Consider the following 72,089-nt stretch of genomic DNA (forward strand, 5'->3'; position numbering starts at 1 on the left):
GGGAAGGGCTCTGCAGACAGGCTGCTGGATTTGAAGTCCAGTTCAACCATGTATATCTGTGTGATCTTGAGCTAATTAACTAACTTCTCTGTGCCTCATTTTTTTTTGTTTCATTTGTAAAACGAATATTGTATTGCCTGACTCTTAAGGTTATTGTGAGAGATATTGGACCTGGCCTACATTTAAATGAATCAGCAGAAGCCACTCGTGCCTTTTTGTTTTAGTGCCTGTGAATCCACATCTTCTAGTTGACCAAATCCAGGCAACATACGGTTTTTTTAACTGGGAATTTTGAAAAATATAGGATATATTGAAATAGAATATAGAAAAGAATGTACATAATATATAGTCCCACAAGACGAAAAGCTAATTTATGTTAGCATTTTGCTTTAGTCTTTTTTTAATGTATAAAAATTTTCAATTATACAGTAACATATGTATACATACTCCCTTCTGTCCTCTCTATACCTCCAGCCTTACCATTGTGAAGCAAACCTTTTAAAGTGCCTATTGCCTGCCAGGTGTAATTTCCTTAGAGGTCTTCTTTCTGAATACCTGAGAGATTAGCCATCCTGCAAAGCAAGGTAAATGTCGTCATTCAGGTTAAGACCCAAATAACATCTCCATTAATTGAAACAATATTTTGACTGTGTGGGAGATATTTTTATACTGAGAGCAGAACTGTAGCGCCAGGTACAAAAGTTAGCTCTTCAAAATGAAAATCCAGGGAGTTGAAGTGAGTTAAACCTGCTGCCATGTCTAGGTGGCATTCCAGATGTTTCTCACAAATGCTAATGAATGACCCACTTCCCCTATCAATAACAAATCCAGTGGTGGCATTTGCAGAGGACTCAGTCCTTTTGTCTTTAGAGTGTAGATCTCAGCAAAGGAAGTTGTGATCAGACCTGGGAACCATACTGGTTTGCACACTGCCAAGCGTCCTGGGCGTGGAGAATTCTGTGCTGGGCAAAGGAGAGAAAGTCAAGCCCTGAGTGAGGCAGCCCTTGGAAGCTCGGGGCTCCTCTAGCACTAGGCTGTGACCCCAGGGACTGGAACCTTATGTGAATGGCAGACACCCTCAGATATGGTTAGCTACTCATCCGAGGGAGACAAGAAGACAGTTTGTTTAGATAACAGGGGTTACAAGATAATAGCCACTGCCCAGAATAATATGTTCTCTCCTGGGATAACTCTTAGATCTTAGAATTTGTCAGAGAGAAGGAAACAATATGTAGTGCTCTTATGGAGGTCTGGAAAACAGAGCTGTGGAATAGCCCACAAGGTTTCAATTATGGCCTGAGCATTTTCTTTCTCTCTGTCTTGTGGGGCGGCCTACAGGGTCTCTGGTCCCGCTCCCCACATAAGAACACAGGACGTGGCTAGACCAAAAAGGAACACCCACGGAGCCATAGGTAGGGGAGTCATACCACTCTAGTCTCACTGGAGGCTGGATTCACACGACGTGGGACCTGCCGTCCGCTTTTCTGCCAACCGACTGACTCGACTTCAATCTACCGTCCTAACTGCAATCCGCACTTGCCAGCCACCATCTTCTTGCTAGCCCCCAGTTGTTGCTAGCGCAGCCACAGCAGTTATATTAGTGGCCAACGGCTCACTGGTTACAGCTGATGGCCAATTAGCCACAGCTGATGGCCATCCAATCACAGTTGATGGCCATTTACTACTCGAGCCAGCAACTTTTCACGTGCGGCTGAGAGCCTGGAAACTGCACTCCTGGCTCTGTCCCCATACTCTCTCTCTTTATTTTAAAAGCAAAAATAAATATTTTCAATGTTTTGGTATAAATTATAATTATTGGTATTGGTAATGATTATAATAATGCCACATGTTAAGTGCTTCTCTAGCGCCATGCCCAGCTTCAGGCTACTCAAAACATCACTGAGAATCAGGACATATCTCCATTTTACAAATGAGAACTAGCTTGCTTCACTCACTCAGTCACTCACTCTCTCACCATTCAAAGAACATTTACTGAGCCTTTTCTGTGTGCTAGGCCCTGTGCTGGTACCTCAAAGAGCTCACAATCTACCACAACTAATAAGGGGAAATGCTGGAACTAAATGTCACGTTTTTATTTTGCTCACTTGAAACTGGTGGAGGAAAAGGGGGGCCTCTCAACCAGAGAGGAAATGCTGCAGAGTACTAGCTTTTCAGCACATGTCAAAAGGGGCGGGAGGGAGTCTCATTAAATTTGTTTCTATTTCCAAAAAAAACCCCTGGGGTGGGAAGAGAATAGAGGTGAGAATACATGAAACTAAATGTATTTGCAGAACCCTCAGAGGAGAAAAGACAAACAAGCAACTTAGTACTTCTTTCCCTTTTTCCAGCACTCTTTCCTTGGTCCGCTTCCTAGCACTTCCTGCTACCCATCACTTGTAAAGCACTTACTTGTCTGTCTCCAACAGACTGTAAACAAATTGTAGTTAGATTCCTTGTTATTCTGGGTCTCAGCTCCTGCTCCCCGCACAAGAACACAAGATAGGGTGAGGCTAAAAATGAACACCAACGGAGCCACAGATAGGGGAGTCATACCACTGTATTCTCAATGGCGGCTGGTCGAGACAGAAAAGCAAACATCTGCCGGTACACCAACGAGGGGTCTTCCTGCACCCCAGTCTCGCTGGTGGCCGGGCGAGACACAGGAAGTAGGATCCACATGATCCGCAATCCGTCATTGGCTTGCTAACCGCACTTGCTAGCTGCAATCTGCAGTCCGTTTTTCTGCCAAACCACTCTACCAACCAACCCCCTGGCATAGCCATGACAGTTATATTAGTGGCTAATGGCTAACTGGTAACAGCTGACGGACACCTAGCCACAGTGGATGGCCATCTGATTACAGCTGATGGCCATCTAATAACCGAGCCAGAACCTTTCCACATGAGGCCGAGAGCCTGGAAACTGCTCTCTGGGACTCTGTCCCCACATTCCTTATAGGTGGAGAGGATCTTATTTATCTTTTTTTCCCCTAGTACCTGGAGGATTTTCAAAAGCTTATTTGATTAAAATGAACAGATGAATGAACAAATGGCTGCATGCATTTCTCTTGGACAATTCTCCTGCACACATAAGCACGAGTATACTGATTCACACAAAGGACAAAAATCACACATATCCATGTATATTTTCAGAGAAGTGAGGACACTATTCTCATTACTGCTCCCAGACATCTTATGTGGTCACCTCTTCCATCCCCATTCCACCCCCAAGTCCGATTCTACCAGCACAATCACACCACCAGCACCAACATTCAAATCTCCCTCTCTCAGCTGATATAAGAGACACTAAGCTTACTGTAAGCTAATCTAACAGTGTGCCTAGAACAGGACCATGGCAGCTTTCAGATGTCTTGACATTTTGACTCTATATGATCCTGGAAGAAATTTTGCCCAGCATTTGTTTTCTATTAAGAGAAACTCTTATTTGGGGGAATTTTCACCTGGGCAGGAGAGGGGCTCTCCTGAAAAAGAAACTCAGATAGGATTCAAATGTGAAGACCACTGAGCTTCCTCTGTGTTCAGGTAGGTGTGAGGGAGCAGAGGAACTCATCTTACAGTGTGTTTTTGACGTCCTAGACATTCTGCTAGATGTTTAAATGAGATACCAGTAGCTCATCTAATTACCATGAAATAAAAGTTTCCACATGGCTGCTATGAATCTCATTTTACAAATGAGAAAACTAAGGCTGAGCATGGAAATGAACTTGCCCCTGGCTCACAGTTAAGAACTGACCACCTTCCGGGAACTTCAGATCCACAATGCTGTGGCCATTAGGTAAGTTTTCATTCTTCCTACTCAGTATCTATTGCATACACAAAACACTGTTAGTATTACCGAGAGTCCAAAGCTAGGGTAGATCTGCTCTCATTGCCTTTAAAACACGTATATTAAAATATGAGGGAGTAATACAAGTGCATATATCATTATGATATCTGTGGAAATGCTCTTAAAACACAGGGGTTAAGGGTACTTACCTCTGAGCAGTCGAAAGTCTGCAAATAACGTTTGACTTTGCAATGAGCCTTCCGCATGCGCAGATTCAACCAACCGAGGATTGAAAATAGTATTTTCCATACGAGCTGGGAATCTGTGGTTGGGAAACTGTGGCTGGGAATGCGAAAATACTGTTTTCAATCCACGGTTGGTTGAATCTGCCCCTGCAAACCCAGGGATACAAAGGTTCTACTGAATTTACTGACAAAAATCCAAATATAAGTAGATGCGGTTCAAACCCGTGTTGTTCAAAGGTCAACTGGGTGAGCAAATTTCTTGGAAAGTCAGAAGGTGAGAACACTTCCTAATGAAGGAAAAATGCAGCTTTCAGCTGGGTGAGTGTTCTATCCCTGGGCGACTGTGATGCTGTCAGAGAGGAAACACTTTTCGTCTTCCCTCTGTGTTCAGTAACTGGAGGCTTGTGAATTAAATTGACAAAAGACAGATTAGCATGAGAAATGACAGATTTTTATTCACATTGGTATATGTGGGAGTTCACAGGAAATTGTGACTCAAAACCAATAATCCTTTCACAGCTTAATCATGGATGCAAGAGATGTCCTCACAAAAGGTACAGATGATGCAGTCCCCATGATCCAAAGTCACTTCCAAAGATAGCCAAAGACAGGAAAGACCCTCACTGTCACTATCCAGGCAATGAGGAAAGATAGACAACCCCCTGAAAGCTAGCTGGCAAAGGTCAATAGGATACCGTCTGCAAATGGGGTGCCTAGGTTCCCACATTTCTGTTCAGCTGACTGCAGATTCCTAGGGCCCCCAACCTGATGGTTGGCAGGCTGCAGATGCCAGCTCAACCATCTTCACCCCCTTCCAGGTGTAAACAGAAAGAGAATGCTCTCACTGAATTCAGGTCAACCTCTCAAGACGCGAAATTACAATCTCTGTCCCGGAGAGGGAAGGGATCTGTAGTCAAGAGAGGTCAAAACTGAGAGTCACTCAAGAGTCAAAATACCCCAAATCTAATTCCTTCAAGTGCTTTCTCTTGCCAGTCTGAATTTAGAAAGAAAAGACAAAGAGAAGTTCTTTCCACCTCATTCAACTGGACTCTAAGCAGAAATCCAGGAGACAGACTGGTAAGGGAAGCTTACTTACCTGCTTCATCAGAGATTCTGAGATCTTAGCTTCAGTCTCTGGAGCAAGTGGGGCAGGGTGGAGATGGGAGAGTTCCAACCATTCCATTCTCATTGTCACACTGTCAGGGAGGAGAACTTTTCCTCTACCCTCATAAGGTCAGTCATTGGGCGCCTATGAATTAAACTGACAAAAGACAGATTAGCAAGAGAAAAGATAGGTTGGTTTGTTCATGTATGTATAATGTACCCATGAGAGTTCACAGAAAAATGTGACTCAAGGAGGTGGTTAAAATTTGTGGCTTATATACTATCTTAATAGGGGAAGGGGAGGGGAGAAGGCACTTACTGGAAAACATGACTTTTAGGAAAGATAAATGGGCCCTTAGGAGAATAGATAGGAGATATAATTTTGTGACAATGTCTGTTTAGTGTGGTGCTGATTTCTATTTGCCAGTGATGGGAGTTGAGCTTTCCTGGTTGTTTCTAGGGAGGGGATTTATGACAATTGAGTTCTCTTTGGAGGCTCTGCTTTTAGGCAGATAAAGGAGTTAAGAAAAAAAGCCTTCTCAAATGCCTTCAGCTCAGCATAATTTTCATGCCATGGTGGAGTATTCTGGGCTCCATCAATGAAGAGAAAGGCACTAACGTCTTACTACTTTATGAAATATGCTGGGAATATACCTTACTTTAAATGAAGCAGGGTGTTTTGACAGGGTACTTTTGACTCCTTGGCATTTGGAAACCCCAAAAAACCAACCATTAAATTTATAGCAAAGACAAAAACTACTGTTTTCAATCCACGGTTGGTTTATTTGCCTAAAAGCAGAGCCTCCAAAGAGAACTGCTTCTTCTTCTGTTCATCACCATCTTGCTCCCTCTTACCTGAGTCTGAGGTCAGAGGTGAACTGAGTGTGAGGAATAGGCATAAAGGTTAGCAGTGGGTTTGCAAATGACGATTGGCATAGTACTTGATTTTTATATTAAAAAAATCTAAAAGCTTAGTTTTTTTAAGTCATAAAATAGGAGTAAGTATTATGGCATTAAAAATATTCACGTACTCCCCTTATAGGCTATGGGGAAATGTCTTTTTGCCTTTCAGAGATTCTGACCTAAATGTAACATCTCAAGCAGGATGACAGGGCCATTTAAAATAAAATTCTCAGAGGCATGAATCTAAGGATTATAATCTAGATAGGTTTATTAAATACAAATAGGTGGTTGGATCTAAGAATGAAACTCTGGGTTTTCATATCCAGGACCCATGGTCCTCGCTTGCAAATCTCAGACTCCAAAGGAGAATGATGAATTTTCTAAGAAACTCAAGTTTAGGTTTAATTATTGGAAAATGAGGGCAGAAACACATCAAAAGGGGACCCCCTGGAGTGAGAAGCATTAAAGATAAATTTTTTTTCTGGAACTATAAGAGCCTTGGATTTTGACATGCTCTGTAACTGACATTCAGTGAGCCTCAGGGTATGGAAACAGTACTTTAAAAATATATATCTTAGACTAATTTGGAGAAAATAAAAAAGTACGATTATTATATTAAACTTTTTTAGATTTAAAAAACTCCAAATAACCTAGCCTAGTAAAGTATTTTGTAAAATACTTTCTAGTAAAGGTTCTTAAAATTCTTCCTTTCAAAAAGAATAACCATTATAAGTATGATTATTGATATTTTCATCACTTCTGAAAAGACTTTTCATGGGTATTTCATTTGAAAAGAATAATTATCAACTTAGTACATCCACTGATGAGTTGTAAATTGGCAAGTCTAAAGTAATAGGCCAGTCCTTGAAAACACATTTTGCAAATTAATCTTTTCCCCCTGGTGACAGTGCTTAAACATGAATTTGTATCTCAAGTCTTTTCTTGTAATAGTGCAAAGTGAAGAAAACAACAAAGATATTTTACAATAAGGTGAAAATTAAAAATGAAATAAAAATACACAGTAGGACCACTGCTAGCCTCTAAGGAACATTTCTGGAAATTTGAAGAAAGCCCTCTTTCTTTAGGATGTACATAGCAAGGCCACAGAGCATACAGCTTGACAAGAAAGAGAAGCATGGGCTGGATTTCAGCCCCATGCCCTTTCCACTGGGTACCCTTTTACAAGGCACAATCTCCCCAACACTATGTGTCCACCCGGCAGAATAACATGAAAATATGCTGCCATTTGTGTACACGCACGTGCACGTGCACACACACACACACACACATTTATATACAGAGGGTCCCAAAAAATGTATATGTACTTTAAACAAGGAAAAAAACTGTATTAAAATTGTACTATTCAATGTATACCTATAACAAAAGATTAATACAAGTCAGGTATATACATTGTTTTGGCAGCCCCGGTATATATGCATACATTCTCTCTGAAAAGACACAAGGAATTGGTAGCATTGGGTGCTTCTGGGAAGGAGAATTGGGTAAGGAAGGTAAAAAGCAGACCTATTTCCCTGAAAATCCTTTGGTACTTTCTGAATTATATAACTATTGCATGTATGCATTACTTATTAAAAGGAAAATAAAAGTGTAAAGAATTAAATTTTGAATAGAGGATAAAGCAAATATACAAATGAATCTTTAAAAACACAGTGTACATGTATAGAATATAGAGAAGAGAGGGCCACCTCTATTTGGGAAAATCAGGGAAGGTTTTCTAAGAGTAGTGACATTGGTCATCTTTGTGGTGGGGGAATGGATAGGATTTCAGTTAACAGACAGTGGAGGATCTGAAGGAGGCATATCAAGGGGAGACAAAATGGTGAGGCCAGAGGTTAGCAAGGGGAGTGACCCCTGGAGGACTCAGTAGGCCTGTTTGTGGCCTGATGGGTCTGTGTAGGAAGCAGTGGTGAATGAAGCTGGCAGGAGTCTGGAGTCATAATGTGGAAGAACTAGGTTTCTAGGTTGAGTCATATAAAGTTTGCATAGTAGATTAAAAAATGAAAGATGTAGCTGAAGATGACAGATTTCTAACAGGTTTATATACTATAGTTTTTCTTGGAAAAAGGAAATTAAAAAGATAGAAGTCCTTATTTGATTAGCAAATACTGGCAATGTTATATCAGTTATTTGAGTTATATTGTTTAAAAAACCTTTTTTCCCCCCAATTTCCTAAATTAAGTAGAAACCCGAGTTATTAATTAAATTATTATTGAATTTTAAATACACTAAACCTAAAAAGCTCTAATCTCAACTCTGCTAAGTAAGAAAACTGCAATATAGCAATAAATGAGATCAAGAAGGGAGGGGATCGACTAATAATGACTTAAAAAATTAAAGTCAGAAAAAGTGATTCTTTAGCTTACAGGTCAGGTTTTGCATGAATATGAGGCAAACGAAAATAGACTTCCCACTCTGGATTATGAATATCTGTATTGTAGGAGTTTCTCTTTTTAAACCTTTAAACATATTAGCTTAAAATTTTGTGTGCATAAATGCTTTTCATAGTTTATTTTCAGAAAATGAACTGTGGATATCATGTACAGATTTAGAAAGAATGGAAAATGTATTTAAATTAAAATGAGAAGCTTAAATTGGATAGATGTGAGTGAAATGCTTCATAGAACGTATCCATAGAAACCACTTAAAGAAAAATGTTAATTCTCTTTGTAAATTGAGCTCCCAGACCAAAATGAGTGTGAGACATTTAGTGTAGGTGTGAATAGCTTTGGTCTTATCTACATGAAACACACTAATTGACAATTATAATTTTTTGGCCATGGTCTCAGCTGATAGTCACAATCAGTTTATGACCATAGAGTTGATGGGATTCAGCTAGTAAAATAGCTAAGAAACAGTGGCCTAACTTGTTGATTTAATCGAGTGTGTGATCAGAGAACCAATACTATACTGTCACAGCTTTTCAGCGTTCCTTGATCACACAAAAACTTAAATTTTACCACTTTATCGTGATTATATAAGCAATATAGGGACACCATAAAAATAATTTGTAAAAGAATAAATTGTCTTCTGTGAACTTCCAAAGTCTCCATTTTCCACATTTCGTTCTAGGCTTGTGCATAAGCAGACATATTTTACATTGTTGCAAACTCAATGTTTGGAATTCAATGTTCTACTTTTGTTATATATATATATATGTATATATATATATATATATACATATACACACACATATGTATATATATGTATATATGTGTGTGTGTATATATACATATACACACACATATATACATATATATACACACATATATACAAAATGCAAAAATTTTCTCATTATTACATTTCTTCTTAATTTAAAATTTTTTCTTTGGCACTATCACACAAGGTCACTGAGTTGACGATCATTTCAAAAATGCTTACTGCCCATTATTACTGACTGTGACGATTCATTACTGCTAATTGTATAGCTTCTTCCTACTCCTCCCCATTATAGGTAGTTCTTTAATGAACTAGTTTTGACTTCACTCACTTCATAGTCCAGCTCATATGCTTTCGACCTGCTATTCGTAATGGCCTCAGACATTCTCAAACATTTTGGCTACAGAACATCTGTGTACTCTTAAGAATTATTGAGGATCCAAAGAGCATTTGCTTATATGAATTGCATCTCCCAATGTTTACAATATTAGAAGTTAAATAGAGACATTTTAAAATATTTTTTTAAATAACGACATATTTATTATATGTGAACATAACTAAATTTTTATGAAAAATAACTATGTTTTCCCAAATAAAAAAAACATTTAGTGAAAAGAGTGGCATTGTTTAACATATTACAAACCTTTTTAATATCATTGTCAATGGACAACAACTGGATTCTCACATCTACTTCTGCATTCCATCCGTTGCATATCTCAGTTCATGTAGTCTCTGGAAAACTGAGTGAAAAGGGCATGAACATCTTAGTATTATCATAAAAATAGTTTTGACCTGAAAGGGTCTTGGTTACCCCAGGTGCTTCACCACACTTTGAAGGTCTCCTGGTGCACACCATGGTAAAACATGCAAAGTTTACATGGTTACAGGGCAATGTGGTTTGCAGTCCTCAAAGATACTTCCCAGAGAAGAGTCTTGATTCTTGATTTAGTTTGCTGTTCATAGAAATTGATAACGGTGATTGTTTATTGCCAAGGTCTCATCCTATTGTACTTTCTCTGAAGGTCAGAAATAATCCATGGGTGCTAGTGAATTAAGTTTCAAATTTAATAGGGAAGTCAAGGCATAGAGAAAACTGACTTGCTTCAGGTGGCCACAGTTGGAGACAAACTCTGGCCTCCTTACTCTCACTCAAGAGCTCTTCCTACTACAGCATAATGAGTGCTAATGTCTAATACATGACACTTTAGCGTTAGGGCCTGCCCCTGAAGCCAGACAAATCCAGGTTAAAACCCCTTTGTCATTCCAGGCTAGCTGTGTAACCTTGGGCATTTGCTTTGCTTCTAGCTCCTCAGTTTCTTTACTTATGAAGTAGACATAATCCCAATTTCATCTTAATATTTTGCCAATATTAAATGAGGTAACACCTTAAATCGTTTAAAATGGCTCCTGGCACTAACTAGAGCTATTTTTATTAGCTGAAGTTACTGTTTGTGAACTGCAGAGCATTTGGAGCAAAAGAAACTTCTTAGCTAGGGCTTGGCTCTAGAGTGTGTGAACTGCATCTGCTACTTGGATCCTGACTTAATTAAAGGCTGGAAATCATTGCATGTCTCTGGAAGAGGCTAACATGCCTATGGTTGCAGGGAACGAAGGTAAAAAGTGTTAGCTGGGAAACTTATGCAACCAAGGGTTAAAATAGCCTTGAAGTGAAAGCCGAAGAAGAATTCTGGCCTCTGGCGTGTGATGCAAAGCCAACTGTGTTTGCCTTTGTGAGCCCAGGAATGCTTCTGGTGAGCTTTGTTTGTTGTGGAAACTGACATGATCAAAGTGGGGAGAATTAAAATGATCCATCAGAATAATAGTCAAGGCTGTAGATGAACTCCTGGCAGAGCCTTGAACCTGAAGGCTCCCACTGAGGACAGACAAGCCAGCTGACAGCAGCTGGGAAGGAAAAAAAGAAAGCGTCTCTAGGCAGACATGTGCAGTTGGAAGATAAAGACCCTGGGTGGGAAACTCTAGATGAGAATTCAAATTTGGTGAGAAGCAATGGTAAAATGGAATGCTGACTTTGTGTAAGTATGGATTCTTGCAACACCAAGGTTGTGGTTTTCAGGTGTCAGTTTTTAGAGCGGAGTTACTAAGTGAGTAAAGCAGGGACTTTTAGTATTAAAGGATTTGGGGATGGGGAAACTGCTAATTGCCGTGGAGATCCTGTGCCAATTGCACTAGGTGTTCTAAGATATGATGTCATGCTTCTCCCCATATTAATTTCCAAATGTTAAAAAAAATTCTCATTATTATTAAATGGAATTATGTGTTCTTAAGTAGCTGGCATGATTTTCAATTGTTTGCTCACTTAGTCCTTTATCTCAGTTAGTCCTTTATCTCAGGATGAGGATTAGTAAAATTCTTTGATATTCTATTAAGTGTGAAATGACCTTGGAGCCCCAACTCCTGTTAACTTAGGATGCCTAACCTCAGTGTCCAAGGGATCATAAAACAAAAGTATTGGGAAGAACTTGAAGAAATCCAGTCCTACTCATATATTTTAGAGATGGGGAAACTGAAGCCGGGAGAGAAGAAATGACTTTGCTTAATATTACAGTCTTCTGCTTTTTAGGCCAATGCTTGCCTGTTGGCATGACGAAGAAGCCCCAGGAAACAGGCAATTGGCCTAGAATGATGCCCACACTAGGTAGTGTCACCTTCTGGGCATCTGTAAAGTGAAATGCTGCAAGGATATTACTGTTTTTATTTTTAAAAATATTAGCAATCCTGCTTTTTGGTTTTTTTTTATTTCCTTGTGTATGTTGTGTTAATTTTTTTTATCTCTGTGCCTCCCAGGGCACACTTCACCAGAACTCTCCTGGATAGCAGCAGGTAAATTCAGAATGAGGTTTTTATAAAGATCATGAACACTCCCAATACTGTGGCCAATGAGAGAACTTAATCATAATACCTTATGTTGAGTACTTTACAAATCACAATGTGCTGTCAACAAAAGGTTGCTGCCACCAATCCAATGCCAACAGAAGTCCCCAAACTGGGGGTAAAAGAAAATTTATTTAGGTAAACAGTTTGTAAATCAGTGAAATGCAGCCTCTAGAGAAAAACCAAAAATGTATTCTCTGAGACAAAGGGAAGGCCTACTTATATAGAGAAAGTGCCTGCCCTGGTCCCTGATTGGTCCATTTTTATGCAAGTGATGAATCCAAATTTACACAGTTTGATTGGTCCTCATAGCACTGTTCTGATTGGTCAGAATCACACATAATGACTGGTCCTTATGGAGTAGCTCTGATCGGTTAGTAAAGATGCAAATGAGGCTATAGCTGTGCAGCTCTGATTAGATGGGGCAGGTCTCAGCCCATTGGTCAAAATACCATTCTAAGAACTCCTTTATAAGGGTTGGCTCAGGGCAGGAGGCTTGGCACCCCAACCTGGCTTTTCCCTGTACTGAAGTGTGCGTGAGAGGACCCCTGTAAACAATACCTGCTAGACTCTGATTATGAATTTGGGCCTAGTTAATCACAAGAAATTATTTTTGACAGGTATAGTCCTTCTCAGAGTCAATAGCACTTTTTAATCTCTTCTTCCATTAATCTCTACAAAATCCTATGAGGGAGGCAAAGCAGTTATTAACATCATCCATCTTATGGACGCCCAAAGTGAGACAGAGTTGAGCAGCTTGCCCCAGGTCACAGGCCTCAGAGTTACTGAGCTGCGCTAGCTGAGGGTATCAGTCCCTCAGGAATGTCAGGTTCAGCACCTCACCTCTCCCTGCCAGCAGAGGCCCTGACTCATAGATTCCCCAAGGTGCAGTCTCTGAGCTCTAGACTTGGTGGGAGTTTCAGAAAATTCTGCAAAAAGGCAGAAGGGAGGTCTAGGGCAATCAGAGAGAAGTGCTCAGACAGGAGGGGGAGGGGAAGGCAGTCTGGAAGTTTCACATTTAAAAAGGTAAGAAGTAGTGAGAGGTTTGAGTCTGCAGACTTCAGTGATGAAATCCCAGGAAGAGGCTCCTTCTTGTCATTTCTCAGGACTCCCAGCAATTGCTTCCTCAGGAAAGTGTTTGCCCTTTGCATTTCTCTTTATCTGCCGTGCTGGAGCACACCCCCATGCCTTGAAGGACAGGGAGTTTGGTCTTACTTGGCTTCCAGGCCCTGGTTCCCATTTAGCACTGAGGTGGGGAAGATCCCACAGGCCTCCTGCCGAGAAGCCTGGAGACAGGAAGGGAAAGTTGTCCTGGCATCAAAGCAGAAAAAGAAATCCTGTGGGGCTATTGGGCTGCCTCTCCCTCTCTGCCAAGGCTTTGCCCTAGCTAATTTCCTGCCCAGGCCCTAACCCAGGTCCCACCCTTCCTCCAGATCCTCTTGTCCCAAACATCACTAAATTAGGGAACCCGGAAAAGGAAAGCTCCCTCCCGCCCCCTAACCCCCACCCCCCGGGTTTCTGTTTGTCTTTGGAAACCACTATGGAGCAAGAAATAGAGCCCACAAATGTGGACCCTTCAGGAATGACCCCCACCTTCGCCCCCTCACTCCAGTAGAGTTACCAAATGAGGCCAATTCATTCTCTGGAATGTAGCAGCCGGGGAAATGATGATTGATACTGACAGGGAAGCTTTCATGTAGCAATATCCCCGGCCACCGGCTGTGAGGCAAAGAGAAAGAACTCTGGAATTCACAACATTCCCCCTCCAATTAATCCCCAGCCACCCCGCGGTGTGTGAATGGGTTGTGCTGGAGACTCGTAGCTCTGATGCCGGGGATTTGCTGATTCCTTTGAGCCCCCTGAGGAGAGGTGATATGGAGAGCAAATAATCAGCATGCAGCGCTGAGGCGAGGTAATGAATTGGCTCTGCTGGGCCTGGCTTCACTATTTGTACACTTTTAGGCACCTCGGAAACTGGGTTTGCAGACAAAAACCTGGGCTGAGGGCCCTCAACCCCCGACCTTTTGTGAGCCTCGATCACTGCGACCTCTCTCTCCTACTAGTTTTAAGATCTGAGTCTTGTTTCAGAAGCCAGAAACCTGAAACGACTGTCAATGAAGAGTGACCAGGGACCTGATTCTAAACCTCTCCCCCACCTCAGTCACATGGTCACCCCAATCAAGACTAGAGTTTTACTTGGTGTTTGTATTCGACTGAATTGCGGTTTTCGATCTAAGACCACTGTCATTCAAAATGCTATGTATTTTTCACTCATAGCTCCAGGTTCACCTCCATGAAGCCTTCCCCAGTGGCAAGAATACACTGTGACTTCTCCGTGTTTTCAAAGCATTTATGACAGTCCAACATGTGTTCTGTTTGTCTGGATATGGGGTCTGTCTCTATCCACTTCAGTGCCTCCCATAGGCCTGACTGAAAAACAATGACTCACATTTATTGAGCACTTACTATATGCTAGGCCCTAAGAGTTTATATGCATTATCACCTTTAATTCTCACAGTGATCTATGAAGTAGGTGCCATTTTCCGCTTTATTGTACAGAGAGGACAAAGAGGCCTGGGTTTGCCTAATCTGTGTGGGGTCACAGACTGGAAGTGGTAACTGGTAAGTATAATAGGTGGAGTCAGATTCCAACCAGGGTCTGTCCCTTACACAACCTCTGGTTCCCACACCCCTCCCATGCCTTTGTTTAGACTCCCATTGCTTCCCACCAGGAGTGTCTGCCACAGAGCTTCCTGCTTCCAAGCCTGCAGACCCTCAACTCCCCTCTATACTGCAGCCAGGAGGATCTCTAAGAGACACCCCCACTGGTTACTCCCCTGCTTAAATTCTTCAAAGGTTCCTGACAGCACTTAGAAGAAAATCCAAACTCTTCATTTTAGCACACAAGTCCTTTGATGGTCAGGCACCTGGAAAACATTAAATAAAGGTCGAGGCAATAATCCTACCTAATAACCTCTTGGAGGAGTATGCTGGGACGGGCTGTGGAGGAAATGAGGACCTCTTTTTCTTAGGCTCTGAAGTCTACTTCTGAACCTGGCTCCCTGAGGGCAGTTTCCACTCTGCCCCGGCCCCCAGCTTGTCACTCTTGGCAGTACTTATTTGTCTTTCTGAGCCCCTCTTCCTTTACTCAGATGGATGGCGTTAGATGCAGATTTTACTTCTGGTTCTACACTATCTGAAGGGAATTCAGGATGAACACTGGTTTTTGTTGCCAGGAGCCACAGGGAACTAGACAAAAACTATGACAACATCCTTAACTATTCAATGCTCAGTGTCGACCACTGAAAATCTGCATTTTCCTAACTTGCATGCCAGGAAATCACCTTTTGGACACTAACTCTGGGTTTTCCTCAAGCAGCTGACAAATGAACCATTCAGGCTCTCCCATGGGCTTGCCGGTTACTGTTCACTTTTAGCAGCATCATCTTGCTTTTCATAGCAGTGTTACTACAATTATTTAAGGATTTCATTATAAGACATCCCTATTTTATAAAAACACATAAAACTGAAATCGTCAGCATTTCATTGACTAATATTTATTGAGATGCTATTATAAGTATGGGGGGAACTGTGGTGAACCGGACAGTCAAGTTCCCTGCATTATGTGGCTTACTTTGATATTTTCTATTTTATTTTAAAATGCTGGTCCTTACTCAGTGCATTGGTTTAATAACAGAGTAAATGGCTTGGTTTGGAAAGCTTTGTCCTAGACCGCAATAAGGAGTTTGGATTTTATTTTCAGTATAATTGGAAACCTTCAGAAGGTTGTAAGCAGAGGAGTAACATGATCTGATTTACATCTTTTAAAAACTCACTTTGACTGCTATCTAGAGAGCAAATTGTGTGAGGGTGGGTGAGAACAGCAGTAGGGAGACCCACTTGTGAGCTGCTGCATTTCATCTGCAGGAGAAATGATGGTGGCTTGGCCTAGACTGGTAGAAGAGATTCAGAAAAGTGGACGAATGCTATAAATTTTGGAGGCAAAGAGAACATTGGATGTGAGGTGTGAAGAAGAGAGAGAAGGCAAGGATGATGCCAATAGTTGGCTGTTTTTAGCAGAGAGTGGTGTAGTCATTTGCTGAAATGAAAAGTTGGGGGATAATCAAGCTTGCAGGAATGGGAACAGCATATTTAAACTTGAAACAAATAGTTCAAGTTTAGGGTACTTATACTTACTACACATCTTATTGAAGATGTTAGGTAAGGAGTTAGATATAACATTAAGGGGACTTGAGTGAAAGATGAGGGTTGGTGATGAAGCTATAAGAGGCAGTGGCATATGGATATAATTTAAATCCATGAGAGACCATGTGTAGGAACAGTAGGCTTAGGACTATTTCTGGACCCACAGAAGCATTAATAGGTCTAGCAGAGGGAAAGTACATCTATTCTGAAAGGGATGCTTCCTGTAACAAAATGGAGTATGAAAAATCATTAGATATATCTAAAGTCTCAAGTCATCCATTGGACTTAAGGTGGACACCTCTGTGTTAAATTACTAAAGAACTAAGTCTAAGAATATACGTGAAATGCTGGTGATATATCATCTAAAATGTAATTAGGAATTTTATAATAAATTTAACTTTCTGGGGATGGAGCATGTCTCAGATTTTTTGCTTGATCTCTTGTTAAACTTTTACCTACCTGTATAACTTTGGTGCTGTTTTTTCTTTTTCTTTCTTTTTTTTTTTTTCTTCAGGAATTCTTTACCAAAGTGGAGGACTGTCTGTACAGTATAACTTATTATTTGACTTTATTTAAAGCTCTTACTCTCTTACATTTATCGTAGATATTCTAGCTGAAGGAGTTTTTACTCTCATTCAATTTAACATTTCTTCCTGGGGCTGGAACAAATCCATTTTCAACTTCCTTGGTAAGGAGACTCTACCCTTGGTCTTCCATCTCTCCCTGTCTTTCAGTCAAATAGGGTGTTAGGACGACTTAATTGTGTAAGCCATTCTGAGAAACAGAAGACTTTTCACTCACTCTTTCCAACCTCCCTCCTTCCTTTCTTTCCTCCCTCCCTCTTTCCTTCCCTCCCTTCCTTCTTTCTCTCTCAATGGCAGTGGTTTTCAAACTTCAAATGAAATCTTAATTTAAAACCCAAAATAGAAAAACAAACAAACAATGGAATGATACCCTTTTTTTTTCTTTCTAGGGCCCCAGCAGCAACTTCATGAAAGCCTAGTGCTCCACAAATAATTACTGAAGTGTATTCACTTGCTCTTTGAGGAGACTTTAGGTAAGAAAAATCTCTAATGTCAATGAGACAGTTGTTTACTCAGAGAGAGCAAATTAAGATTATTCCCTGTGACAGATCACTGACAGGATGTCACCCTAGAGGAATAGTGGAGAGCCAGAGAGCTCACACAGATTACTTGTTAAATATTATAATATTTCATTCGTTGATGAGAAAATAGGATATACCTAATGATCTAAGAAATTATTGGAAGTACACTGGTGTGATTTTTTTCGAAAGGCAATACAATGTTGTTTAAATACTCATTTTGGAATCAGAAAACTTGAATTCAATCTCTGCTCTACCTCTTATCAGCTAAAAGCCTGGCATAAAAGTAAGTAATGTAATTTCTCTGGGCCTCAGATTCTCCATTTATGAGTTGGGCATAAAATCTTACTCATAGGTTTGTTGTGAAGATTAAATAGAAATAACATGCAGAACACCTAGTACCTGAAAGTCATACACTAGGTTCTTAATAAGAGAAATCGTTTTTATGATTGTACATTTGCCTACTTTTGATAACAAAAATGAAAGGGTCAAATATGACCTCCAATCCTATAAATGATGATGAGAGGTCTGGCTGCTACTAAAATGGAGCATGACATGTGTTTAAGGGCTAAGTAAAATGGATTGTTAATATACAGTCATACTTTGGATGGCTTCTCAGAAATTCAAGTCTGTTAGGTACCTAAGGAAATGGAAAAGCCAAAAATTTCTGGCACCTGGCCTAATGGCCTGGACTATTTTGGGTCAATATAGTTTGTCCTCTTTGTTCTTATTTCACAGAAGTTAGGTACTGGGTACAACTCATTTCTATATTACTTCATCATGGGATGCCTCCCTGAGTTTGCACAGCACAGAACAGAGGCTAAACAGAAGGAAGACATCGTATTGATGGAAATGGGAGTTGCATAATTGAAATTGAGATTTATTCATTCTTCCATTCACTCAGTAAACATTTACTGAGCTCTGTGCACTGTGACTATGTATGAAGACACTGCATCAAGACAAACAGAACCCTGACCTCACATAGGGTCAAAAAGGAAATAAATACATAAATAGAGATAATTACAGGTTGTGATAAGTGTGATGCAGAAAGTACGCACAGTGAGGTGACAGAGACTGATAGTGGTATTTAGAGAAGGCCTCTTATAACAGAAGGTATTCAAGATGAGACCAAAAGCCAGCCAGGCGAAGAACAGTCAAGAGAGGAGCTTTCCAGGCAGCAAGGGTGCTGAGGTGGAAAAGAGCCGGGAAAGTTCTAAAAACTTCTAGAAAGCCAGAATGACTGGAGTATAATCAAAGAAAGAAGGGGAAAGGAAGGCAAGAACCACATCACACAAGCCTTTGTAATCCCAATAAGGTATTTGCAGATTTTCTAAGTTTATGGAAAGCCATTGAGGGCTTTGAAGTAGGGGAGTGACACAAACTGGTTTACATTTTCAAAAACATCTTTGTAATGAGGAGCGATGTGAGAGGGACAAGAGTGGGTGCAGTGGGGCTGCTATGAGGGGGCACAGGTGAAAACGGACGGTGGCTTAGAGCAGAGAAGACTAGGAGTTTCAGGTATATTTTGGAGGCAGAGCCAATAGTACTTGCTGACAGATTGTGAAGAATAAGAGAAAGGAAAAAAAATAATCTTTTTTTTTTTTTTTTTGCTTTAGCAAATGTTCAGGTACGTCTGTCATTTTCGGAGAAAGGTAAGACTATGATATTATCAGTGTGGATGTTGGGTGATGAGGGAATTGCATGTTTCTTCTTTGGAAATACTAAGTTTGAGATGTCAGTGAGACTGGCAAGCAGATATTTCAAAAAGTCACTTGGAGATAGAAGAAAGTCTGGAGCTCAGAGGAGACTGCTAAGTTGGAGAGAGAAGTTTGAGTCTTCAGAAATGACTTTGTACATCAAGTCCTCATTTAAGGTCCTTGAAACAGGGACTTTAAGTGAAACAATATATAAGGAAACCAATTTACCATGGGCTAATTGATACTGTGTTTCCCCGAAAATAAGACCGGGCCTTATATTAAGGTTTGCTCCAAAAGATGCATTAGGGCTTATGTTCAGGGGATGTCATCCTGAAAAATCATGCTAGGGCTTATTTTCTGGTTAGGTCTTATTTTCGGGGAAACACGGTATAAACAAGACTTAAGTTCCTATAGCATATTTCTGCTCACAAAAACATCACCAAACTTATAAAGACCCAAGGCACTTGTAATATTAAACATTGAAATATGTGAGCTATATATACATTTAAGAAAGATTAATTAAAAAAAAAAGTCAGATAATGACTTTGCAACCTGGTCATTCCAATTCAGAGTTGAGGGTGGCCTGACCCTCTCTTGGCAGCTCAGGGCACAAGGTGGGAACTAACCCCAGAGAGGTCACCCTTCCATCACGGGCTGCTCTCTCTCTCTCTCTCTCTCTCTCTCTCTCTCTCTCTCAGAATGGGACAATGTAGACACACCAATTCACCCCACGTGCACATCTTTAGGATGAAGGAGGAAACTGGAGTACCCATAAAAACCCCACATACGTGGGGAGAATGTGCTAAATCCACATAGGGAGAGGCCCCAGTCGTGAATCAATTTTTTCCCCTCATTAACATTATAATGAAACATGTTGAATAAAATGATGTCTTTTGAGGACCTGCTGTATTTGAATCCAAGGGGATGGATAAAATTATTAATATATAGGGAGAGAAGGAAGAAAAAAGAGCCCAGGATTTGTCCTTTGTGGCTCCAACATTAAGATGATTGTAGAGGAAAAGAAACTAGCATAGGAAACCAAAAAGCCATTGCCTTGAGGTAGGAGGAAACTCATAAGTGATGACAATAGGAAAAAAACCCAAAACCCTAGGAAAGGAAGTGTTATAGGAATGGAGTAGTCAACTGTTTTGGAATCCATTTGTAACCCCCAAACTTCTTTATATAATAGTCAACAACACCCATTGGGTCAAGGTTGATCTTGGCTAAATCCCTTACCAGTGTCAATGGATAGTTTGTTCAAGCTTTTTAAAAAGTCAATATAGGAACTTTATTATTTTTTGAATTTCAGCTTTATTGAGGTACCATTGAATTATTTAACATTTCTGAGTGTTAGTTTCCTCCAAAATAGGGGCAAGGCATACACTTCACAGGCATTTGTAAACATCAAATGAGATAATTTACATAAACTATTCAAAGAATACTAGGTATACGTGATGCTCCTGCATCACAACAAATGCACCAGCTCACACAGCACTGTCTGTGATGGAGTTTTTAGCCAGTAGACAAATAAGGGTATTGGAACACCCTTCCTACTCACCTGATCTGGCCCCCAGTGACTTCTTTCTTTACCAGAAGATAAAGGAAATATTGAAAGGGAAGATATTTTGGTGACATTCAGGACATCAAGGGTAATACAATGATAGCTCTGATGGCCATTCCAGAAAAAGAGCTCCAAAATTGCTTTGAAGGGTGGACTAGGTGCCGGCATCAGTGCATAGCTTCCCAAGGGGAGTACTTGGAAGGTGACCATAGTGATATTCAGCAAGGAGGTATGTAGCACTTTCTCTAGGATGAGTTTGCAGACTTAATTTTCAGACCCTAGTACAGTGCTCTGGATAAATGGCAGCTATTATCATGAAATAGCATTATTTAGACACCAGAAGATCCCCTTTCTAGTGTAGATCGTGCATCTTACAGTTATTTCCTTGGACAAATACTAATCATTTGAATTTCAATTTCCTTACCAGTAAAATGGGGACAATCTCCTGTTCTGTATTCCTTTCCCTTTGGCTGTCCGAAGGATTAAATGTTGTAGTGACTAAGACAGGGCTGTATAAGCTATGCCGTGCTAAGGAGACACGAGGAATCCCTATTTGTCAGGTAGAGTTTCTATTTGTCCAGCTTTCAAATCAGTTGAATGAGTGCACTTTAGGAGTTCTAGGAATAGGTATGAGGGAGGCAATAGGCAAAACTTTGGAAAATGACACTCGTAGCTAGACTCAGGCTTATCAGATTTAAGATTCAGCACTCTGTTTCCTTTAGTTTCTTTTGGAGGGATCCACAAGTATCAAGATATTAATGTAAGCAGAGACTACTGTTTGCTGAGGACATGGGCTCACTTCCTAAGATCCCTAATTCATTGCAGATGTTCAAGACTTAGCCTTTGATGGATTGGGAATGCCCAGCCAGCATGATCCAGAGGAAGAGGAATGCTTCTCTTTCAAGTTGTGACTATGTCTCCTTAGCATTCCTTGACTCAGGGAGAGGCAGGTAGAATGGGAAAAGGGAAGCCAGGAAGAAGAAAACAGGACAGAAATAGAATAATGTGTGGAGAGGAAGGGAAAGTGGAACTCTTGGAATTGGGAAGAGGAAACACCATCCTCAAGTTAACTTTGCTGGCATGAAAGGATGCTGGAGTGAAGGGATGTTGAAGGGAAGGGATGCTGAAGTGTCTCTGGACCTCTCACAATGTTTGCTCATGAAGAAACTAAAGTTAGAGAGGTAAAATGACCAATTCAGGATTACTCATAAAGGCTGATACTTTAGCAATCACTAATGGTTTTCTATGGTGTTTAAAAAAACACAAAAAACCTGGATGTTATCTTGACCTTTCTCCCTCTGTCTCTCACACTCAAATTCATCCATAAACAAATTCATTTGAACCTATTTTAAAATATACTCCGAACCCGCCCACTCCTCATCACCTGCACCACTACCATCCTAGGCAGGCCATCTTCTCTGCCCTGAATTAGTGAATGGTCTCATGTTTTCCCCTTGTCCCCAAGTACAGGCTCTTCACACAGCAGCTAGAATGATCTTTGCAAAACCTTAGGATGATGTTGCTACCTCTCTGCTTAACACATCCACTGGCTTCCTGTCTCAGAGTAAAATTCAGAGAATTAACCATCACTTGTGAATCCCTGAATACATTTGCTTCCCCATGCTTCTTCCATTTCATATCCTACCACTCCTCTCCCTTAGCTCCTCACTCCATTCCTGCCACACTATCTCTGGCATCCCTTTGCCAAAAGCAGCATGCTCCTCCCTCACGGCCCTTGTACTTGGTGGTTCCCTCTGCCTGGTATCATTCTACCTTCAGATACCTGCACGGCTCCCTCCTCACCCCTTCAGCTCTACTCAAGGGTCTGCTTATCAGACCACTTTCCATACCAGCTTCTTAAAATTAGCACAAACATACACACACTTAGCACCCCAGTCCTCTACTTCACTTTATTTTCCTTTTAGCATTGTCACCATTGTACATGTTTCATATTTAGTCAGTATCGTTCTCCATTAGAATATAAATTCTTTGAGGAAAGACATTTTTCTATTTTTTCAATCTTTTATTTGTAAACTCTAGCATATATTTGTTACTGAATAAATGTTGTTGAATGAGTGAATAAACGAATCAAAATTTGATGTCTCAGAGCAAAGGAGCAAAGACAGTAGTAGTTTTAAAAAGATGTGGTGATGACTCTTAATTCTGTCATTTATGGACTGTGAGCCTTTAGGCATATTATCAGTCTCAGTTTTTCCAGTCTCTTACATGCGGACAATACTTGACTACATTCCTTACAGAGTTGTGAGGATTGAAGGAGACATTGAATTTAACTTGAATCAGGGCAAGAGAATTAACATTTATTGAGCACCCTCTATGAGCTGGACCTTTTACATAATGTCATTCTCGTAACTACTCTTGTAAGGCAGATAGCATTTTCCCCATTTAACTAGGTTCAGTCTGAAGCTCAGAGAGCTGTTACCCGAACAGTCCATGGTGGAGTTAAGATTTTCATCCAGGGCCCTGTGACCCTTAAATTCATGTCCATCTCACCATGGGCTGTCTTCAGATATTGGTTGTTATTTCTGGGACAGCATCAGGAGCCAAATGGGGAAGCCAGTTTTGCACATTTAGTTGTTGTCATCAAACCTTGATAATAGAACAACAATGTGAAATAAGGGATTTTAGCTGGTGAAACATATCCTTGTGTGGTACAACCTTGCAAAGGAAACTGTAGCTGACTCTCTTGAAAGAGCTGTAGCCAACCCATAGGGTCAGTAATGGCTTCCTGTCTGCCTAAGCAGTGGTCATGACTTGGTTCAAAGCCACTCTGCTACTTTGGGAGGCTACTTTTACCTCTGCTCTTCAGCAGATGTGGGCCTGCCATTAATGGAAGAAATGTTCTCCTCTTTGCATGCTTCCTTCATGTCAGGCAAAATGGAGGGGGAAGAGCGAGGTCAAAGCAAAATCCTGGTTTTCTTCTTTCTCAGGCCTCTCTAATGCATGTTGTGATCACTGCCCAAGGCTCAGGGAATTTAATTTTCAGCTCTTTTATGTCCCAAATACATTCTTGGTGAATGATGTCTTCTCCCCTTCAGGGTCACTAAGCCAGTTGGGTCCAGGTGAGTCCTTATCTGTCTCAAAGGAATGCTGTTGAATCTGACCAGAAGCTTCATAAATATGGATCTCTATGTCGCTAGTCTTACGTTCATTTTGGTTGTATTAGGGGGGAAAGTGCTTTTTTTTTTTTTTTTTTAACGCAATCAATTGCTTTAACAAGCAGGATTTCCCATTTGTTTCTCAGCTTAGGTGGGATGGCAAGTCTGGTCAAGTAAATAGGTTTCTTAGAAGATCAGTTCTCACACTTTGCATGTGGGTGGTATTTTTAGTGGCACTACTTGAAAGGATTAAAAGACCAACAACAGTAAACTAGTTAACTGTCATTACTGATCAGTCTGAACTACAGAAAATAATACAGTCTCACATTTTAATTTGCTTTTCAGTATTCCCTTGATCTTCCTGCGACACTGTTGCTGTTTGATAGAAATGTTTACTATCCTAACTACTCCTTCTTATATAGCAGGAAACAATGTTCTCAAGTGTTCCAGTAAACACTTCTTTACTTGACACCTGCTTAAATCTGTGATATAATCCTTTCTGGTTTACAGAGAGTTGTGATCTGACCTACACCATGCTGCAAAACCCAACAAACGCAATGCTTGATAGCCAAAATGTATTGGTCATATTGATAAAAAATTAGTAAGACACCTAAAATTTTTTAGATACATATGTGTTCTGTGTCCTACTATTTAGCCACTGGGCTGGGCAAATGCAGTTGAAGATTCTGAATTTCTCTCTTTTTAATTTTTTTCTTCTACGTATGACTGCATTTAACTTGTGTTCTTGCCCAGATGGTTTGAGGTTATTTTCTCCCCAAATACCAATCTTCCTTTTCTGTGAGTCGAATGAGCTCACAAAATAATAATATCTAAACGTAATTCTGGTTCTCAATAAAAGAGTCCAGTTTGGAGAAACTGCGTTAGTGATACAAATATGAGTTAGATTCCAAGCCACGTGGTAATTGGGCGGTGTTGATCTGCACTCCCATTCCTTCCTCTGTAAAATAGAGATAATAGTGCTACCGACCTGTGAAGATTAGAAGACATGATATGTGGATTGTATGTGGTGTAGAGCACAATGCTTAGTCAGTATTAGCTTCTTTGTCTTTATGGCCCTACCCTCTTCTGGGTACCTTTATGTGTCCACTACTGGCACCACTGTCTGAAAGACTTACGTCAGGTCTAAAGAATGGATGCGTTGGAATTGACAGCCAACCAGCAAGCAAGAGTTAGAGGCTGACTTCCTGAAGTGGAGAAAAGATGTATACTAACTCTGTTCTTCATAGGATGTTCAAACATAGCCCCCTCTTTTTATACACCTGGATTTTTTTTTTCCAGGGAAATCTTAGTAATTTTATTCTCCCCTGGCCTGGGTTCTCCTAACCCTACATAGTATAGATGAGAAAGAAGGAGAGCAAGATGGGGAAAGTGGGGGAAAAGACAATAAAAAGGTACATTATCAAGCTGGCCATATGTGGTATCAAGTGAAACTCTTACCTGGTCTCATTGGACTTTCTTCTGAAAGACCATAAAAACAATTGCTTTTCAAGTCAGTCCTTCCCAAGGAGGAAGGAAGGAGAATTTATTCATTAGCCCCTATTTCTCATTGGTCAAATGTTTGCTCCTTAGGGCATTCATTCTTTTATACTTCTGGGTTGTGCATATGTGGTACCTAGCAGGTCTCACATCATCGCATCTCTCAACATCAGCTGGAGCAGGAGATAAGATGTGCATAGTATGGGCATGTGGAAAATGCTGTTAGGTTGTGTCCCCATGAAATCAGTCAGAGTCCAACCAGTTTGTCCATACAGTGACTGTTCGTGCTGAAACAAGTGTAACAATGACAGAAAACATGTGAGATCAAGAGAATATGAAGCCATCATAACATAAGTGCTATATGATACAGTCTGGCTCTTGCACAACTCATGTGCTCTCACTACATCTGGGTACCATATCCCATACTACAATGAGACCATTGTGTGTGTGTGTGTGTGTGTGTGTGTGTGTGTGTGTACAGCATGCTGTCAGCTACAACTGATCTCAAGGCTATAGTAGATATCTATCATCTCCTTTCTTTACCATCTAGTCCAGAATTCCCTCACCTTCAGTGGTTTGCCTGCAGGAAAGACATGGATCCCCATCTCTGAAGGTATACACCCATAGTTTCCTTGCCCTTGTAAGGCTGTGGTTGATGCAATTGATCCTTTACTGGGGATAAAACCTCAGAGAATTCCTCGATTCATGACACATCCCTTTTTATCCCCTTTGTGTAGTAGCAATTCTTTGTTCTTTCCCATGATAGTTAGGCTTGATTATCCCTGACAAGGCATTTAACATCTTTCTTTGCCTGTTGGTTTCTGGTATAAGAAGCTTCAAGTGAACAGGTAGGTCATAGCTTCAGATTCAGTTAGGGATCTTTCTGTGTCATCATGGAAGCATTCTCCTCTACCTATCTGATTCCCAGAAACCACAATATCTAACCTAAGATTGGAAAGTGCAAATTCTGTGAGTTTTAGAAATTATGGTGGGAGAACTCAGTTCTGTTTTGACCTTTTGTTCCCCAGACATGACCCATGTATTCTTGCTATTTAGGACAAAGCATCACCATATATCTGGTATTTATCAACACATACTTTGCATCCTAGAGGACAGCAACCAATCCTGAGCTGGTGCCTCAGCTGAACCTTTAACAAGGCTTTATACAGCTTCTCTTGTTGAGGGTATACATAGGAGGAACAGCAGTTCCTGTAGATGTGCATCCATTGTAGCACTTCCTTTGGCATAAATAAGGATCTTGCTTCAAGGGACTGTTATACGGAGCACAATGCTAATAGATCAGACATTCTGTGAACCAAAGGATGATGGTATAGAGGAAAGTGCAAGAGAAGGCAAACTAACATCGTAAGTAGATTTTTATTCCAGTGAGACCAAATCACTACTCTTTTCATGGTGGATGTGGCCCATTGTAATTGAACTATCCCTAAACTTGAGGTTGCCTTAGGGGATGGTACCATATTAATCACTCAGGTTTGGTCTCCTCTCCTGTGAGATCAGATATTCTATGACATCTATAGCTGATATTCTATAACAGTTGTTACATGTCTCAGTGAGAGAAAGTCCATTCTCTGAGACCAGTCCAGTGTGTCTTCATTCTTATGAAGTGGCCATTCTGTTGACTGGCCCATTTCATCAACCTTTAGGTTGCTAAGGAAAGGGACACACTGACATCTACCGAAACAGTCATTTTGTCTCCTTAATTGTTGAGAGTTTCCTCTTAAGTGAGGCACGAACATGTGCACACTTTATGCCCATTCCTATAGATTTGTTTACATCCCTCTTCCCCAGAACTAGTCCTCCTAGAACTTCCAGTGTTATTACTTTAGGTCCCTTAACAATTAGGCAAGTCATGCATCACTTACCAAGAGTGTAAGTACCTCAAGCTACATCTTGCTCCATTAGAACTGGATGACCAAGTGTTCTGCTAGCAACTCTGTCCACTGAGAAGATTTCCCTTCATCACTGTCTTTTAGAAATATTCTCGAGTGAAATTATAATGACAGCTGTCTGTTTTCAGTCAGCACCAATATATTATGCCAACCTATCTGGACTAAGCCCAATTTCTTTCCTCCTTTGACAATTGGTTGTAGGGGACCTTCTCTATGAGCTATAGGTTTGAGTTTTAGGAGAGGCATTGGTGCAGTAGGGATAGGTAACTTGGGAGTCTGTTTATGCAATTTATTTGTACGTTCCTGAATTACTTGAACCAAATCCCCAATGTATCATTTCCATAGAATAATGGATAGCATTGTGCCTGCTGGCATTTATAACACAGTGGATGAAACAATATCCAAGATCTGATGGGCAGCTCTACTCACATTGTTCTTGATGTCAATTCTCAGTCCCTCCTAGGGTCTAGCAGAATGTCAGGTGTTGATTTTCAAACAGAAAGTTCTCTGCTGCCTAATGCATGGCCTTACTCAAAGCTCTAGGAGACTATGTAGCTAATCTATTGGGGCTTCCCTGTTTCTCCACCTAGCATTCTCATCTGCCACTCCTCTTTCGTTTACAGCCTGAATGGGAGGAGAGGTAGGTCCACAGCTTCAATTTGCTGCAAATTCCTCTCTTGCTCTGGGTTCCCTGTGATATTGGCAGCCTTCTGAGTCACCTGATAAATGGGTGGGAGCAGTGCTCTTAAGTGCAGTGTCTGCTGTCTCCAAAACCCAAAGAGGACAACTTAGTGTTCAGAGGTGCAACTCTTTCTTAAAGGTAGGAGGCGGAAGAGTCAACACCTTGTTCTTATCGTAGAGATGTACTGTCCAATAGAATAGCCACTTACCCCATGTGGCTATATATATAAATTCAGTTTCACTGGCCAAAATTTCAAGTGCTCAAAAGCTACATGTAGGGGTGGTCGGTTAGCTCAGTTGGTTAGAGCGTAGTGCTAATAACACCAAGGTTGCCAGTTCGATCCCCGCATGGGCCACTGTGAGCTGCGCCCTCCTTAAAAAAAGGCTACATGCATGTGAGAAAAGACTAGCTAGTGGCTAGTCTAATTGACAGCACAGATGTAGAATATTTTTATGATGGCAGAAAGTTCTATTGGACAGCCTTCAAAGCTATGTTCCCACATGACAGGTTAAGATTCAAACCCAAGTCTATCTGATGCTAAACCCCATGCTTTTTCTACTTCAGCAAGATGCAGAGGGTCTGGGTCAAGGCTGATGATTTCCTGTAGTGTGTCCAAGGGAAATATGAGTTCTCCAATCAGATATTTGTGCAACTAAGTTTTAGTTCATGCAGTATGACTATAAATTCTCTGTGTTTTAACAAATGAAAAAGGTATTTTATCTAAAGGCCAGATCTGCTGTGGCAACTCCTCACATCTAACCTCTTTTCCTGGGCTACAGTGGACTCATTGTAAGCAGTTTTTTTTCGTTTGTTTGTTTTGTTTTAAAGAAAGTTTTCTTACAGCTTAGAATATTATGTATTTCCAAAGAAATCGGCTGCTAAGATTCTGCAACAGACAGCAGAATTGCTCTGAAAGTTGCAGGTCTGCATTTCCATCTGCATTCTATGAAAGGCAAGGATCATTGTCCCCACAGAATGCAGCTCAATGGCAGCTGGAGCATGAATGGACAGGAAAAACCCTCTCCTCTCTCTAATAACACCACTTATGGCAGACAGGCGAGGTTCTCTTCTGAATGTGGTAAAGAGATGCTGTTATGATAAGAGTAATTATTACACATTAGTTAGAATCCCATTTAGGGAGCGTTATATTGCTGCTATTTTAGAAGAGGTTTGCTAACCCTCCTAGTTGGAGGGAGAGATTAATTAGTGTCAATGGAAGGAGCTCCAAGATAAAAACAAATTAAGCCTCCTTATCCAGACTTGCCTGGGTGTCCTTGAGTTGCTGCTTCCTTTGTGACAGAGACAGTGTTTGGTCTGATCTATTCTGATTGAAGAGAAAGGAAGGGAACACACATTTGCTAAAGGGCATCTGATCGGCCAGGAACCACGGTAGGTATTTTAAAAGAAGAAGGCACCTTTGAACTGGGATTTCCTATTGTTCCCACCCAGCCCAATGGAGAACATTGCTGAACTGAGGCATTTGTGCCTTAGGACACTATTTGTGACATAGATTGAATCATCTGTTTTAGCTGTCCGCTCCCAAGCCATTCCTGATGATTTACTTCCATTTCATTCCAACAAGCAAAAGATAAGACACACACACACATACACACACACGCACACACACACACACACACGCAGACAGACACACACGCACTTTGTTTCTTTCAAGCTCTTCCATGAATAAGAAGAACATTTGTTTCAGGATTACTGGCTTGGAGGATATTTTTAAAATATGTCAAGTCCAATTCCTACCTAAAATAAGTGTTATTGAGTTTTATCCATTTGCTCTAATATTTCATCATCTCTCACATCAAATATTTTGAACTTATAGCCTAGATTTTCTGAGACAACCTCATTTCATATACTGCTAATATTATCATGTATGGCAAAATCATATATATACACACATATATATACATATATACACATACAAAATGCATTTATATACGTATATATATATATATACACATATATACATATATGTAAATGCATTTTTATTTTTTAAATCTTTGTGAGATTTAGTATGTAAATAAGATGAATCTTGTGGCGTGTGCCTAATTTTAGTTTCTGAAAATGTATGTACCTATCACCCAAATCTTTATCTAGCCCATGTATTTCAATTGGTTTTGCTAATTGTACAAGTATAACTTGAGACCAATTATGTAACCTCTCTGAGACTGTCTTTTCGACCATAAAAAAAGGATAATAAGATTTGTTTCATAGGATTGCTATGAGGCTAAAACAAGATGATGTATGAACACACTTAGTGACTTTCCTTTCAGGACAAAATTGGGACAACAGAAACCAGGCTTACTCTCCTGGCTGAAACAGACAAAAACTGGCTAAAATATATGAAGCAATAATTTTTAAGAAATTGGGAAACAGGCAACAAAGGACAGTAATTTCCGAGAGATGGGAAACAAATGAGGTGAGTCCTTCAATTGCCCCAGCTTACTGCCTTTAAATAGTTTCCAGGCGGTGAAGCAGGGAGGCAAAGTAAGTTTCAGCACAGAGAATATTACCAGGAATAATGAATGTCGTTTCATAATGATAAAGGGGGTTAATCTATCAAGAGGACATAGCATTCTTAAACCCTGGTGCACCTAATAACTGAGCTTCAAAATACAGAAGCCCAAACTGATAAAACTGCAAGGAGACATAGATCAATCAACCGAGAGGTTTCTTTTCTTAAACAGCTTTCAGTTTTGAATGGAACAAAAACTTAATAATATGACGGATTAAAAAATCTCAAATATTTTATAAATAAGGCTATAAAAATAAATGAAAAAATGAGTGAACAACAGCTAAGCTGCATTTACTGGAGAGGAGATTTAGATAACAGAGTATTAGGAAAACTGTGAAAGGACTTGGATAAGGAGGAACAGAAGTGGAGTTCTGTGGAGAGGTGCTAGAAATGGCAGCCAGAGCGCTGGCAAAGCTAGGTCAACCTGTGTGTAAGGTGACAGGATGGGGTATTTGACAGTAGTGTCACAGCATAAACAAAGGAGAGAGATGCAAGATGCCCAGGGGAAAAAAAAAAAAGACAGTCCTCTCTCCCTGCCACAAACACTCCTCAGACTAAACATTTTGTTAGATTGCTTTCCTTCAAGGTTGAGCCAGATGCTCATTAAAGCTCAGTGTTACCTGTATAAAAATCTAAAAGGATGATGTATCGGTCAGAATAGACTATTGTTCAAAATTCAGTGGTTTAACACAATAAACTTTTTTTTCTTTCATGTGGCAATCCAATAGCATTCTGCAGAAGGGTTCTTCTCTGTGTTCTCCTTCAGGTACACAGGTTCCTTTTTGTCTTGTGTCTCTACTCTTTTCTTTACCTTCCCAATTCTATCTGCTTAGCTAGTGGATGGGGAAGGAGAACCAAGAATGCATGAAGGTTTTTATATTTCAGGCCAAGAAGTGGCTCGGGTTACTTAGGTTCACATTCCATTGGTAGAAATTTTAGACACGTGACCTCAACTAGCTGTAGGATATGGTGCAGCCATGTGCCCCAAAGAGAAGCAGAACACTGGTATTTGTAAACACCAGCAACCTCTGCAACAGATGTTCTTATTCAGCCTATTTAGAGATGCTCTGGGAACCACATGCTTTGTTGAACGTGGAGCCTAACAATGCATTTTCTGAGTGAATTCAGAGGTTTTTATGACAGTAAATGCTCACGGAAAGAATTTGAACTGGAGTCAAACATGATCATTTTCTAACATGATCAAATGGCAATAAAACATTATGCAAAGACATAAAAAGGCTTGTACCTCATCAAATCTCAGAGCACCTAGAGAAGGGCAAAGGAGTCTTAAAAAACATCGAATTCAGTCTCCTAATTTGCAGCTAAGTAAACTGAGATCAAGAGAGACTAAATTATGTGTCCAAATCTATGGAGGTGATTAGTAAGAGAACTGGGGGTCGAACCCTAATTGGCATGACTTTGTGCTTTAAATTACCAACAAGAATGGAACACAATAAGATGAAAGTCTCCATGTTATACTTTGAAAAGGCATAGAACAATTAAACAGTTTAGAAATCTTCTAAGTCTTTAAATTACATAGTTGCATAAAGGAACCCCACTTTTATTTTTGACAGACATTTTGCTGTTTTTACTGGTGAGAAAAGAGTCCGCTAGAGAAGTGCCTGCTGCCCATGGACTAATGAATTGGGTTGTTATAGAAGGAGTTCTTCAGGAAATAGTAGTAGATCAGTGTTCTTGGTTTTCATAATTACAAATTCAGATCAAGTCAGAAATTTGACAATGTACAGGTCTTTGCTTTAAGCATAGCAATATTTCTCAGTTTTACACATAGACTTGCTTGGCAATCAGTGTTCTTTCTCTTAGTCTCATTTATCTAGTGCTGCCATTTCCCTCATTTTCTTTTTCATCTTTTGTGTACACCATAATCCCTTACCTTTTTGGATTTGACACTAGGAAGTCCATATGAATGGATTTTCCAGACAAATGAAGTTTACCAGCATTACCACAATTTAATAATTTTAAAAGGAAATCTGACTAGACTGTATCATGGACTTATTTATCACCTTAAAAAGAGTCCTGGTATCTTCCCTTTAATACAGAGATTAGTAATTGAGAGCAGGGTCTGAAGCCAGATGGCTTAGGTTTAAGATCTGGCTGACTCTTACCAGCTCTGTGGCCTGAGGCATGTGAGTTAATTTCTCTGTGTCTCAGTTTCCTCATTTGTAAAATGAGAATACTATTAGTACATACGTCTTAAAGTAGTTGTGAAGATTATAAGTTGATATATGTACGGCACTTAACATAATGTCTGGTATATAATTAGTATTAAGTATTTGTTATCTCAAGACATCACTGCCTATGCTGTAGAGAAGGGACAGGGAAGACAGATATTAATCAATGGAAAACACAAATACATTTTCTAACTTATTACACGTGATAGGAATGTACAGTACTCAGTGCTATTACAGTGTCAACAGGGGAACACGATTTAGCCTGGCATTGTATTATAGAATTTTATACATTTTTCCTTTTTCCTACTGGCGTATAATTTTTTTGAAAGCAAGAAGCATGTCTTAATCTCCCTTACATAACAGTCAGGAAGCACAGTGTCTGGTACATAACAGGGGCTCAAGACTACTTTGGAAATCTATATTAAAGGAAGGGAAAGCAGGAAAACCTTGATTCTACAGGTATCACCATGAGAGTATAAAGATATTGGAGGCAAGCATTCGGCAAGGGGTAGAAAATTCTGTTCCTGAGGACCCCCCCACCCGTGGAGGTACAGCCCCTCCTGCATGAGGGTCGCCATCTCAGTGGTTCTGGGCAGCTGAAGTTTAATGAGGATGTATCCATTTATACATTAAGGCTCATTCACTGTGTTCAAAGCAGCCCCTCAGGTCTTCCCGGAGGACTGGTTTGCTTATTTTATACAAGAGTCTTAGAATACTGCTGACTTGTTTGATAATGAGGGAGTCTTGTTGGGGGGCGGGGGGCTTATCTTGGGGAAAGGCAGTAAGCTGTATTTGAAGGCAGGCTTCCCTCCTCTCTTGGGAGTTGAGCAGTTTGAAACCAGGCTGCCTTCAGCCTTGCCTGGAATCCAGGGTAAAGGAGAAAATTAGGAACGCAGTACTGAAGGGGCCCTGTGGTTCTCCTGGCCTGAGGGTGAGTCGATTCCACAGATCACAGGTCTGAGGCAGCTGTATTCTTTACAGAGGAAAAAGGGAGGAGCGGGTGCATGTTCCAGGTCACACAGTTGCTGAACCTGGAGTCCTCAGACCTGTATGTTTCCAGTCTGATACCCTGTATCATAACATAGGGGAATTTGAACAGTGAAACAACTTTTAAAAATCTGTAAGTAAATAAGGAGAGAAAAGGAAGAGACTGAATGGTTTGAACCTCCAATTTTAGATAGTGTTAACCTGAATGAAAGACTATTTAAAAAAAAATGCATTCAAAATATTGAACAATGACAGTAATCCCAGCAAACACTTACATGTGATTTATTATTTGCCGGGCATCATTCTGAGAATTTATATGTATAAGTTCATTTAATTTCTATAACAACCCTCTGACCTGCGTTCTGTCGTTATTCCTATTTTACAGATGAGAAAACAGAGACATGAGAGGTTAAGCAGCCTGCCCCGGGTCACACATTTAGTAGGTTGGAAAGTTAGGATAAACATTTAGTTAAACTTTAAAGGAAGACTGGGTCATTATTGAATGCCTACTGTGTGCTAGGTGCTTTCGACCTTTGTCAGGATGTACTTCTTTGTCCCTTTATAATCTGGTTCCATTCTCACTCATGGTAAAGATCCTTTAACATTATTGTACATCAAAGCTATGCTAAGAGAGGCAGTCAGGTTCAGCAAGAGAATCTGGTTTCATTGCAGGAGCTCCCGCTCAGAAGGCACCTGGAATAGGGCTTGTCCCAGGCTCAGAAAACTGAGGGACTGGCCCTAGCCATGGCCAGGACCCAGGGTAGAGGATAGAAAAGAAAAAGGAAGTAAAGAGTAACTAGAGAAGACAAATTGTGTGTGGACTGGAAGACAACCTGTTGGGAAAATAGCCAAAGAGTTCACAGTGTCTTCTGGACCAAGTGTGTTTGTGATCCAGAACCCACTTGTGACCCAGAAAACTGGGCTCTTTCTGGTAATGGTCAATCTCCACGTGCCCTTCCAGATGTTGTATTGCATAAAGGCAATGCGACATCCGTCCAACTGTCAGGCTGAGATCTAGAAAGCTTGCCAACATCAGACAGCTAGTCAAAGCAGAGGGGCTTGAGAACCTGGTCTGCAGTTTTGAAATTGATATATTTTCCATTACCCCAGATGCTGGTTAAATATCGAGCTCAGCCTATAAATGTTTCCCTTGTTAAGTGAGTTAGGATACTAGTTCTGTAAGTCTAAATTCTTGGTCCTTTTTCTGCCCCTTAGCCCCTCCTTCCAGGGGCCCTGGGCCCTGATGCTGCCCCAGAGGAGGTCTGTGAAATTACGGCCTACTTGGGAAGTCAGAGAAGGGCAGACGGCTGGCCATGTCAGTGGAGGAGCACAAGAGTGTCCGTGGACTCTCAGGGCCCCTTTTCACCACCCAAGTGCTCAGTAACAGACTGTCAATAACATCCCAAGATAGAAAGCATCAAACAGCCCAGGCCTTGGCTTTGAGTCACCACCAACCCAGGTAGCCAGCACAGGAAGCATTAGCACATTTTGCTCTTCTAGGAATAAAAGAACCGCAACCGTGTCCTTGAGTCTCTTAAACAATGTTAACTAGAGGGAGGGGTCAGGAGAGAGGTACGGAGTGGTGGTTTAATGGGCAGGAGATGAGAGAAACCACACGGCTCATTTGCCCAGCACTAATGGATCTGAAGTGAAGAGCCTTAATGCCAAGGGGACAGCTGTCTTGAAATGAGAAGAACTGAGAACAAGGGAAGTCCATTAGTGTCATGTTTGTATTTCTCCTTCTCTGAAGCTGGATTCCAGGCGCACGGGGAGAAAAGACCAACAATTTCCATCCTCAAGAGCTTCGCCGATTAGTGTCAAATTATCCCAGGAGGGAGAAGGTAAAAGAAAAAAAAAGAAAAGCAGTGTAAACAGAGGATTCAGAACCTTACTAGGAAGCCTCCCTCCTCTGCCTGGGCCATGATCTGACATCTTAGAAAGATGCTCAGTTGATAATTAGGACAGAAGCTTGTTCCTTCACCCTGTACACCTATAGACTCCTGGAAAGAGATGGCCTTACCTATACAGCCTCTGAATCAAGTCCCACTAACTAAAAAGTCATCAAAATTGCAAATATCTTAGCTCTGAGCCATCATTAATTTCTTCAAAACAAAATGGTTTTGATCTATAGAAATAAACACAAATAGCAAAAGTAAAACAATATCTAATATTCATAGGCATTTACTTTGGGCTAGGTAGTTTTAAGTGCTTTATAAGCTCTAACTCATTTAACGTTTACAGTAGAAACTGTTTATATCTCCATTTTCAATCAAGAACACCAAGGCCCAGTGGAGTGTTTCATCATCTATTATCATTTAACAAACTACTCCAACATAATTACTATTATCTCATGCTTTCTTGGTGTCATGGATTTGGACAAGGCACAGCAGACTCAGCTCCGGTCTGCTCTAAGTCTCAAACCACAGCTGGGATCACTTGAGTGTCTGGAGTCTGGCCAGGCATCTCGTTCTCTCCGCATGGCCTCTCCACAGGAGTACCTTGAAGTTCCTTAAAGCGTCATGGCTTCACGGTAGTTGGACTTCTTCCATGGTGCCCAGAGCTCCAAAAGCACTTGTTCCAAGAGGCCTGAGCTAAAGCTTCAAGCTTCTTATGGCATAGACTCAGAATTCCCACAAGGTGACTTCTGCCACAGGCAACTCACTAAGCTTAGCTAGGTTTGAAGGAGAAAGGAATAGGAGGGACATCAAAGAATTGAGAATTACTTGAAATCTGCCACAGTAAGGAATCAATCAAGTCCTATAGCTGGTAAGTTGGAAGACAGCATTTTAATTCAGACACCCTTAACTACTATGCCAAATTGAGCAATTTGGAGATTGAATGTACAAATCTAGTGAATGATGGATATCCTGACATTCCTTTGTAATTCAGTTGTTTGGAACACAAATGACATTTTCTTCTGAAGATGTAATGTTTCTTTCCTCTCCCCTTTCCTTAAACATTTGTTAAGCACCAGCTCTGTGCCAGGCAATGACCTAGGTGTTAGGGATACAAATCAAACAAACTACTGTCCTTGCTTTTAAGGGTCTCATAGGCTAACAAGAGGGGAGTAAACATCAACTTACTTCCTGTTCACCGTGATTAGCACTGCATGATAGAAACTAATACGGAAACTGAAGAAGCACCTAATTCCATTTTCGGGGTCTGGGAAGGCTTTCCAAAGGAGATTAAGATTTGATTGTGTCTTACAGGATTCAGAGGAGCTTGCCAGGTTTTTACGGACTGAATGTTTTTGTCCCCCCTTCACCCAAATTCATATGTGAAGTCCTAACCCCAATATGACTATATTTGGAGAAAGTAATTGAGGTTAGATGAGATCATAAGGGTAGAGTCTTTATCTGAAAAGATTAGTGTCCTTTTAAAAAAATGACACTGGAGAGCTAGCTCCCTAACCTTCCCTCTGATCCTCTCACCCGCATGAACCAATGTAAGGCCGTGTGAAGACATAAGGAGAAGTCAGCCCTCTTCAAGCCAGGGAGAGAATCCTCACCAGGAACTGAATTGGCCAGACTTTGATCTTGGACTTCTAGAAACTGTGAGAAAATAAATTTGTGTTAAGCTACTCAGTCCGTGGTATTTTGTTATAGCATTTTGAGCAGATTTAAGGCACCCACTAAAAAATGAAGAGTATTCCAAAGAGAAGCAACAGCATATTTAAGTGAAAGGGGACTTAAAAGAACACAGCCTATCTAGGGAATCAGCAGTAGTTCATCAGGTCTGAAGTACTGGGCATTTGTGGGGAGGCAGTGGGAAATAGACCAGAAAGATGTTGAAATCTGGGTGCTTTGATCTGCTTGAATTGCTGGAATAACCAGCCCTGTGGCGGTCTGAACTCTGCATTTCTCCTTATGTGAGAGAAGTTTCCATAGTCTTTGAATCACCATGACCTAAGTTTTCTGCCTTTTGTATTCAAAGGCATTGAATCATTTCGGATACATTTTGGCTTTTTGTTACAAAATTCCCAGAATAATCATGATTTAAACAATGTGGAATTATAATTCTCTCTTGATCCAGCGTAGGCATACACTCCATAGTTGAAAGGCCTGGGATCCCTTTATCATGTTACTACACCATTCTCAATAGATGACTTGGGGATCATGTTCTAAGGCTCAAGTATCACAGCTACATTCCAACCAGGAAGACCAGAGGATACAGATCACATCACTTCCCTTTTTGCGGATGTAGAAACCACATTCAACACCTCTATTTGTATGCCATTGGTCAGAACTTAATCACACATGTGGAGGTTTGAGAGCTTGTTTTTACTTTGGATGGGTATGCTTCCAGACAACAACCTGCAGGTTTATTACTAAAGAAGAGGAGCAGAGATATTGAGGAATGCTTACCAAGCTCTACCACCTAGAGACTCCCCCTAACTAATCTTTGAGGGGCAGTGAGGGGGTGTGGAAATGGACTCCTGGAGGGGAACTTGTGGGTTACTGTGAGGATAAATCTGGTGTGATTGGACTTTTGCCATGGTTTCTGACATGTTACCAGTTTCCTGCTGGAAAAATATGTATTCTTTCCCAATGTTTTTAAGAAGACTTCTCTGGATTTTTATAGGATTTTCATGCAGCTATCCTTGTCGAGAAGAAAAGACATAAAATAGAGAGAATACTTTTGTTGGTGAGAGGTATGTTTTTTGCTATTTAATAGTATTTCACACTCTGTAAAGAGCTTCTGTATCATATAGCTGGACAGAGAAAACAAAAGCCCTATTAAAGAAGCATTCTGTTTTAAAGAGGAATTCTGGTTTTGACTACTGCAACCACTGAAATCTTGGCTACAATACTCAGGTAGGGCACATCAAGTTCAGATATTTATAGTAGATCTTAGAGAACTTCCTAACTCAGGCCTGGAAGGATTTGATTCAAGGATTGAATCTATACTGGGGACTGAGAACCTGTATGAGGTGTGATCAAACAATAGGTGAATGTTTAAATAAAAAAAAAAAAAAATATTACAGTAAGAGACACATTGCCATTAATCCCCCTCAAAATACTTCTCCTTTCTTCGAACACACTTATCCTATTGTTCTTACCCCTTTCTGAAGCAGATCTGGAAGTCCTCTTTTGTGAGTGTCTTTACCTGCACTGTCGTGGCTGCCTCTATGTCCTGAATCGATTCAAAATGTTTACCTTTCATGGTCGTTTTGACTTTGGGGAAGAGTCATAAGTTGCACGGTGCCAGATCTGGTGAGTAAGGTGGATGAGGACACACTGTACTGTTTTTGTTTGACAGAAATTGCCATATAGCATAGGCAGTGTGTGACACCGAGCATTGTCATGATGGAGGATGAAACTGTTTGCCCATTTCATGTCAATGTGCTGTTCCTGATCCATGATTTACGGGACACTTTAAGACACAGCTTCTCTCAACCGTAGCTCACACACAACTGACTGCACTGAACAAGTTGGAACTTGTCACACACTGTTACTAAGTTTTGATGCACTGCTTCCTGTATTAAAGATCCTTGCCTTTTGTTGGATGGCACTGGGCAGCAACATTCACTGTATTTTTTGATAACAATGGAAATGCTCCGTGTCACACAGCGCTTCTGGTACGGCATTTTCTGTCAAATAAAAACATTATGGTGTGTCCTCATTCACCTTACTCACCAGATCTGTCACTGTGCAACTTCTGGTTCTTCCTCAAAGTCAAAATGATTCAGGACATCGAGGCAGCCATGACAGCACAACTAGAGACACTCACGAAAGTGGACTTCCAAAACTGCTTCAGAAAGTGGCAAGAATGATAGGATACATGTGTTTAAAATGATGGGGAGTATTTTGAGGGGGATTAATGGAAATGTGTCTTTTATTGTAATCATTTTTTTTATTTAAACATTCACCATATGGTTTGATCACACCTGGTACACTTGTCAAAGCAATGTGGTAAGATAAGTTATAAGCAACAAGAATGTGTGCTTATCAATGGGGTTTTGACTGTCACTTTCTTTTCTTTTCTTTTTTTCTTTTCCCTACCTAAGGAACTGGTAAACATGCTTAGATGGTATGTTAGTTTCCTGGAGCTGTCATAACAAAGGCCCATAAACAATAGAAATTTAGGGTAGAAATAGAAATTTAGGGTAGAAGTTTGAAATCAAGGAGTTGGTAGGGTTTGTTCTTTCTGAGGGTTGTGAGAGGGAATCTGTTCCAGGATTCTCTCCTTGCTTTTGGCACTTTGCTGGCAAACTTTGGCTTGTTGATGGCCTTCTCACTGTGTTTTTACATCATCTTCCTTCTATACTTGTCTGTCTCTGTGTCTCAATTTCTCCTTTTTATAAGGACACTGGTTGTATTGGATCATATAAGGACACTCTAATAACCTCATGCTAACTTGATTACTTCTGTAAAGACTTTATTTCCAAAAACGGTCACATTCTGAGGTTCTGAGGGTTAGTACCATCATATCTTTTTCGAGGTGGATACAATCCACCCTTTAATAGATAGATATTGTTGAAGAGAGAGCTTCTATTTTGATACAGTTTAATTTTGTCTTCTTCCAGGTTCCTGATTTTCCTCTGTGCCCCACACTCTTTTTCCCATGTTACTCTATGCACAGTTGTTAGGGCACTTAGTAGTAATTGCTTATGTTGTTAAACATAATTCATGTTAAATATTCAAATTTTATCATCAGTATTGCTGAGGAGACTGGATTCCCCCAAACCTGCTGCAAAAATGCTGGGCTCCTGCTGTGCTTTCTACTGTGGGAATGGTTGCAAGGTTTTTCATCTTTGCTTCTCTCTTTTCATCTCAACACTCTGGATGCTGAATTTGTATACTGTGTTTGCCTCCTCTATCCCACCCTTTCACCTCCTACCCCACATATATGTTACCTTTTTTTCTTGCTACAGTGAAGGGAAACTTTTAATGAGAAGAGTTACTTTCTGACTAGAATCTAATTTCCCTAACCATGGCACTTTCTATGTAACATCAATTAAACATACCTTCAGAACGCCCAGGGGGCAGTTTCTGTTTACTACTTCTTTCTCAATACAATGTACTCATATATTCATGCCTTATTTTGAAGAGTCAGTGATGTTTCCTGCCACGTACAATCTCCCTTGGTCCATCCACAGCCTGCTAATCAGGAGAGTAGTGCTTGGCTGTTCTTTGAGTAGCAGTGACAACTGATTGGGCCAGCATGGCCCCAAGCTAGTCCATCTTGGCCTTTTTGGAGATAATCTCATGTGTGTTGGGGGGAGGGCAGGTTTCTGTTTCATAGAGGCCATGATGACTTGGCAAATCACTCAGATTGGTCCTTTTCAGGGTTCTGTCTAGACTATACAGTGAGTACCAACCAAATCAATGGAGAGAAACAGAGCTGCAATGAAAAAGAAGAGTTTGAAGGACCTCACATCCTGATGGCTCCTTGTTCCTGCTCCAGACAGTGTAAATCCTGAAAATAAATCCCCTCCCTTTTTAAAGGTGGTTCTGGAAACAAACAAAAAACCTAAGTGATTTCTAACCATTATCCTCCCCCCACCTCTGCTTTTTTTAAACTTAATTTGTTCCTTACAACAATCTCTTGAGGCTTGGAGACTTTGAGAGATTTGCCTAATGTCACACAGCTATTAAATCGTGCAACTGGGACTTAAACCTGATTCTTCCGATGACAAATGCCATATGCTTTCTACTTGAAAGTGCTACGTGCCTATTAGTAAAAATATTCCGAGAAGCAAAGCACAGAGATCCTATCATCTGCTAGAGGCTGTGGTGTGCTGGGCGTGGGATAACAATAACAGTTCTCACAGAGGTTGGAGGTTTCCTTCTTTTAACCTCAGTAATTTCACTGGCTCTTCAAAGCAAACCTGTGGAGTAGAGCCACGAGACACAACTTGATCTTCAGTTGTAAATGCAGAAATTGAGCTTCTAGAAGTCAATTGACTTGACCAAGGACATAAAATCAGGAAATAGTAGGGACAGTGATTATCATTGTTCCTTTGTTAATACCCAGCCCAATACGTGGCAAAAATGTGATGTTCAATAAATGTTTTTAGGAAAGAACAATAGAAGAGAAGGGAAGAAGGAGAGTCTCTTTTCATAACCTCAAGCTATGGTGGATGCACTCAATGCTGGTCGCCATCCCTTTAACCTAGGGCACCTCCTAAAGCCATGCTCACCAGTCCACAAGCTTATTTCTTAGAAGTTCTGTGTTGGGGATACCTAAGGCCTCAGTAATTCTTGTATTCAATGAGTCATCCCCTCCTCCATCTGTTTAAATAACAAGTCTAACCACAGCCATTGTTGCTGATTACATGCTGGAAATGACATAACAATGTTTTATTTAATGGTCTCCAATCATTTCCATCTGGTCTGTGGGTGGCTGCACAGTCATTATTCATCAATGAAACTTTGCAAACACAAACACACATGTATACCTATAATAAAACCTCGATAATTTACACTAATTGGAGGGAAGGCCTATGTGAAATAACAAAAAGTAAGAAATGCTGTTTTATTACTTTCAAGCTTATGATGTAATTAACCACCTAATGAGCATGTGGCATGGTGGAAAGAGCACTGTGATGGGAGTATCATGAGCTGGACTTTGTTAAGTGGAGAGATGAGAGAAACAGAGGAGACAGCATTGTCTAGTTCATACAATATGCAATACTAGAGCACAGTGGCCACAATTCAGAGTCTGGTCCTTAGCTTTGTAGGTCCAGAAAGGTAAAATTGTTGGCATTGCTAGAAATGATCCACTCAGCAAGACTAGATGACACGTCCTACTCAACAAGTAAATGAAACATGCTAAACAAAATTATATGTGACTTAAAAATAATCCTTAATTCTAATTTGTTAGTTGTTTGAAAATTACCTTGCAGGTAGACTAGATAAATATGTTTGCTGATTAGCACATTGTCTCTCATGTAGGAAAGTCCCATGATAAACCAATTTTAATTCATCAGGTTGGCTTCTGTTGCAAGTAACAGAAACTACGGTTCAAAATAGGTGACATCAGTGGAGGAATTTGGTGGTTTTTACAATTGGAAATCCAAACTAGAATGAGACCTGGAGTTGCATTGATTTAGGCATTTACCATTTTATCAAATTCTACTTTTAGATGTATTTTCTTTGATGTGTGTGTCTCTGAGTGTGTGTGTGTGTGTGTGTGTGTGTGTGTGTGTTTGCACACCTGCGCTTGCATGCACATGTGTGTGTGTGCATGCCCATGCTCACATGCCTTTTCTCTGCCTTTTACAATGTCAGGTTCACTTTAAGGCCAGTTTCTCTTATGATGGCAAAATGACTACATTGGCTTTACATCTGCATACCACATAGCCCAGAATGGACTAGGACTGAGAGAGAGAGAGCAGTGAGAGGAGGAAGATAAAGGGAGAGGAGAGGAAGGGAGGGGAGAAAAGAGAAGAGGAAAGGAGAGAAGAGCTGGAGATTGAGAAGAAATGATAGTATCCTAATGTATATTACTCTTAGAAAGGTGCTTGGGAAGCACAGAATCAGAGGGGAAAGAATTCCCAGGGTGGAAACAGGAGCCACTATCATCCAGCTTGTGGCATCACCTCTCTTGGACAGAGATGGAGGCAACGTGGCTAATTCATCCTCTTCCATTGCTAGGCCACCCCTTCCAGTGTCATCTTTCTTTAGGAAGATTACAATAAAATTCATTAGGCCACAGCTATTTTTACCCCACAAATTGTATTCTAGTTACATCTTGCTGAGACTTCATCCCAATTATTTTGACTTGACATTGAAAACATCCATGTTTGCTAGACTCTTAAAATTTTTCCAATTTTGTGTAGATTCCAACTAGTTTTCCTCTCTTAGAGAGGATACTAGTCAACAAGTTCTGGGGGGTATTAAATCAATCCACTTGTAAGTAAGTCTTGTCTGTGTGGCATCTCCTGAAATAAATGTAAACTTAATACCATGCACATTACTTCATCTAATCCACAGAAGGTATTATTCCCATCTAGAAAGGTTAAGGATCTGACCTACCAGCCCACAGCCTCTAAAAGGTGAATACATTGCTTCCCACATGTACTGCAGTTCTCTGACAAGTAAAGTAGAAATTTCAGTTTCAGCTCTGCCATTATCTATGTGTGTGGCCTTGGTTTCTTCATCTGTAAAATGACAAGGGAGGATTAGATGATCTTTGAGATTGTGTCTAATTTTAAGACGTTATGCATTCTATATGGAACTACAGTCTTACTTAATCTGCTTTTGCTGAAGAGATAAACTCAGGTATAATTAGCAATGTGTAATGTACAAATAAACATGGCAAAGGGACTTGAAAACTCTTTATTCCTTTTTACGGGTTAGATATCACTCTTGAAAATATCCTAAAAAGCCAAAAGATGAGCTCTAGCCCCACTGAAGTGGAATATGGTTACCAGAACCGGAGATTGACTTTCTTTAGGGATATGCAGGACCTTCTCCCCACTAAGAATCGCGTCCTTTCTTTCTTTGATACCTCTATGTCATTGATAGATCTAGGAAGATCTCTAGCATTTGAGTAGTCACTGAGCTGAAGTACAATTAATGAACTTCTAGCACATACTGTTTTTTTTTTTTTAAAGAGGTACACAATTCTTAACAGGAAAGAAAACTAAGCAAATTCACCCAGGTGTGATTAGATTTACACTTGTGTAGCACTGGCTATTTTTTGTTTGTTTTCCCTCTACTTTCACTGTCAGCGATAACGCAGGGTGACGTCCACTGAGCCTTGATCTCTGATGTGTAACGTAAGCAAAAGACAGACCAAACATTCAGGCAAATTTTAAAAATACTACTTACAGGTGTGAACCAATTGGTTTACTTAAGAAAACGGTGCTTGATTTGCCTTCTCTATCAATCCTTTCTGCTATAAAACTAATATAGTAGTGCAATGAACACCAAACTTAGTGTCGGTCCAGGGTTGGAATCTCAAGTCTGCCACTTACTAGTTGTGTGACCTTTCATTTTAGGCATTACTATTGTTTGTTTTCCATCTCTACAAGTTTTATACAGGTCTTTTTAATATCCTTTGTTTCTTACCATGCTTATGCTTTCCTCTACCTTTTTGGAACATGTGAAGTATATTTATAAAAGCTGCCTAACGTCCTTGTCTATTAATTGTATCACCTGTGACATTTCTGTATTCGTTTTTATTGACTAATTTTTTTCATTGAGTTTTGGGTCGTATTTTTCTGCTTCTTTGAATACTTGTTAAGTTCTCATTGGGTGGCAGACACTGTGAATTTTATGTTGCTGGGTGCAGATGTTTTCAATCCTTTAAGTATTTTTTTAGGCTTTTTTGGGGGGATGCACTTGAGTTACTTGGAAACAAATTGATCCTTTGTCTTGTTTTAAATTTCTGTTAGGCAGGTCCAGAATAGCCTTTAGTGTAGGGCTGACTTAGCCCCACTAAGACAATAATACCTTTTGAGGAGGTATATAACGGGAGATTTCTTACTCTGGCTGGCAGGAACATAAAATATTCCCACCTTTGGGTGACTTCTGGGCAGTGCTGCTTTCTGATGGTTCTTTCGCCTTGCATCCAGAGTTTCTCGAACATGTGTGCCGATTAGTACTCCGCTAAAGGTGCAAGAGGAACTGAACCCTCTGCACCTCTCTGGAGCCCCCTTCTACGTGGCTTCTTCTCTCCAGTACCCTACCCAGAAATTTTCGCTGCTTGGGCCTCCTCAAACTTCAGACCTTCTGTCTTCACATGGCTGGGCTCTGTTTGGTTTCTCCTCCCTCTGAAATAGCGTGGAAACTCTCTGCAGACAGTGACCTTGGATATCTTAGCATTCACCTCTTTTTTTACCCTCCTGTAAGGATCACTGTCCTGCTCTGCCAATTGCTGAATATCTGAAAACGATTGTTTCATAGATTTGTTCAGTTCCTTAATGGTTTAGGTGGGAAAGTAAATTGAATCCCTGTCCCCCCATCATGGCTGGATGCAAAAATCCATGTCTTCTGTTTTATGAACCACAGCTCCACTGCTCAAGGAACTCCAGGCTCCACTGGACTGAAGCAAGTCACATAACCTCTCAATCCTCAATTCCTTCATCTGTAATATGGAAATTATAGTAATACCTATTTATAATGTGTTTTTGAGAATTAAGTGAAATAATTCATATGATTTACTTAGTATATTGCTTAGCATGTCACAGCTGGTTATAAAATTATAGCAATGATGATGATATTGATCCTCAGAAGACATCTGTATATGCTGAACTTAAAACCATGAGTTTCTCTATGTCACAAGTTTCATGTCTATAAAACGACCAGAATCTATTTTGAACACTGCGACTGATCTGGGATTTATGATGCTTTTCTCTCCCTTGGCAAACTGTGGCCCATGAGCCAAATCTGGTCCTAAGCCTGTTCTGTAAATAAAGTTTCAATGCAACACAGGCACAGCCATTAGTCTATGTATTGTCTATGGCTGCTTTTGTGCTACAATGCCAGCATTGAGGAGTCACGCCAGCATTGAGAGATCATCTGACCCACAAACCCTAAAGTATTTTCTACCTCACCCTTTACAGAAAAAGTTTACCAACACCGCTTTAAAGGCTGGGCCAGACAAGTCCAAAAGACATTGGCAGATCCTGGCCTCTTTAAATCCCTGTCCCTTGCACGGGAGGAGAGTGGTGGGAAAGGGCTGTATATGTTGGGCCATTTAGGAAGTTTCTCTGGAAGAGCTGGGAGTCCATGAAAGTCATGCTAGACCACACCTTCCGTAGGTCATAACTCATCTTGATTGGTTTGCCCTTCTCCATGGCAAAACCCCACTTCTTGCTCCTAGCCAGGAAATCCTGGACTGATGGGGAGTACTGAAATGTCACAGAGTTAATGGTTACAACAAAATTCAAGAAATAAAGTGGGTTTGCAACTTTTATTTTGGCTTATTAAGACTATTTTTCATTTTTTAGAAGAAAGGACATTTGATCCCTAATGATAATTCCCCACATACAGTAAATTTAGATTTATGAAAAACTCATGGGATTATCTTTCTTTTTCTCTTTTTACTGCTAATCAGCTACCACTTTGCTCACAGACAGGTGTTTGGGAATCACTGCCCCATGTGTTCCATTTAGTTCCTGGTCCACCTCCCTCTGGAGTTCCTGATAGTACTTCAGTTCCGTGTCTGGCTCTGTGCTTCCTGCACTCTTTAGTTTAAATCCTCCTATTGCACCTTCTGTGGTACTCTACTTCCACATCGGTAATACTCATTAGACCAGCAACAGTTGCTCAAAGTCTGTTTTACTCAGTACTTCACAAGGAGTAACTTGATCATCGTCACATGCAAAGTAGCTTCCAGGTACCATACATGTTTGTTGAATTGATTTGATTTTAATCTGGGGCTGATTTTCCTTTGAAAACTTTCTCTTATTATATGCTCTCTAGTCAGATAGCCGTGGTCTTCATTGACTGTCACACCCATTTCTCCTCATGTGAACTCAGGGACCAGAAGTCTTCTCAAACTTTTCCCTGACTCGTCCGCATGGTGGAGGAGAATGAATGGGGACTCCTGGGGAATCTAGGAGTGTAGGTCTAAGCTGCCAACCACATATGGGAAATTTCTTTGAAGTATCATGTTTTAGCTTGAAAATTTCTATGAATGTTATATTCTATTCTATAATATATTCACTTGTATAGTGAAATATATTTTTTTAGTTATTTAACAACATAGAAAGATGCTCAATATCATTTATCATTAATCATTAGAGAAATGCAAATCAGCACAGTAGATAAATGCAACAACCACAATGACATACTATTTTACCATACCATCCATTAGGAAGACTAATAAAAAGAAAAATAAACAAACACTGGAATGTAAATGGTGCAGCTGCTATGGAAAACAATATGGCATTTCCTTAAAAAATTAAACATAGAATACCAAATGACTCAGCAATTCCAATTCTTGGTATATACCCAAAATAATTGAAAGCAGGGACTCAAACAGACATTTGTACATCGATGCTCACATTATTCACAATAGCCAAAAAGTAAAAATAACCCAAATATTCATTGATGGATAAATGGATAGACAAAAGGTGATATATATATATATATATATACATATATATATCCCAATGGATGGAATATTACTCAGTCTTAAAAAGGAAGGAAATTTTGACACATGCTACAACATGGATGAATGTTGATGACATTATGTTAAGTTAAATAAGAAATATAAGCCAGACACAAAAGGACAAATATTGTATGATTCCACTTATATAAAGTGTCTAGAATAGTCAAATTTACAGAGATAGAAAACAGAATGGTGGTTACTAGCGGCAAGGGGAGGAGGGATGGAGAATTATGATTTAGTGGGTACACAGTTTCCATTTAAGATGAGAAGGGTCTGGAGATGGATGGTGGTGAATAGTTGCACAGCAATGTGAATGTACTTAATGCCACAGAACTGTGTACTTAAAAATAGTTAAAATGGTTGATTTTATGTTATATATTTATATTCTCTCGTAATAAAATAAGTAACAACAGTATTAAGGATTCATTTTAGAAATTTAGAAACTACAGAGGGATGTAAAGAAGAAAACACTAATCACTTCAATTTTTATCACTAGAGATAAACGCAAAGAGTTTGATATATATTGATCTTGTCCTTTTAATACACCTGTACAGATTTTTAATGACTATGAAATCATGCTGTTTTGTATTTTTATAATTAGGGCTAGGAATTAACATTATTGAGCACTTCAATGTGCCACTTTCACTTACGCTATTTCATTTCATTTTCAGAAAAGCTCTGTAAAATGAAGAGGTTGTATATTTCCATCTCGCAGATGAGGAAACAGAAAACTTTCTTGGGTTCATGTAAATGGCAAGAACAGGACTTAAACAAGTGTGTGTGCTCACAAAGCGCACGATCTTTCCAGGATTCTACACTGCCTATGGTGCTGGGAGGCAGGGCAAGGAGTTCTTAAAGTGAGTTGCCCACACATTTGGACATTGAAAGCCTAAATCCCAAATTTTCACAAGTATTTCATGAGGCCTGAGATGTGGTTTCTCAGCGACACAGGGTCCTCAGCTGCTCCAGAGGTTGCCCCTGTTTTGGCCTGGGTCACCTGTAGCTCTTCACAGCATCATCTATAGACAGGCTGGAGAGATGTCAGCTGTCCCTTGGCATCCTATCCTAGTTCCGCCTCTTGGCTTGAAGTTAAATCGAAGTGTCTCCTTTGCACAAATGCGCTGGAGACTTTCGCTTCTCTTTCTCCTGTTACAATGTGGTAAGGCTGCACTCCAGAGCCTTGGCTTCTGCCAGTCTGGAACGTTCTGTTTGTTTTGGTCCAGTGTCCCCAAGGCAAGTCCTTCCTGAGGATAGAGATGGAGGTGGAGATGGGGAGTGGCCTAGCAACCATGTGACAATCCTGCCAGCTAGTGGCCATACAAAGTATGGGCCTAAACCCAGGACACTGCAGCCCAGGCACTAACTACCCAGGTCGATAGCATGAACTTCACCTCTTCGCTTTATAAATGATGGGAGGGAGGGAGGTCTAGGGATAGGAAGTGATGTGTCCAAGGTGTTGACAGAGTCGGGATTAAAATCTGGTCTCTCTTGGATCTCAGCTCATCTGAGACATGTATTAAGCATCTTCAGCAACCATGTGCAAGATTATTTCTTTTTCTCACAGCAATTCTCCAGTGACAATACTTGTTCATGTCTATTTTATTGATGACGAATTAAGGCCATAGAGATTACTTGTCCAAGGCCACACAGCTGTTTGGTAATAAAGTTAGGATCCACCAACAATGAGGGGGGTTCCCTAAGGTCAAAGTATCATAGTCCTTGTGCTACATTAGTAGAACACAAGTTATTTTACAATTTCTTCCAAATACTAGATAGAAAATAAGTGTTTTTTTGATAAATGCATACATTTAAAAACACTATAGTTTTGACTATAGCTAAAACCAGCAAAAGTTAAAAAACTAAAAGCCATCATGGAAGAAGTGGTATTGGAGATAGACCTTGAAGGACTGACAGGGTTTCAAAAGGCAAGTGGTCTAATAATAAAAAGCATCTAGGAAGAGTGAACTGCATTGAGGAAAAGTATGGGGACAGTTTGGGAAACAGCAAGTAAGGAAAAAATTCTTTTTGGCCAGAATCACATGTAGGCTATAATTTGGGGAGCTGTGAGATATGAGCTAGTTTGGGACCCAATTGCAAAGGGGTTAGGAGAGGAATGTGTTTCTTTTCCTTGAGTGGTTGGAAGCGATGGAAACTTTTGGTGAATAGGAACATGGCGTATGGGAAGCTACACTTTAGGAAGATTTTTCTTTGATAGTTGCATCTGAGGTGGATTATAAAGAGGCACAAACCAAAAGGAGAAGCAATAGGAGAGTAAGGGATGGGTAATATATTATATGCAGAGGGGTGCTGGTAAATATGCATGTCTAGGGAGAGAGAGAATCAGGACATGGGATATTCTGTTAAGAATAATAAAAATACCAAAGTTTTAAAAATATGCCATTATTGACAGTATATATAAAATTGATAAAAATATCAATTGCCCATATAAAATTATTACTTAAAAAATGTAAGCATGGTGAATGTGCTGTTGGAGATTATGAGAAAATTAAGGGTCCCCACCCCAAGCTACCGTGTGACACTGCCAGTGACTATAACTGACTACCTTCAAGGGAGGTCAGTCTTTTAACCTCTTGAAATCTCCTCTCTCTAGACCTGTGATCCTTTATAGTTTCCTGAGGTTTGACCAATTTTAGTCACTGAGGGTGGGGGTAGAAAGGGGGAGAGACAAGATTCTAGAGTTCCCTAGAGAAACCAACTTATGGGGAAGTAATAGCTTCGCCACACAGAGCTTGGAAAGTGGCTGAAGTGAGGTGGGAATTAACATTCACTGAGTTCCATGTGCCAAAGCTGGGCACTTTGCAAAATCTGCCTCATGTAATCTTCGTGGCAGCCTTCCAGAGTATGTATGTATTATTCTCCTTTGTAAAGATGAGGGAACTAAAACTCAGAGAAGTGAGGTCATTTTCCTGATATTTCAAGTAGATAGAGAACTAAGATTGAATTCAAGTCTGGTGAGTTCCAAATCCTGTGTCCTTTCTATTCTGCTTGAAAGATGGGAACAAGGAAATGGGGGAAAAGAAAGGAGATGAAGATAAATCCAATTTTTAAAGATTGAATAAGATAAAAAGCATGGAACTAAGGCAGGAGCATGAACTGGCTTGTTGCAGAAAAATTCAGTTTTTTACATATTGATTTTGAGTTGATACTGTCCAAATGGAATAGCAAGTAGATAGTTGTTAATGAGAAGATAGGGTTTGGAGGATCTGGAGTGAGAGATAGATTTGGGAGTTAGCTGAGAAGGTCCTGAGGAACGGGGCATACAACAATTGTTCTCAGTCCTTCGATGGAACCAAAGATATTCTGTCTGTCTAGTCATCTGGCTAACTGTTCAGAAGAGTTAACTGGTGTGCTTGGTACAGCTTATACAGTGAAAAGTAAACCTTCTTTCCCTGACTTTGGTCCAGCCAGAGTCAAAGAATATGACCATTTTAATTTATAAAGGTTGTTCGAGATGCACTGTGCATAATAATAAGCACATGAGGGGAGGGGAAGAGAGAAGAAGAGAGAGGAAGAGACAGGAAGAAAGAAGATGAGAGGAGAGAGTGGGGAAGAGAGATGAATGTTTCTAATTTATTTGCCCAGAGAGAGTGCCTTTATAAATGTGTCACAAGGAACTGTTATCATTTACTGGTAACCCTGTCTCTATACACAGGCAATCCATTGCTGTTAATGTAATGCATATTTTTCTAGAGAGATTTCTTTGGCATATACAAACATAGATGTATAAGCCTCCACTCCTCCCCACCCCATGGTGTCAAGCTATGCAAATTGTTCCATTCCTTACTTTTGTCTTATAACTATCTCTCTCAAAGCTTTTTTCATGGCAGGACAGCTAGACTACCTCCTTATTTTTAGGGACTGCAGAGTGTTTTAATATTCACTGTATAACTGTATATACTACAATTTAATAAGACTTATTAAAATGAATTTATCTGTTACAAACCATACTACAGTGCATATTTTTATATCAAAGAGTTTAAACATGTGCAAGTATATCTTGTAAGATAAATTCTTAGCAGTAGATTTCCTGGCCCAAAGGGAATGTCTTTTTAATTTATACGGATATTGCCCAACTGTCTGTAATACCAAGAATCCCTGTCTTATAAGAGGTACACAAACTAACCTCAGGTAAGGTATAGCAAAATACATGGTGGTTATTGAAAATTTTAGTCTCTTTCATCTGATAGGTGAAAAGTGATGTTTTGGACTTTTTATATGATGGTGACTCTTTAAAAAATCAAATGCTAGGATTCCACTCTTGAAGATTCTGATTGAGTAGGTCTGGAGTACGGCTTAAGCATTTGTTTTAAAAAAAGTTATCACCACTGGCATAGACAAAAGGTAATAAGGAAAAATGAATAAGTTTAGGAAATAACCCATAATTAGAAATTGAGTGAAATAAATCAATCCAGCAAAAGACAGGAGGAAGATGAGACCCAGGAGGTAGAGAGAGAGCCAGGAGCAGACATTGCCACCAAATTCAAAGAAGCAGAGTTTTAAAACTGAAAGTTTAGTTAACAATATGTCATACTGGGAACAAGGCAAAGAGAATGAGACCTAAGCAAGCCCATTGCCTTGGGTAATAAGGAACCACTGGTAGTCTTAAAAAGAGCTCATTCCAATGAATAGTGAGTGAAGAAGTGTTCCAAGGGGAACTTATGCTATGTGATATTAACAGGTGTTCTGCAGGAAAAGGGTTTCATGGTCAAATGTGCTTGGAAAATATTTGATTAAGTTAAGAGTGTCTCTTATTTGGATACTCTGAACTTTTAGTTTGCAGATACTACATTGCCCAAGGTATATAATTCTGTATAGTTATCAACTTTTTAAAGGAACTGATATTCTATACAATGGAATTTTGGAAATGTTACACTAAAGATTTTGACTTTGCTTTGTTTTTATATTGTCATGATGGAAGAGATCTGAATATGCTTGTAGGAAGAAAAGAAGGATTTAGAAAAAAAAAAGAGCGTGAATATGCAGGGAAAAAGGCACTATCGTATTTTTAAAATAAAGATTAAGATAAAATGGGAAGAAAATACTCTTTGTTAAAAGTAGAAAAGGATATGAATTTCCCTTTAAGGAACGGTCTCTTTAAAAAAAAAGATAAAATATACGGGAATATTTTTAACAGAAAGTTTTCAGAAGATGTGTGATGAAAGATATAAAAACACGGTTCAAAGACACATAAGTAGATTTAAATGAATGGTGTCTTTGTATATTAGGGCCGCCATAACAGAATACCATAGACTTAACAAAGTCTCACAGTTCGGGAGACTGGAGGTCCAAGATTAAGGCCAGTAGAGTTGGATTCCTTTGAGGCCTCTCTCCTTGTTTTGCAGATGGCCATCTTGATGTGTCCTCACCTGGCCTTTCTTTGTTCTTGAGAACCCTGGTGTCTCTCCCTTTTCTTAAAAGGACACCGTTCCTATTGAATTAGCGTTCTATTCTTATGACCTCATTCAACCTTAATTTCCTTATTTAAAGGCATTTTCTCCAAATACAGTTGCTTGGAGGATGGTGGTTAGGGCTTCACCATATGAATTTGGTGGGGGGTCGGTGGGGTGTACACAATTAAGTCCATAACAAATAGGAAGATGTTCTTTAAGGTGCTTCAACATTATAGATGTGATCCCAATAAAAATTTCAATGAGAATCTTATGGGGTTGAACAAATGGGTCCTAAACTTCATATGAAAATATAAAGACAGAATAGCTAAGGAAAACAGTTAAAAAGGAAACCACTGAGTAGAGCCTTGCTTTATCAGATATTAAAAATACAGCAAAGCCTCTATAATTAAGGCAGTAAAGAACTGTCACATGAATACACAGATCAATGGAAATGAATAGGAAATCCAGAAATAGACCGAACTACATAAAAATCTAATGTATGATATGATAAAGGTAGTATGTCAAAATACTGGGGCAAAGATAGACTTTTTAACAAATAGCTCTAATTGGGACAATTACATAGCTTTGGGGGAAAAAAAGTAAAATAAGGGCCATTCCTTCCAACATACACAAGAATAAATCCCAAATCAATCAGAGCTTTAAAAGTAAAAGCAAAACCAGGATATATAATAAGAGAATATAATATCATTGAACTTTCTCCAAACCTGGGTATAAAGAAAAGTTTTCTAACGATGACTAAAAATCTAGTTCAATAAAAGAAAATATTGTTAAATTCAACTTTAAAAAAGTAAAAACAAAAACAAAACTTTGTTTTTTAGTTCATTCATTTATTCTTTTCTTTAGATTCCATATATAAGTGAGATCATATGGTATTTGTCTTTCTCTGTCTGACTTATTTCACTTAGCCTAATGTTCCCTAGATCCATCCAAACAACAAAACTTTTGCATGGCAAAAATTCACTATAAGCAAAGTTAGAAGGAAACTGAGATAAAGTATTTTTAACATATCAGAGATTAAGGGCTAATGTCTAATTTATAAAAAACATTTTAAAGTTCAACAAAAACGCTCCAAAATCCTGTAAAAAGGGGCAAAAGACATGCAAAGATAATTCACAAAAAATATAAAATTATCCTTAAACTTATGAAAAAACGTTCAACTTCAGTCATAATAAGGGAAATACAAATGTAAACTGCACTGGGGCGCTGTTTCTCTCCTATAATGTCCACAAGAATTCCAAAGCTTCAAAGCTTTCCCTGTTGTCAAGGCTATGGGGAAACAGGCACTCCCATACATTGCTTGTGGGAATAAAAAAATTATACAAGTCATAAGGGGAGGAATCTGGCAATATTTAATAAAACTTCATACTATTACCCTCTGACCCAGCAATCCTACTTCTAGAAATTATCCCTAAACATGCATATACACAAAGTTATTCACTGCAACACTTTGTAATTGCAAAATAATGGAAACTACCTAAATGTCCAAATTACCTAAATATTGGAGTTAGTTGAATAAACTATTGTACATATGGGCAATGGAGCACTATGTTGCTGTAACAAAGAATAAAGATTACTTCTAAGAACAGATATGGAGTGATTTCCAAGAGACATTATTAAACACAAACTACAAAGTGCAAACGAGCATTTAGAGCATGCTACTTTTCATGTAAGATAGAAGGGAAAACATATACATATATGAAATAGAAAGAATGAACCAGAAAACAATAAACTTGGTTATCTACAAGGGGTTATAGGAGGTAGGGACAAAAGAGTTAGAAGGATTATAGGAGGGTGTGAAACTTCGCTGAGTATACTTTTGTGTGTAGTTTTGACTTTTGAAAGTATTTTAATACTCTACAAATTCAAAAAGTAATAATAATCATTAAGAAGGGGAAGGGCTAAACTTGAAAGCAAATGGAAACAAATTGCTCTAATTGTATTTTAAGCGAATACTATAATCTGGCAGAAGGAAGATAAGAAAAGGAATGGAAAGGAAAGGAAAAGGAGAAAGAAAGAAATCAAGTTAATTAATGAACACATTATTTGACTGTAGGTATATCCTTAGTCATGGGCAGGATAAGGTGTAAATGGGTGTGTGTGTTGTGGGTGGATGGGTGCGAGGTGAGAACAGGAAATAAATCCTGAACTCTTTTTAATAGTTTCCATTTATTGTTGTAGTATTGGTAAAGAAATGCTGAAACTATTTTAGATGCATTATAAGATGCAGCAAATGAATAAATATGATGTTATTTATTCATTAGTCATCTGTGGGAGAAGAGACATGCAAATATGGAATATGGAAAAGCAAGAAAAAACTCTGAAGTATAAACTGAAATTGGAAGAATCAATGTGGACACATGATTTCTTTAAAAAAAAGTGTGTTTGTATCTTACATGCCTATGTATTTTTATTTTTATAGTTTTATTTATATATGCATATTTGTATGCATATGTATGTGTAGATTTCCTAGCTTTATCTGAAAGAGTCAAGAAGCAGAGACCCCCTCTGCCCGCACAGAAGGAATGAGCATACATATCACCCAGATCTTGATCTCTAATCCACACTAAAAGGAAAGTGGGCTCCTTAGAAAAATGACTGATTTCAGAATTGGATCAGGGAAGTACAAGATAGACCTGGAACATCTCGTTATACCAGATAGTAAGGAAATAGTGAAAAATATAAAAGATGACACAAGGATGCAGGAGATAAATTTGAAGGGACAATTCTGGGACAATGTAAGCAACAAAATAATTAAATTCTAACCCATTGAAAACTATAGTAATTCATGACTCCTTACTGATGATACTGGTGGTTAGGGGGTAGAAGGCTCTTGCTTACAGTAGAATGCCTGTTCTACTGTTCTGAAGAGAAAAAAATAATTTTGCAACCATCATAGTGAAGATTGGATTCGGCAAGCATCATCAATAGATGCTAAATCTAGAGGGAAATTTTGCTTAGGAACAGGATTTTTGTATGGTCTTTCAGTGTCTTCTCACAGATTGCATATTAGTTGCGAAGAGGAATGAAAAACAAATACATAGCAAAGAAGTCAGGCAAGACCTTGACCAGATGATCAAAATTAATATCTCCAATGAGGGACAGACAGAATCATGGGGTTCTCAATGTGATACTTTGAAAAGGATATAATATCACCTACACATTTGCTGGCTGAGAATAAATTTAATCATGTGAAAACATCAATCATAAAATGAGAAACTTTCTGTTTAAAAAAAGGGAGGTGGGACTATATTTTTCAAAAATGTTAATGTGATAAAGCAACAAAGGAACAAGACAAACAAATGAGAAACAAAAACACATAGACACAGACAATAGTTTAGTGGTTGCCAGAGGGTAAATGGGGTAGGGGGGTGGCAGATGAGGGTAAACGGGGTCAAATATATGGTGATGGAAGGAAAACTGATTGTGGTTGGTGAATACACAATGTGATATATAGATGAAGTATTACAGAATTGTACACCTGAAATCTATGTAACTTTACTAACAATTGTCACCCCAATAAACTTTAATTAAAAAAAAAAAAAGGAAAAAAGGAAACTGTGGAACTATTCCAGACTAAAGAAGGCTGAAGAGACATGACAACTAAATAAGTCAGGATCCCTATATAGGAGGAGGAAATGCTATAAAGACGTTAGTAGGTGAATTGATAACATTGAATATGGACAGTAGATTATGTAATTGATTATTTGAGAGATTATCCCTATTCTTAACACATACACACCAAGTATTTAGGGTAAAGACCATGATGTACAGCCATAGATAACCGGGCGAAATGTTAACAGTGGGTAGATCTAGATAAAGAGTATATGGGTATTCATTTGTACGATTTTTATTTTTGCAATCTTTTGCAAGTTTGAAATTATTTTCAAATAAAAAGTCAATTTAAAAAGGGCATATAAGAGAGTTAAAAATAATAAAAGAGGATTTAAAACATAATATTACTTAGCAACTGGGACAAATGGATGCAAATTATTACGGCAGACAAATCCTCCTATAAAACATTTGCTTGATTTACTAAGTAGACAAATGGAAAACAAGCTTGTAGTGTTGTACAATAGTTGTTTAAAGGCACAGCTTAAATGTCTTCTCACCCTACTCCATCTGCTTCCAATGCCACAGGAAAAGTTATAAACATTTCAAAATGAATCAACTTGAAGAAAACAAAAAGTTCTCGTTCTTAAAAACAAATAACACTGCTTATTCGGTCAGTTATAATGTAGCATTTATTTGGAAAGGCTAAACAAGATTCATTTAGAGATAAATAACAAGGCTAATTTCTTAGATGACTACCAAGTCTAATGAAATCTATTTTCAACCAAGAAATAACCGAGAAACCCACAGCTCGTCTTCTTAAATGGGAAGTGATAATTAATGTTTAGTGTCAAAAGACAAACATCCGCCAGCTGCTCTTAGCATGGTATTATACTTTCGACAAGATATTTTTTCCCCTTTCAGTTGTGTATTATTTTGAGCATTGTTCATGGTGTCAGACACCTTTTGTGTGCTTCTCACCTGTCTCTTAGGCCTTCGGCTGTTTGTTCCAGCCCCAGGCTTTGAGCCACCAGCTGTGTATGAACTGGGACCAGTTCCACAGAACAACCTGACATCACATTGCCTTCTGCGCTCTCTGCATATTCTCACCTGTTCTGTAGACACTGGGCATGAGACCCCGAAGACATTCTCAGAATCTGCATCTGCGCAACTCGATGGATGGAGGGAATTAGTATCACACTGGGTGAAATTTAGGCGATGGATGATTGAGCCAGTCTAGGTGGACTGTTCTCTGAAGGAGCTTTTTTACATGGCCTCTTGGTGGAAGGTACTATAAGATCTAGGAATCAGTTGTATTTAATAACAAGAGGTGACCTGTTCAGCAATGCATCTTCTTGGATTGGCTCTCACTTCCCCCCACCCCCTCTTCTCCTCATTCCTCATTGTTGCTCCCTGGGCTTACATTCTATAATAAAGTCGCAGCACGTAAGTTTTGCTTCAGGCTCTGCTTTCTGGGGAATCCAGGTTAATACAGTTATTAGTTGCTCAATGAATATAGAAAAGTATGGGGAAATCAAAAGTACTTGGTTTGTACTTTTATTTTGAGGCTTAGCACCCTCTAGTAGAAACTATTTTTCACTTTCAACGCTACAAAACAGCCCCCCAAAGGGCTCTGTGTGTGTGTGTGTGTGTGTGTGTGTGTGTGCAGTTTAGCATTCCCAGGCAGAGATAAGTCTGTCTGATACAACAAGAAATAAAAAGGGCTGCTGTGGGGACAGAGCCAGGAATGCAGTTTCCAGGCTCTTGGCCTCACGTGGAAAGGTGCTCACTCGGGTAGTAAATGGCCATCAACTGTGATTGGATGGCCATCAGCTGTGGCTAGTTGGCCGTCAGCCGTAACCAGTGAGCCATTGGCCACTAATATAACTGCTGTGGCTAGGCTAGCAAAAAAACGGGGGCTAGCAAGAAGATGGTGGCTGAGCTAGCAAGTGAGGTTGGTTGGCAGAGAGAAGTGGACGGTAGGTTGCAGATAGTGTGGCTCCTGCTTCCTGTGTCTCCAACCCAGCCACCAGCGAGAATATAGTGACTCCCCTATCTATGGCTCCATGGGTGTTCCTTTTTGGCCTCACCATGTCCTGCGTTCTTGTGTGGGGAGCGGGACCAGAGACCCCGCATGACAGCTGCACTTCTGCTTTTCTCTAGTCTAGGTGCCAGAGTCTGTACCTATTTCTATGGATACATGGAGTGGTACTTATAAAATGGGAAAAGTAAGACTGACTGACCCTATATTATGTGACGTGAATTAAACATACATAGAAAAAATCAATTCTTATTACTTTAAGCAAGACATCTGATGGATCTTCCAGTTAATCTTCACCAAAAAATAGATGTTCTTGGAATTATCTTATGTTGCTTTTGCCCCATGTAGTCTGTGTTCTTGTACAGAGCCAGTTGTTAATGACAGCCCATAGTCTTGACCTCTGCCGGTGCTCAGAGCTAATTTTAAATATCCCTTCTTTATCAATGAAGTTTTGATTTTTAAAAAATGTCCACCACATTCTGCCTGTTGTTAATTTCAGAAGTTATGGGCACCTGTAAGAGATAGTTATACTTTGTTTTCATTACCGCATGTCCATTTGTCCTTTTGTGGCAACGGTACCTGATTTTGTTTTGGAATATGTCATCCTTTAATTTTCAGCCCTGAACTTCTTTTTGAAGACGACTTAAGCCTCAAGCTCCAGAATCCAATTTGCATGTTTCATCACCTTAGCAACATCATTGGTTTGGGGTTGGGCAGGTGCCCAATCAAGACCATAAAGGCTAAAGATATTTGATTTTGAATTTTTTTGTTCAATGTTTTGGGAAGAAAATAATTTCCTCTTGTACTGAAATAGTATTGCAATGGTGTGAGCCTGAGGCATCCCAGGAGCCAGCATGCGGAGTCTGAGAATCTAGCCAGTCCAGAGGAATGAGAGATGGATCCTGGTGGTATCATCTGATTCGTGAATGAGGCCACTGGTGAAGCCAGCCCCTCTTACAGATTTTATACTTACATGAGCCAATATGTTCTCTTCTTTGTTGTTGAAGCTAGATTGAATCGGGCTTTTTAATTACTTGAAACTAAAAGATTCCTCATTGGTAAACTGTTTAATTCTGAACTACAGCCTTGGCTTTCAACTGGATTCCTTTTTGGTATTCATTATTTTTGCAAATGCCATTATCATTCACTCCATTGTGTTACCTAGAAATCAGGGAGTCATCTTGACACCTTTCTCTTTCTCAAGCCCCGTATCTAATCTACCAGTGAGTTTTGGATATTTTGCCATTTAAATATTTCTTGACTCAATTGCTCTTTGTCCAAGACAGACTCATCTTTCACCTGGGCTACAGAAACGAAACAAAAACAAAATAAAGCTCCTAAGGATGAATCAGCTCTCTGTGCTTCCCCTTATTTGTCCTTCAATCTATTCTCCATTCCTCATCCAGAGGGATTATTTTTCAAAGTACAAATCTGAACATATCATCCTCTTCCCGTCCCAATTCTCTGATTAAAACCCTACTCTTACTGTTAGGATGTTGAAAACATGTGAGAAGATCTGACTCTCACCCACCTGTTCAGTCTCACCTGATACCCCTACTCCAGCCACTCAGGGCTACTGTACATTTTGATTCTTCTGCCTGGATGTTCTTCCCTCCCCTTTTCAGATCTAAACTCTGAGCCATTTCCTCAAAGAAACCTCCCTTGTCCCCTTTGATTAAGTTCAATAATGCTATTACAGCCTCTTCTATCACTATGTGCTTGATTTGAGGTCTCCCAAATTAGGAGCGATTCCTCTTTCTTGACCACATTTCTATTCTTTTAACAAGAACGAGATGCTAAGACAGAAACCAGCCAAAAAAAAAAAAAAAAAAAAAAAATTTCCCACATCCGTTTGTCAGCTGTTAAAAGCAGTGTCACACTATACTTAAATATGAAGTATTCAGACTGCACTGCTGTTTGTCTGGAGGTGGTCCTGATCCCAGAGCAGGTGTTTGGATGGTGAGAGGAGGCAGTGAGGTAGGAGGAGGTGAATGTAAACAAGGATTGATGTAGAGCAGATGGACCAGGTGTCCCAGTTCTTTTTTATAACCTGCGGGATGGGTCTGATCTTATTAATCCTGGCTTGGAGCAAACTCTTACTCTAACGTCCAAGTAAGTGTGAAGTCCCATCACCCCAGAATAGACTTAATAGAACTGTGGTAGCTAATGGAAGGTTGCTCATATCTCCCTGGAAGTGAGAAGATGCTACAAAGGAAACAGTTACTTGACAGCCTCCAGATGCTGTACTTTTGGGATCCATTGACGTGTCCATGACTAGGAGGCTACATCCTCCCTGGGTTGCTCTAAGTCAATAACTGAGCATGGCAGGTCTACTAGAGTCGGGTCATTCTTACTGAACACATGGGCAAACTTTGCTCTGGGTGCTCCCTTGTCCGGGTCAAAACTTTCTGAGATCGGCTCTGCAGCCTGGGTGCTTTGCCTGCCCAATCCTCCTTTGTTCCTCTCTCCTTTCACAAGTGTCAGATGAGCATCAAGGTCCGAAGGCCTTTCCCGTTCACTCCTGCTCCTTCTCCTTTATTCTTCATAGTTGTTTTCCCCAATGAATCATCTGCATACCTAATTCTATTTTGACATCTTCTTCCTGGAGGATCTGAAGTGACACATGTGCCCGTTTGAGAGCTGCTTGATTGGGCTGGTGCAAAAGTAATTGCGGTTTTTACAATTATTTTTAACCTTTTAAACCACAATTACTTTTGCACCAACCTAATAGAAGAAAGATGGGTAATGTTTTCCTCTCATTTCACCACATTTGGAAGGAAGGGAGTAGAAGAAGAATTGGGGGAGCAGATTCTTTCTTGACCATGTGGATGTAGGTGATGGCTAATTGTCTGTGCCCTTCTGAGCTGATCATGACCATCAATCAAGATCATTCCACATCTCCTGAGAAGGGTGCCCAACAGATCTGGACCATGATGGACTTGTCTCTGAGCAGCTGTCTAGGCATCTGTGGTTTCCATTAAGTATTTGGTTGCATCTTCCATCTGACAGCCGTCTTACCTACAACTCTGATGAATGTGGTCCATTTGGCAAAAGTCTTTCCTTCCATTCCTATCCATCTTTTGATGTCCCTGTCTTCCTGATCTTGATATGTGTGGGTGTGACTGTGATCCAGTTGTTCATGCTTCTCAGGAAACACAGTGTGTGTGTGTGGTAGGGAGTAGCCCTGGGGCTTGAACCTTGCTCTCTTCAGCCTGCCTTTGCCAATATACACCCCTTGCTTCCAAAATTCCTTTCCCCAAGTTCTGGTAGCAAGTACTGAGTGAGGCTCCACAGATAAGCTCTTGGCAAGCAAGGCGAGTCGCGTGGTGCTGCAGTCCCTCTGCTTTTCCATTACAATGCAGAGTTTAGTAGTTGTGATACTGCAATACAGCTGTATGTCTCATGGAGCCAGGAGTGAAGGTTCATGCAACAAAGTCTAACATCTAGGAACTTGAATCTCACCCCAAAAGAACTTTTCCTGTTCTTCAGCTCATTTTTATTTTTATCTTTCTTTCCCTAGCAAGGGGTCAAGGGTTGGAAAGATCAACTGTTCTAGTTTGCTCAGAATTTCTTTTTGGTCTGACATGGTAAGTTCTTCTTTGAGCTTAATCTAGGGCATTTTGGAGTAGGTATGGGAAGAGGCAGGAAAAGAAAGTAAAATTTATGTCTTAAGTAGCTGTCACAGCTTAAACATATATCTTGCAAAACACGTATTGTTCTAACTTTAATGAGTTATGGGGATTAAACAAAATAATACATGAAGAGTATTTCAAATACTACTGGGACAACGTAAATAATCAGTAATATTAGCTATTATTTTGTATTGATTAAAAAATTAGCTGAAAATAGAAAACAATTCTATTACGTAAAAATCTTAGAATGCATATTTCTTAATTTTCCCAACAGAAAATGAGAATTTGTAAGGCACACCATTTTGTCCAAAATGGCAAAAGAAAGCATTATGTTGTATTTATACTTTTTAAAAAATCATGAAATTCTGATTTGCTCGGAAATCGTTGTTCATTTGCAGCCAGAGGTATGATAAAATCACATCTATGACCTTTTGTAATAGCAGGGACAGAGTCCAAAGGAGAAGACACTGTGGTAAACTTCCTTCAATGTCATCTGCTTTCTGATGCTATGCTTCCCTTTGGAATTTCTTCTCAGCCTGTACATTGGAGTATCTCTAGCTCAGCAGTAAATGACTTTCACTGTGTGAAAATAATGAAGTTTTTGCCACATATAGTGCCCTCTGAAAGAGTCATTTTCACTCTGTTACGAATTGCATCACCATGTGTACATTATTTAGAAGTCTGTTGCATAACCACTTGGCAACCTCAGCCCACCATGGGTATACTGTTTGAACTGGGCCACTCTGACTCACTGGGTTATATTTCCCAGGCCTTTATACTATCACTATGCCCAAGTTCTACAGCAAATTTCCCCTCAATTATCGTGATATTGTGAGTTTAAAAGTGAGTGATCATTAAAATATCATTTTAGAACAATTCCTTTTCTTGAATGCTGCCAGTATTTGTACTTCTGGATAAATAATTTTTTACAGCAGGCGTTAGCAAACTACACCTGGCTTTGTAAGTAAAGTTTTATGGAACATAGCCATGCTTATTTGTTTATGTATTACCTATGGCTGCTTTTCCATCACAATGGCAGAGTTTAGTAGTTGTGATACCAACCATACGGCCCTCACATCTGAAATATTTTCTATTTGGTCCTTTACAGAAAAAGTTTGTCCAGTTCTACTCTTCAGTGTGATTATTTCTGCAGAAGAATGTACACTAGGACTCACAGGTGGGCTTTTCAGACCTTCTCTTAGAGACAATCTCTGGCCATTCCTGAAGAGGAGAGAGGGGGATATAATTATTTTCTGGATTATTCTACTTGGGTTATATGAGCAGAGAGAATGAGCAACAGTCTATGCTGCTGCCAGAGCATCTACCATCCCCTGTCACATGAACCCATTACAAGTTTATTCTTAGATGTGTGGCATTTGGGACCCAGCTTCCTCTTTCTTTTGGGATTAATATGACACTATCAATTTAAATGGGAAGGAAGAAAAGGATGGTCAGATTTTTCCTTTCATCTATATTTTACCTCAAGTTGGCAGCCTTTCCTCGTAGCTTTGGGGCTCAGCAATTATCCATGCTCTTTAATATTAATAATCTGCATAGCAGGAGGAAACTTTTGAAGTCTACCTGAATTTTGCAGCTGCTTTTGCTCATATTTCCTTCAAAGTTTCGTTACCAGTGGATTGAGTGTGGCAGACTTTCTCACTCTTTTCTTTATGTGTCCTATCCTCTATTTGATAATTTCCTTTTGTCTCTCTGAGCAGTGATTTTAAATTTTTTTTTAAATCTCTATTTTCCAGTTCACTAAATCTCTCAATTGCTGAGTCTAATCTGTTACTTTTTACGATTTTTTTTTATTTCTACAATTTTTATTTAGTTCTGTTTTATATCTAGCTGGCCAATTCTAATAGTCTCTTGTATCTTTTCAATATTTTCAATACTCGTTTTTATTTTTTGAAACATATTAAACCTAGTTATTTAATATTTTGGGTCTGATTATTCCAGTATCTATTCTTTCTTGCCTTACTCTGCTATTTATTCTGTCTGACAGCATTTATTCCTTGTGGCTTGTTTCCTTCTCAGTTTGATAACTTTTGATTATGAACTTACATATCTTAGAACATTATCTCTGAGAATTTTCTTTGAGTCTGTGCCTAAAATTAATTTCTCTAGAGTGAATGTGATTTTTCTGCCAAGTTTCTGGGAGGAGTATCCAGAAAGGGTCACTCAAATTACCCTTGACTTAGGGTTTTTATATACATGGGCAGTGTGGGTTTTGGCCCTCAAATCATGAGAAGGCAGATTTGTGTGAAGACTTCTCATCGGAGACATTTATTTTCTTTTTCACACAAAGCTAAGGCTGAGAAAGTCAAGTATCTCCATGATTCTCTCTACAGGTAGCGGTTGTTTCTAGTTCACCCATTGAGGGTATTGCTTTTTGGTGGTCCTGACTTTATGGAAGGAATCTGATCCAACCACTCACTCTACTTAGACTCCTGTTTACTGTCAGTAGCCCCTTAAAATTCAGAATTTAGGTCACCAGGAATCAGTAAGTACCTCCAAGAAAAGGTTGGCTCTGACACTAACTTCATTTTTTGTGTGTATTGTTAGATTGCTCTGAATAATTCTGTTCTTTCCCACCAAGCTCAGTTATACATTCAAAATTTTGTTGCATTAAGAAAAAAAAATTAGCATTTTCTGGTGCTCTGTCTAGAAAGGGTTTCACCTAGTGTATATATAGCAATATTTCCAGACACACTCATTCATTTATAGAGATTCTTTTTATCTACTCTTATATGTTTACATCTCTCAACCTTCTTTCTCCACAACATCTTGAAATTTTCCTTTAATCTTCGTGTTTTCTATTCTTATCCACTTTCGAGTCCTTTAAAGCTTACACTTGGACTATTGCAAGAACCTCCAATATGGACCCACCTTACATCACTTTCCAGTTCACCCTGCATGTGATTGCCAGAAATCTACTTAGCTAAACAAAATGCAAAACAGTCAGCAACAGCATTTTGCTTCAGCATCTTGGAAAAGAGCTCAGGAAAAAAAAAATCAGCAATCCAAGAAAAGGAAATTATGTTGTTGGAAGAAACCTGCAAGTAAACAAATACATATATAACAATCAGATAAGTACTGTGGCAAAGCAGGTCCAAGAGGCTATCTCTGGGATCAGAGAGAAAGGAGAGAGCAAAGATGACTGGGTAGAGGAGTGGGATTCTAAATGGCTTTGTGGGAAAGATGGTTTCCCAGTCAAGTCTTGAAGTAGTTGTTATCCAGGTGAAAAGAAGAGAGTAATCTGGGGGCAGAAACAGTATGTGTGAAGATACCATTGCTTATGGTTTATTTGGATAAAAGAAAGTTGAGTAAGATATGGAATAGAGGATATTCCAATGGTTTAGGACGTAGTTGCAATTTGGATTTCTTTTGTGCAGAAATACATGACAAGAATAACTCCTCTCCAATTCTTTTCTATATTTTATCTTTGTTCACCAACCCAACAGAAAGGCAGAGAGGTAGTCTTATGTCCTATGCATTTGAAGTTGTTTTGTTAGTCACCTAGTCCATACATGAAATTTACATTTTCTCTGCTGCATCTTCCCAAATGGGTTGTGGATTTCTTCTTGATTGCCTTTATGTATAGATAGTGTGGGGACAGTTGTTAAGACCAGGTTCAGGAGTCAGATTGCTAGGTTCAAATCCTAGCTTACTGCTATGACAGACCATGGCCAGACCTGCTGCCCTAAAAACTCAGATGGGCATACTGGCTAAGAAAGAACCAAAGTGTGGAAACAATTATATTAGGTAAGTGGCTCAACCAGAAATTGTGGATCTGGAATATCAACACTAGGGTTTAAAAGATGTTCCCTCCCAGCCTAACGAGGAATAAAGGGCAAGGACAGTGTTGCAGATTCTTCCAAAGGGAAGGATCTACACATCACATGAACTGCGAAATGACTCCACTTTTGGCATGCTTCCTTGAGTAGAGAGACTTTCCTCCTTTCCATTTTTACTGGCTCCCTGGGTCCTTGCAATCTCCCAGGATGAAAATCAAGGGAGGTCACCAAATACAAATGTGGACAGAGAACGTTTTATTGAACTTGTGCACAAGGAAACCAGCACGGTGAATGAGAAGAAATGGGTGGTTTCCCGAGGGAGGCTGAGACAGAGTTTTGAAAGGGAGCAAGGCAGGAAGAGAACTGTGTTTAGGCATGTAGAGGTGGAGGGTTCTTGGCCCCTGCTCAGTGTGGCTACATGCTTCTTTGTGCCTCACATGTCTCATTAGCATATTAAATCTCCACTCCTTGGAGTGATTTTTAGCATTAAAATAAACAAAATGTCACACAGCAGGCACCTCTGAGTCTGACTGTGCATGTGGAGCCAATGGGAAAGTTCTTTGGCTCTTGTATGTGGATCTTTATGGTTAGTGACCCTGGGGTCTTTAATGCTGATTTGTCTTCCTAGGGTGGGTGTTCTTTGGGGAACTTATCTATTAGCAGCTGGCTCTTGTTTGTTCAACCTGATCGACTTCACAGCAGGAAGTTGCTTTCCTGTCTCACCATCTTGCTCTTATGTGTATTTTTTGCATTGCTTACTAGTTGAAGCAATAGTAAAACAACAGGAAAGTTAACCTTGGCTCACTCAGGGTAATCAGTCTTATCAATCTGAACCTAGACCAGCCTTTGCATAGCTTGATCACTTAAAAAGGATAGTTTGTTCATCTGTACAATGGGACTGATTTAAAGACTAAATGAGATAATGATTGCAAAGTACCTGGCTCATAGGGACTATGAGCTACGGTCGGTATTATTATTAACTTACGATTTCACATGGTTACCCATTCCATCGGCACCAATTCTTTCTTCTCTAGAATCAGATGGTCATACCTGTAAACTTTACATCTTAGTTTTTGTTAAAAAGTTTTGTAGAATGACCCAAATTCCTCCTTCGCAGCTAGTCTCTTTTCATGTTAAGTTTGTATCAATTGACTTGCCTATGCAAATCTGCTCCCTCGGTCCTCCACATCTTACCTCATGGCCCTCTACGCTGTCTTTCCATTTGATTAGACCAAACGTCTTAGAGTCAGTTTCAGCAACACCTCTTTGTCTGACATCCGAAATCTCATCTTTTAGACTAGGTGCCACATCTCATCCATGTAGCTGTACTGTCTCTCTTGGCTTATTGCAGTAGCCTCCTTACTTGGTCTCCCGGTTTCTGTCCTTATCCCCATTTAATTTATACTCAATGCAGCATCCAAAGTAAGTTGATGAAATAAAAGTTTGGTCCAATCTGTTACTCCTTTGTTTAAATCCTCAAATAGCTTTCTATCTCACTCAGAATAAATGACAAAATGTCTTAATATGAGCTATGAGGCCTTATATAATTTGAACTCCTCTATCTCTTATTTTCTACTACTCTCCTCTTTGCTCTCTTTATACACACTGACTCCCCCAATCTGGTATTTGTACTATGGTATGAGTTTTGGAGTCTAAATGCATGACTTTATATTATCCGTGTGCAAATATCTTTTGCTTAGATGTGGTTTTTCAGTATTATCTTAAATTCTGGTGTTCTCATCCAGCTAATGACCACTCCAGTGCATGTCATGTTTACAGTTGATCAACATTTAATTATGTTTTTATTTATAAAGCCATTAATAAAAATGTTCAACAGATCAGATTGGAGAACAAAGACTTTGGTTCACCACTAGAGACCTTTAGATAAGACTACTAAGACTCATCCCGTTGCAAATACATAGATCTCTTCACCCTATAGCTCTCAAATTTGTTCCTTAGCAAGGTGAGGAAACACAGAAAGGGAAAATGAACAGTTGCTTAGGGACACCTGGCTAGTAAGCAGCAGATACGGATGTAGACTGCTGGCCCAAGGTCTTTCCCAATATTGCATAATACTTTAGCATTTTCATATTTTCTGCACCAAGCATGGTGTTTTGCAAGTTTTCAATGAACACATGTTTATTGTTGATTAATAAGCCTTACCTTGATCATCCTGCAAAATAAGTCCTTCACTTAGACCTGTGGTTCTCAACCTGGGCGATTTTGCCTCCAGGGGACATTTGTAATGTCTGGAGACATGGTTGATTGTCACGAATGGGAGATGCTACTATCATGCTGTGAGCAGAGGCCATGGATACTGCTAAACACCCTACAATACAGAGAAAAGCCCCTATGACACATGTGCTGAGATTGAGAACCCCTGATTTAGAACTTAGTTCATTGATTTACAAGCAGTTAAGAGAAAGTCTAAAAGTGCACCAAAGCAAACTGATTATTTTTTCTCTGTTTTTCTTGTTAATGGACCCAGCTTTTAAATAAAACAAAAGAGCACTTGAGATTGAAAAAAACAAAAACACGAAAAGCAGACACACAATTAAAACCTTACAGCCCAGCTCGATTTAGTACCTGACGTCCTTATACTGAGAGGTGATAACCAAGTACCAGGCACCCTCCTCAGCTGGGATAAAGTTGTACTCATTACATATTCATGTTTGCAGTGGCATTCTTCACTGAAGAAATTCAGGGCACATCATTAATTAAAGCAATGAATTCCCCAGAAACAACACTAATTAAACCTCAAAATCAAAACAGCATTAAAAAGCAGACCTCATTTTTACATCCCATCTGAGCAACTGAGAAAAATCATACAGCTTCATCAGGCCAAGTGGGGAATGGTGAGATTTATCAAGAAGGCAGGCCAGCCACTTTCACTTATGCTTTTTTCCTCTTGTTTCTTGCTGCTAGTTCCAAAAATAAGTCACAGGCAGAGTTGCCAGGAAGCAAATAGCTGGTTGATAGTGGCAGTGCCGTCATTTACATAATATGTGTTTATCTTCAGTAAAGAAGTGGTGGAATTCTGGAGCAACAGGACGGTAGAGTTTAATAAAGTCAGAGATCTACTCTCTTAACCTAGATGACCTTGGCCCTCTGCTTTTCTCCTCCATACTTGATTCTTTGACAAACTCATAGTTTAACTCCCATGTATTTGCTGATTAATTCTATGTCTATATTTTTCATTTCAGCAACTGTGCGGAGTACTTTGCACGCCTTATCTTTTTTTTTTTTTAATCCTTCAACATTCCTAGTACTCTTACTCACATTTTCTAAGTTAAGAAATTAAGGTTTAGAGATGTAAGTAATTTGTCCATATTTAATGCAAAAGCTGGACTCAAATACAAATCTTTTATCCCCCCTTCATGTTGAGCTACATTGGTTCAAATTCCCATTGTTTCTTATACGAATTATTGCCCGTTTCCTGAGTAGATTCCTTGGTATTGCTTCCTTTCATGCCATCCTACATTCTGCAACCAAAATAATCTTTCTGAAATGCAGACGTAATAACTCCCTTACTTAGCCTAGCTAAATGATTTATGGTTCTTTGAATTTATCAGGTCTCATGTCCTTACCATGGTGTTTCCCTGACATTTTTCTTAAAAATTCCGCTGAAATGGCCAGCCGTATGGAATAAAAAGATAACCATACATTCTTCAACTATAGACCATGTTACTTGCCTTATTAACATCTATTTTAAAAAAAAGTGTAAAAAAGGTAAACTTTTTGAGGAATCTAACATGTTTGTGATATAATTTCCTGTCCACAATATTGGGAAACTTTTTTTCACTTTTGTCAATTATTCCATTTAAATGATTTCTGTTAGGCTTGACCAATTTTGTTAGGCCTGATGAAGTTCAACACTGTTTCATTTACCTTGTCTCTAAAATGTCAAAATTTTAATTTTTTTAGTGTTCTGAAGGCAACTCAAATCATATTTCATTAATCTCTTTTATCCTGAAAATTAAACACATATTCAAAGTACACATATTTGTAGATGGTACCTTTCTCTGTCTTCTCATTAATTGGTGTAAATCCACTGATATTTTGACCTATTTGGTCCAATACTTCAGGAGGTGCTACATTCAGGGAAGTGCAGTCCTTCTGAATCTGTTTTACTTACCTCTCTTGAAGGACATTAACGGGACTAGAGTATATCCCATAGCAACTCACAAAATCCCTGGCTACTTCCTATAGTGCCAACAATCTTCCCCTAATCTATATTCTCTCCTAATGTTGCTCCCCAAGTCTTCCTTTCCACCTACTTGCCCTGTCAGTTTGCAGCTCTCCTCCGGGTAATCACCTAGGCAGCTCTTGTTCTTTCTATACCTCTCACATTCTGGGGACTCTTTTACATGAACTTGAAGTATTAGACTGGCAATATTGTGAGAGCAGGAGGAGAGGCGACAAAGAGGGTAAAACCAGGTCACTTTATAATTTCATAGTTTAGTCCCATCACAATTACAATTTTGTGTAGGCTGAAGGCCATGCTTTCACTTGTAATTATGATTTTGGTGATATGAGGAACCTCAGAGATCAGGGAGTCCACTTTTCTAATTATATAGATGGGGAGACAACAGGTGTACGTTTCAGCCTCTTGCAGATACGTACTAGGTGAATGTGGGAGCAAACAAAAAAAGATGTGATTCAATGATTACAGTTAAAATAGGATCCGTCTCCCCAGCACACCATGACAGAGCAACCAGATGGAGCAGCAAAATCAGGCCAGTCTGCTTATGTTATTATAGTTATGATGTTTCATTCTGGATTACCTGGGGGTTTAGTGTTCTATTTTATGATATGGTGAACCTTTAAAATGAAGGTAAACACATACCACCCTACCCCAAAGGGCCTAATCTTTACTTTTTTTTGGTTGTGCTTTAATAGTAATAAAAATAGTGACAACAATGCTAATATCTACCATTACTGATTGCGTACTATATGCCAGGCCTCCCTCATTCTCTCATTTAATTTAATCTTCAAAATAACTCCATGAAATGCAAGTGTATATATCTACTTTATGGATTAGGAAACTGAGCCTCAAAGGAATAAGATAACTTATTGTCACTCAGTAAATAGTAGAGTCAAGGCTTAAACCCAAGATGTCTGGTCACCAAGAGTCTTCTTCTACTCCCTGCCATATAAGGCAGAAGGTAATAGCACCTACCTTATTCTGCCTTGTCCTATATATAGTTGATTCTTTCACTCAATGACATTTTATTGCTATGCACTAAGACAGTTCATAGGAACACAAAGTTGAACAGAACATTTTTTGCTTTCAAGGAGATTGTACTCTAGTGGGGAACACAGACAAACCAATCAATAATCATAGTGAAGCATTAAGAAAGTGTTTTCTTAAAGGTACAAATGTGGTACCAAAACAGGGTGCCATGGGGGACATCAAAATCAGAGAAAGTGGGCATGGTCAGGGAATGCTTGCAGTACTAGAGGGCCTTTGGGCTGAAAATTAAAGGAAGGATAGCCGTGAATTAGGGAAACAGCATGTGTGAGGACATGGAAAATGGACTCAAGGAGCAGTGAGCAATTCAGTTAGAATGGAAGGAGGAGGCCAGTGGGGCTCAGTGGAAAGAGCTGGAGAGGCGGTCTGGGGCCAGGTCCTGCACAGCTGTTGGAGCCATGTTGAGTGGTTTGGAATTGATCCTGAGCACGATGAGAAGCCACAGATGAATTTTTATCAGAGAAATGAAGTAGTCGGAGAAGGTTTAGGGAGTGTACTTGAACTTGAGTAGGGTTGTGGAGGATAGAGAGGTGAGATGGGGTGTTGGGTGGGGATGGGAAATTGCAGACAGACAGGATTAATAGAAGAGAGACTGCGGTAATTGGTAGAAACGGAGGAGTGCAGAACTGAGGCCCCTGGAAGGGAAAATGGAAACGAGGAAATAGGTTTCTAAGATTTGAAGCAGGTTCTTTTGACTGCTCTGGGGACTGACCAAATGTCCGAAGTTGTTTGCTCC

Source organism: Rhinolophus sinicus, linkage group LG06 (genome assembly GCF_036562045.2).
Source record: "Rhinolophus sinicus isolate RSC01 linkage group LG06, ASM3656204v1, whole genome shotgun sequence".
Lineage (NCBI taxonomy): Eukaryota > Metazoa > Chordata > Mammalia > Chiroptera > Rhinolophidae > Rhinolophus > Rhinolophus sinicus.